The following is a 72,089-nucleotide window of genomic DNA, read 5'->3' as shown; positions in this document are numbered from 1 at the left end:
ACCACTGGTACAGAGTTTGAAAACTGGAAACTATCTGACAAGATTCTAATAAAGGTCCCATGCCTTACTCAGATTATAACTGGTAGATGACTAATTCCCATGGAGTCCATTTCTGCAACTAAATATGGATTTCATACTAGTGCCATCTCATAAAATGGTCTTTACTAAAATTAAATTATTATATAATCCCTATATGGTGTTATGATCCAAAAATGTCTTCTATGATCAACAAATATTTTAATGAGGGACTGAACAACCAGTCTTAACTTGTGCTGTAAGTATTAAATTTTCACATGCTTTGGCAAAATTATGAATTGAAGCAGTGTACTGTCCAAGGTTTTGTATTAAAGGAACAAAATGATCCCACTGCTTGAAGATGGTAATAGTCATTTTCTAGAGGTAGCAGGATCAATGCTTTGATTACTGACCTAATCAAGACAGAATTCTCAGCCTGGGATTCTGGAGAAATTTGAACTCAGAATTGGGATGAAGTGCTACAGTCCATAGCGTTGCAAAGGGTCAGACACAACTGAAGTGACTTAGCACACACACTGCAACTTGAAGGTTTATTCCCGTAGGCAAACAGAAGAGGTCATGGAAGGAGTAATAAACACTGAATTCATCTGTCTTGTAACATTGTCACCTAGACACAGACAATGAGCAGACCACTGTCCCTCAGGGAAATCAGCTATTAGAGGTGGTGATCCGAGAGGGAAATGTACCTAATGAGCAGACACTGGGAGCTGTTAATATCTCCTCTGCTGCATCCCTCCGCCTGCATATCCTTGGGCTGGATGGTGCATGGTTGTTGTTTGTGGAGTTATAACTCTGGCTGGGGGACCAATGATTCACTCCATCCTTCTGTCTTGTCTAGAAACTGAGCACCTATCTCCATCATCAACCAACCAACAGAATTTTTGACATTTATGTTCAAATGTTCCTCTTAGAGATTCCAACCAGGTGAGTGCAAGAGCCCAGGAAATACTGCAGGATATGATCAAAGGGAATGGCAAGCAAGAATGTTTACCTGAGTTCACTTGAGAGCCAATGCAGACTAACCCAGAGCTATGATTTCTGTAGTTGTTTGTTTGCTTGATTAGTTATGACTGTATTAATTTATGATACTCAAAATAGAAGGTCATATTGAAATCTATAATGAAGGGTCAATGCTGACCATTAAATGGTGGACATAAAAGCCCAATTAGAAAAGAGAATGAGATATAAAAAGTACTTATAAATGAGATATAAAAAGTACTTATAAAAGTAGAACCTGGGTCCAGAATAATATGTCTCACACTCAGTGCCCCCTCACCAGGAGCACACCTTCCAGGTGTACTCACGGCCCTGGTTCTCTCTTCCTTGAGGTCTTTCCAGTTATCACCTTGTTTACAGGTCTTGATAAACATGTGTATACAACAGATGTCACTCTTCCCCATCTGCCTTTTACCTCCTTTCTTTTCCTTCATAACAACTATAGCAAATGACATGCCATATAACTTTTATTTTCTTGTCTTCTGTCACTAAAGCCAGATGTTAGGAGCTTTTGCTGTTCAACACTGTGTGCTCCCTGCATAGATAGCATATATAGTACCTGGTACATTGTCTCAATTCAATTTATATCCTCAAATATGTGAGAGAAGGTCACATTAAAACTGCAAAATATCTGACAACTTGGAAAAAACTCTGATAGTTTTTCTGGGAAAAACTTGAACCGATTTGCTAATTAGAGATGGCACAAGGAGTGCATGAAATCCATGAACAGAATATTGAAAGTAATATCTTTATGGTGAAATATAAATGGTAGAATTTCAACAATGTGGTAATGCCCATTTATGTGAAAATTAGTCATTTTATTTTCCCCTTTTCTCATAGTTGCCTTCACCACATGGCACCAAGGAACCTAACAGGAAATAATGAATTTCTTCTTATGGGATTTTCAGAGGAATCAGAATTGCAGCCCCTCATATTTGGACTTTTCCTCTCCATGTACCTGATCACTGTGTTTGGAAATCTGCTCACTATCCTGGCCCTCAGCGCAGACCCCCACCTCCACACCCCCATGTACTTCTTCCTCTGCAACCTGTCCTTTGTAGACATCTACTTCACCTCCACCACCATCCCAAAGATGCTGTGGAACATCCAGACACAGAGCCAAGTTATCACCTATGAAGGCTGCATCACCCAGATATACTTTTTCTTACTTTTTTCAGGACCGGATGTCTTCCTCTTGACTGTGATGGCCTATGACCGCTTCGTGGCCATCTGCTGCCCCCTGCTCTACACGGTCATCATGAGCCCCGGCTCTGTGCACTGCTGGTGCTGCTGTCTTGGGTCATCAGTGTCCTGCATTCCTTGTTAGAAAGCTCAGTGGTGCTGCAGCTGTCCTTCTGTATCTTCTTAGAAATCCCTCACCTTTTCTGTGAACTCAATCAGATGACCCAACTTGCCAGTTCTGACACCTTTCTCAGCAATGTGGTGATGTACTCTGGAGCTGTGCTGCTGGCTGGCGGTTCCCTCACGTGTATCCTTTACTCTTACTCTAGGATAGTGTCCTCCATATATGGAATCTCATCAGCTCAGGGGAAGTATAAAGCATTCTTCACCTGTGCATCTCACCTCTCAGTTGTCTCCTTATTTTCTCACACAGGCTTGGGTGTGTACCTTAGCTCTGCTTCTATTCACAGTTTACACTCAAACGCAAGAGCCTCGGTGATGTACACTGTGGTCACCCCCATGATGAACCCCTTCATCTACAGTCTGAGAAATAAAGACTTAAAGAGAGGTTTGAAAATGTCCTTTGGAAAGTTAAGTATAAAAGATCCTATTTTCCTAGGGTTTAAGAAGTACCCATGATAGCAAAACTCAAAGCCTGAACCCAGTGTTGTCCTCATTTGGTCAGACTTATGGAGATAGAAAATGTCTCTTCTATTTTTCTTGGAATTTATATTTTGTTTCTAACTTTTCTGTACAATTTATGTAACACATTCTTAAGTTTTGTGATATCTATAAAATTCAAGATTTTTTTTTCCTTTTTTATTTTCCTCCCTACCAATTGCAATCCCAATATTGGATGTGAAGTATTTGGAAATTTCCATTCATCTCAAGGAACTACATGGATCACTTAAGAATAATTTCTTCTCATATGCACTATATCATCCTGAACATTTTTCATTTTATTTGCCTAAATGAATTGTCATAATTTGTGCTACTTCTGTGGGGAGGATAAAAACTCTTCTTGGCAACCACAGCTATTTATGTAAGGTTCTTAAAGAAGAAAATCTGAGACCGCTGTTTTATCCCTTTTCTCAATGTCATTCTTTGCATATCATTATGGTAATTGCCAGGCTTCCCAGGTGGCATAGTGGTAAAGAATCTGCCTGCCAATGCAGGAGACTCAGTTTTGATCCCCAGGTTGGGAAGATCCCCTGTAAAAGGAAATGGCAACCTACTCCAGTATTCTTGCCTGGGAAATTCCATGGACAGAGCAGCCTGAAAGGTTACAGTCCATGGGGTTGCAAAGAGTCAGACATGATTGAGCACACGGGCACATGTGCAGTGTAATTGTTGTTCCTGATAATCCAAACTTTACCATACTCATTGTTTTCACTAATATAAGGTACTTTTATACTCATTAGGATCTTATTCTTCTATACAGCCTGTGTCCACTGTGTCTACCATAGTTGCTGAAAATCATGGACATTAAAGTACATCTCTCCAAGCATAATCTACATGGAAACACAAATATGAGAGAATAGATGGATATAATATGGTTTCAGAGGAGAACTGATCTTAAGTATGATGAAGCAAAGTATTAGATCACACATTTATTACTATACAGCACACTTATTTTTCGGAGAGTTAATGTATTCTTTCAAATATGCACCATCGCTGTCTATTCGTAAGGTGTATTCATTGAACTGAAGGACTAATGCTACGTTTAGCTTTTTAAAAATTAATTTGCTTCCTTGTATCTGTTTGAACATTTCCAGTGCTTCCAGAAAATCTGTATTTTTTCACTTCTCCAAATGAAATATATCCAACTATTCATAATTTTGTCACAAAGACTACAGAGGCAGAAAATGTACAATAGCAATATCATCCATTAGATGTTATCTTAAGATTCAAACAATAACTCATGAGAAGCTTGGGTTCCTGTTCAGGAATGTGATTCAGGGTCGCAAGTGCTGTGCTAAGTTTCATGCCCTTCCAACCTGTCCACATGACCTCAAAGGGACTGACTGCAATGGAGTCATTTTTCATACAGTTTTATGAAATGAACTTGAATAATAAAGTAAGTTTGAATGCTTCCTTTCAAATATCAGAACAAAAGTCTAGAATTAGTATAATCAGATTATTAAAATTGTCCTCAGTTCTGCTTGATTATTGTGTCAGATGTTGTAACATACAAACCTTCCTGAAATAAAATTGTTAAGAAAATCTCTTAATTGTCAAATGAAGTGATACAGTGGGGAGGTGCTCTGATCTCTCCAGCGATTCCATGAGTCTGTTATTGTTGTTTAGTCACAAAGTGCTATCCTATTCTTGCCACCTCCATGGACTGTAGCCCTCCAGGCTCATGAGTCTGTAGTCAAGCATGAATCTCTCTAGCATGTTTCTAAAGCTCATCTGCGATGTTGTGTCTGGTCTTACTGCTCTTCTTGAGCCAACTAATAATATTTTATTCCTTTTATATATGAAGGCTAATCTTCCAATTTTCAGGTGAAATGAGTTTATTAAATGTGAATTCCTTTAATTTAATTTGACTACTATAATATCCACATGTAAAACTTTGCTTTTTCCCAGTTGGAAGAGATGTTTCTTACCCTGTTAGGTGTGACTTACTTGTCTGTGCTCCATTACCTACCCTGGTGTGCACACTAGAATTTAAAATTCTAATAAATTTGTTAAAGCATAATTGAAAACAATAAACTGTGCCCATTAAAGTATGTGAATTGAAGAATTTTAAAAGCCATAGAAGTTTAGAGTGTATACTGCCTGGCTACATTTATATGTAACCTAAGAAGGTGTACAATAAGTTTGTCTGCTATGTTATGTAATGGTTGACCTTCCCTGGTGGCTCAACAGAAAGGAATCTGCCTGCCAATGCAAGAGAAGAGGGTTTGGTCCCTGGTTCAGAAAGATACCCTGGAAAAGGAAATGGCATTCCACTCTAGTATTCTTGTCTGGGAAATCCAATGGACAGTGAAGCCTGGCCATCTACAGTCGATAGGGTTGCAAAAGAGTCAGGTACAACTTTAGCAACTAAACAACAACAAAATATAAATGTTATAAATGCAATCCCCAAAGTTCCTCTTTCTTTACTTCTGGAAGGTGATAGAGAAAAGTAAATCATTTTTATGAGGAATGCTATGAGAAAACTGCAAGAATACTTGTATAGTCCAAAGAATACATTTACGGGTAAGAGTTGTATGTGTATGTACGTGCATTATTTGCATATATTTTATCTTAAACACACATACATGTCCAATCACACAGACACAGAGATAGTCTCACCTATTATGTTGAGAATAATCTTTATAGAATGTTAAAGAGTAAAGGCATGAAAATAATGAATGTCTTTAGTAAAATGGAAATTTAAGGAATGTAAACATTCAGACAAAATATTTAAAATGCAATGTAAGACATTACTTTTGATATGAACTATTTTTCTTATCATAAGTCTTCAAAATATAACCACATTTATATAAGGCAATGAGGAATTCAATGAATCTGCAAATAAAGTAAATATTCCAAACTGCCTCTAGTTTTCTTCTTCAAATTAGGTGGGGTTCCAACACACACACACACACACACACACACACACACACACACACACACACAATCTTTGTCCAGGGAAAACTAAATGACTAAATTGAGAAGTTTAAACTCAATAACAAATTACACTAACTGCTTTAAAAAATTAAAGATCAGCCACTGATATTCCTTACATTGGACTGAATAAAATATGTCTGCTAAAACTGAGACCTAGCTGGACAGTCCAGGGAAGAAGGTATTACCTTCCTAGATGACTTTCTAGGGGCATCTGCATTCCTTGTGTTATAGTCCCTCTTCCATCTGCAAGGTTAGCATCACAGCATCTTCAGATCACTCTCTGACTCCAGTTCTTCCTCTTCTCTCCTCCACATTTAGAGAATCATTGCCATTGCTTATAGCAACAAGGGTAATCCAAGTTAATCTTCTCATTTTAAGGATAATGATTAGCTAATTAATTTTATCAGCTAGCTTTATTGTTTTATATGTAAACTAACAAACTCAAAAATTTGAAAAATCATCAGAAAATAAATACTTTTGAGTCCTTTAGCAGAAGAGTAGGGAAACCAGAGTGTGCACTGCCCAATAGTTTACATTAAACAAACAGAGGTGTGCCTCTTATAAAGAGAGAAATAAAACTTTTCTGAGAGTATCATGGGCTGTGTCCTTAGAAAAAGTCAATGCATTGACCATCCAAGGGATCCATTCAAGACAATCGTCTCAGTATCACTTGTTGGAGAGAACTTAACACTGGTGTTGGGATAACACTGGCACTGGGAGTTTAGACCCCTGGCAGGAGAACAGTTAATGGACAAGAATTAATAAAAATTGAATTCACACTGCTCATAACTTGGTCTCCTGGGAACAGAATCAGCGGGAATAAAAACGCATCCTTTTTGTCCAGAACAAGAACCACAGGGATATCATGTGTTTACAGGTCACTGTATTAATAACAAGAGGGGAATGTACCTAATGTGTAGACAGAGAGAGCTGTAAATAACTCCTCGACTGCATCCCTGAGCTTGTACAACCTGGGTGTGGAGGAGACAAGCATTTGCTTTCGGAATCCAAAGTCTGAGTACTCAACCCCCACGTGCTGTCTCGTCTGCAGGCAGAGCTTCGGTCTCCATCAACCATCCAGGAAGGGGTTCAGACTTCCACACAAGGACCTTCCTCTCAGTTTCCATGAAGGTGAGTCAAAGTGGTCAAAAGACACTGCAGACAAGTAGCAGATAAAATAAAATTCAAAAATGTTTGCATTACGTCACCTGAGAACGAACACAGGCAAACTGAGCGCTTGGCAATCACTGGTGTCATTTCCTTGCTTAAAATATCAATGCAAATCAGGAGGCTAAAAGGAGAAGTAAAATGAATACATAAATAACAAAAAGAGAAGTGTAGACACTGAAATCGGCAAGCAAAACGACAGGAATGAAGGTCCAGCTAGAAGAGGAATAAAAGGCATAGAGTGCTTCCAGTAAAAGAAGAACAGGTCCAAATATCTTATTAATGAACTGGGGTAAAGAAATTGGGTATTAGCTATGGAAAGCTATAAAGGGAAATGAAGGCATTTCTTTCCAAATTAAAGATGGTTTTTGTTGTTGTTGTTTCTCACCAACTGATTACTTACCGCTCAGTTTTCTTGTTAGGTATAGATGCATTTGAGGGGAATTGTGAATTGATACAAATTTTGTGTGGTCAAATCTAGAATCAGTTATGTTTTCTCCATTGCTAGTATATCATTGCTACAAAAACTATGGTAATGAAATTCAAACTCTGTCTCTGTGGATGATTTTGTCCCCCACAGTAATGTCCAGAGCCTTGTATGGCTGTGAAACGTTGAGGGCTCAATAAAGGTCAGGGTTTCTGTGAACACCCCAGAATGCACAGGACAGATCCCACCACAAATAATGTGGTCCAGAATGTCAACTGTGACAACACTGAAGAACCCAGAATTAAAGAATACCTGCATTTTGACTATTTGTTACTACCTTCAATTTTTTCCATAAAATTTTGCTAACACTTCACATATCTGCCAGAAAAAGCAGAGCATACCCCTGGGCTGAACTGGACATGGAACAACAGACTGGTTCCAAATAGGAAAAGGTGTACGTCAAGGTTGTATATTGTCACCCTGCTTATTTAACTTATATGCAGAGTACATCATGAGGAACGCTGGGCTGGAAGAAGCACAAGCTGGAATCAAGATTGCTGGGAGAAATATCAATAACCTCAGATATGCAGATGACACTACCCTTATGGCAGAAAGTGAAGAGGAACTCAAAAGCCTCTTGATGAAAGTGAAAGAGGAGAGTGAAAAGGTTGGCTTGAAGCTCAGCATTCAGAAAACAAAGATCATGGCATCTGGTCCCATCCCTTCATGGGAAATAGATGGGAAAACAGTGGAAACAGTGTCAGACTTTATTTTTGGGGGCTCCAAAATCACTGCAGATGCTGATTGCAGCCATGAAATTAAAAGACACTTGCTCCTTGGAAGGAAAGTTATGACCAACCTTGATAGTATATTAAAAAGCAGAGACATTACTTTGCCAACCAAGGTCCGTCTAGTCAAGGCAATGGTTTTTCCCGTGGTCATGTATGGATGTGAGAGTTGGACTGTGAAGAAAGCTGATCGCCAAAGAATCGATGCTTTTGAACTGTGGTGTTGGAGAAGACTCTTGAGAGTCCCTTATACTGCAAGGAGATCCAACCAGTCCATTCTAAAGGAGATCAATCCTAGATGTTCATTGGAGGGACTGATGCTAAAGCTGAAACTGCAATACTTTGGCCACCTCATGCAACGAGTTGACTCACTGGAAAAGACTCTGATGCTGGGAAAGGTTGGGGGCAGGAGGAGAAGGGGACGACGGAGAATGAGATGGCTGGATGGCATCACCGACTCTGTGGACATGAGTTTGAGTGAACTCTGGGAGTTGGTGATGGACAGGGAGGCCTGGCGTGCTGTGATTCATGGGGTCGCGGAGAGTCGGACACGACTGAGCGACTGAACTGAACTGAACTGAACCCCTGGGCTACTAGTTCAAAAGTTCTCAGCACTAATTCAACAGATTTTATTTTTCCACAGGAGAATGGAATGGGAGAGGTTCCATGTTGCTTTCCTAAATCATATCTTGAATTAGAGCAAAACTTTATATATCTGATCACCATTTTGATTTACCTATTATTATCATATAGCCATATTATATGCCCATTTTTCTTTTTTTTTTTCCTTTAGAGCATTTACTTTTTTAAAAATTAATTTATTTTTTACTGGAAGCAAATTATTTTACAATATTATATTGGTTGGTTTTGCCATACATTGACATGAATTCGCCCCAGTGTACATGAGTTCCCCTTCCTGAACCCCCCTCCCACCTCCCTCCTCCCTTTATCCTCCCCCTGGTCATCCCCGCACGCCAGCCCCGAGCATCCTGTAACATACATCGACCCTGAACTGGTGATTTGAAATATGTATGTTGTCATATATGCCCATTTTTCTACAGTAAACAGACTTTCAAATAATTTTTATGAATGATTGTATTTCAGTTGGCTTTTGGAGCATATTTAGGGGCACAGATTTTAAAATATTCCAGCTATATATGTTTATTTTCTTACCTCTGAGTTCCTTGCCTTATTTAAGATGGTTAACTTACTCATAATTTCATACATAGATTTCAAGCTGTCCACCTGTAATGTGTTTATTACTCTTACACTGAGGTCATAATCTCTCTGATTTTTTGTAAGATGTTTGAAGGAGGAGCAACTTCATATTTTTGTAAGATATACCTTTAAGCCAGTTTTTATCAATAATTCCATCTTTCCAAATAGAGTGAAATACAAACTTGCCATATGTTAAACATCCAAATATAATGAGAGCTATTCCTGATTCATTCAACAGTAATAACTGAGTATGTGTTACATGCTAGAGCATTTTATGAGCATAATACATTATATTATTTTATCTCTAGGCTATTGTCAATGTAATTAATCCATGTCAATGTCATAAATTACTGCTATTATATCTCTTATTCAACTAGCTTTCAAAACATCATTTAATTCTGTTTATTACACTTGTTTCAGTGTTGTTTAACCTGGTTTCATACTCCTTGTAATATTTTTACTTCCTAACTTTTCATTTTTATGAATTGGTTTTTGTACAAGTGAACATCTATTCACATACTCTGTTAAAATACAAAGGTGAGCAGAAAAGGTGAAGACCCTTCTTGTTTGGATCTTGCACTATGATTAGGAAGACAGCACAGTGAAAGAAATGTGTGTAGAATACAGTGTCCAGATGACAGATATGAAGGACATTACTCAATGATAAGTGTAGAATTCTCACAAAGCAGGTAGGTCTTGTGAGTATCGACCTCACAGATAATTGATGTTTGGACAAAGATCAGAACTAAGACTAGAGTGAGCCCATAGGACCTATCAGAAAAATGATCAAAACCCAAGAATAACAAGGAGATGATGCCACATATGAAAAAGCACTAAAGAGGCTGTTTTTTTGTCTACTATCGAACCATATGTAAACAGTTATTCAAACAGATATGAAACAGGCACAGGGGAAATAAGTTTCACTGCTTGATATTAAAAATGGTCTAAATTCAATCCATATTCATTGTCTTTTTTGTACATCCTTTTGTAAGTGCTGTCTTAGTCCTTTTATTCATTTTTTTTTTTTTTGGGCAAACGATCTGCAAATGTTTCATATCAAGATACCACTACTTTATCATTTGGATAAACATATTTGATTTTTAAATTATTTTCCCAGACATAAAGGCAATAGAACAGTACATGAAATATCACCAGAACCAAAGATGCTTTTCTCTACCACAGTCCCTCAGGGGCCATTTGAGCTTATTAGGTCTTTATTTCCTCTTGTGTCCATTTGATTTTTCTCTCCCCCTCACATCCCTCTCTGTATCTAGATGTATACATACATTTTAAAATCCAGTTTTCAAGAAAGGATATAGATATATACATACATATACGTACCCTTTTCTGTGACACAGTGGTAAAGAATCAGAATGCCAGTGTAGGAGATATAAGAGACTCGGGTTCGATCCCTGGGTCGGGAAGATCTCCTTTAGAAGAGAATGGTAATCCACTCCAGTATTCTTGCCTAGGAAATCCCATGGACAGAGGAGCCTGGTGGGCTACAGTCCATGAGGCGGCAATGAGTCAGCCAGGACTGAGCAGGCATGCACAATGTATGTATATCCTTTGAACAAATTTGAATGTGTCTTTAATACAAGGCCATACCAAAGTTGAGTCCCAAGTTTATTGATTCCTGGGAAATTTTCAAAATGGAATCTCTGGATATCATTTTACATAATCAGATCTGATCAACTTGAGTTGTATCAAACTTTAACTTAATCAGGGTAGTTAAGGAGGAGGGATGAAAAGGACTTAGGAGTAACATAGCTTATGTAGTGAGAAGGTAACAGACAGGAATGCCAGGGGTCTCCAAAAGAAGGAAATAGGATGCAAATGTCAGACATTTTTTTCTCTCTCCTTTGGCTGTAGGAGGAAACAAACTACGTTTCAGGGTTTTTTTTTTTTTTTCTCTCTTAAAATTCTATGTTGCTGTGAGGATACCTGGTTCCACCTGAACTTAACTTTTCTCAAACCTTGAGCTAACCAATGTGTTTTTCTTATGGAAGTGTTTTCCTTAAGCTATGTTAATGAAACTATGTATTCCCTTTGGAATTTGCCTTTCTTCAAAATGGTTCCACCTCAGACTAACTTTTTTTCTTTTCTCAAATCTTGGGCTGATAATAGCTCAAGAAACCAGTATTCATATCATTTATTTTATGGCTGGGGGATGACACATTTCTTGCCATCCTTTCCAAAAATGCATATTGTGGGAGAGGGCCCAGGTGAAACTCCGTCAACCTTGAGGTGTCTCTCTTATCTGATTAATAGCTTTCTAACAAACATAAAACATCCAGCGAAAGACGAGCAGGGGGCACTCTTTCCGCCCCCTTCTGATGTCTATGTCAGAAGCTTTCTCTATCTCCTTTACACTTTAATAAAACTTTATTACACAAAAGCTCTGAGCGATCAAGCCTTGTCACTGGCCCCGGATTGACTTCCTCTCCTCCGGAGGCCAAGAATCCAGGCGTCTTTCATGGCTCAACCACAGCCTTTCAGTAGCCAGTGTCTACTGTGTGTACCTGTGTTCTTGCCCTCTATCATGTGAGCAGTGCTCACAGCAGGGACACTGACTCACATAGTCCAAGGTGACTCATACACAGACGCCAGAACTCAGTTAACAGGAGAGATTCATTTAAACATACAGGACAATTTTGCAACAATTTCAAAATGTGCTCAAGGAACACAGTGTGGATGAGGATTTCCTTGTGACTTGAAGTTTCAGCAGCAACGGGGAAGTCACCTTGCTCTACAGCATCCTGACCCCACCTCTCCTCACATTTCATCTCGTGCACTAAGCTCCCCAAATCAGCTTCCTTTTTTAAACTTGAACATGTTAAACAAGCACCTTCCCCAGGGCTTTTATACCAGGGCTGTTACAGCAGTGTTCACCTTGCCAGGCACACATTTCTCCTCCTGGTAAGTTCAGTGTTCTTGCTCTCTCTTCCTTGAGGTCTCTATTCAAATGTCATCTTATTTGCATGTCTTACCTGAACAGTCATGAGAAATAGTATCCCCTCTCTATTCTTTACCCTATAACTCTTTTCAAATTTCTTCATATCAGGAGTCATCGTATGACAAGCAATATATAATAACACATATGTAGCCAAATTTCATATATATATATACATAGCTTATATTTTCTTTGTGTCTAGATTCTTACAGTTTTTATAGGACCCCATACTCATCGCCTGGACAGCACCTGAAACAATGTCATTATTCAATTTATATTGCCCAAATGAATTGAAAAATTTCTCATTAAGTATTTGGAATATATGATAGCCTGCAAAAAAAGTCTACAAGTGAAACAACCTTGTGAATTCGAGATGACACAGGGAATTCCATAAAGGGGAAAATCCATTAAAAGCATACTGAACTTAGGCAAAAATAATTCAATGTACTTAAGTAAAATATAAACAATAGTTTTTCAACAATGTGAGCAATGTCTTTTTTTGTGAAAATAGACATGTTATTTTCTCCTTTCCAGTAGTCACCTCCACCACATGAGACCAATAAACCTGACAAATGTTTCAGAATTTCTTCTTCTGGGACTTTCAGAGGAATCAGAACTGCAACCCCTCATATTTGGGCTTTTCCTTTCCATGTGTCTGACTACTGTGTTTGGAAACCTGCTCATCATCCTGGCCATCAGCTCAGACCCCCCACCTCCACACCCCCATGTACTTCTTCCTCTCCAACCTGTCCTTTGTAGACATCTGCTTCACCTCCACCACCGTCCCAAAGGTGCTGTGGAACATCCAAACTCAGAGCCAAGTTATAACCTACGAAGGCTGCATCATCCAGATGTATTTTTTCACACTGTTTGTAGTTTTGGATGACTTCCTCCTGACTGTGGTGGCCTATGACCAGTTTGTGGCCATCTGTCACCCCCTGCACTACACAGTCATCATGAACGCCTGGCTCTGTGCACTGCTGGTTCTGGTGTCTTGGATCATCGGTATCTTGGATTCCTTCTTACAAACCTTAATGGTGTAAAGGCTGTCCTTCTGTGGAGAGGTGATAATCCCTCACCATTTCTGTGAACTCAAACAGTTGGTTCAAGTTGCCTGTTCTGACACCCTTCTTAATGACACCATGCTAAAATTTTCATCTATCTTGCTGGGAGGTTCACCCTTAGCTGGTATCGTTTACCCTTACTGTAGGATAGTTTCCTGCATACGTGGAATTTCGTCTCAGGGGAAGTATAAAACATTTTCCACCTGTGCATCTCACCTCTCAGTGGTCTCTTTATTTTATTGTACATGCTTAGGAGTGTATATTTATCCTGTTAATGTCCACAGCTCACACTCAAGTGCTGCGGCCTCAGTGATGTACAGTGTGGTCACACCCATGCTGAACCCCTTCATCTATAGTCTGAGGAACAAAGATATACAGAGGACTTTGAAAGCATTCTTTAGGACTGTAGCTATAAAAAGAAGCCAATTGTTCTGAGCTGAAGGAGGCAGCAGGATTGAAAGTTTTAAAGCCTCATAGCCAGAAATTGAAAATTTTGATCAGATCTTAGTAGAACCTACTCTTTCCATATTATTATTTTTTTAATTTTTTATTAGAAAACTGAAATTTACAATGGTTTATATCACTCACTGAGTACATGGCATTTAAAAACAACATTATTACAGAAAGATAACAAAAATACAAAGTCTTAAAATCTACGGGATATGGAAAACATTATCCACTGAGGCCTTAAATGTAGTAGACTTTACATAAAAAGGAAAAGCAATGAGTATACAAGTATACAGCCAGTTTAAAAAGTTAGCAAAATAAACAGAATAATCATAAAGAAAAGAAAGTAACTAATATATACCAGGTATTAATGCAACAAAAATAAAGATAAAATTGAGAGGCTCAACAGTCAAAGCTGCCTTAAATAGCTTCTCTAAAAAGGGAAACATCAGGTAACAATAATCAACAAGAAAAAATCTTGCAAATAAACAATACTCAAAATGGGAATTACTCTGTTTCCATGTTATTGATGGAATTTTTGTTTCTTTGACTTCACCTCCTTTATAAATTTATATAGCTCACTTGGTTAAGCTTTTTAATTTCTCTCTTAACCAAGAATTGTTGCCTTCATGCTTTCCCACTTGCTAAAATTTGTTTTCAAACTTAAATCTGAGCAGTTTGGGGATTGCTGCTTATCATATTAGTTGATTGATTTCTTTTTTTTTCTTCCCAGATGCATATTTATTTTAAATACTTTTTGAAAGTCTTCTTTTACATTTTTCAGGTACATGACACACCTAATAGGGTCTAATACCTGTCTTGTGAGGTTTGTATGCGTGCGTGAGTGTGTCATCAAAATAAAACTTGTGAATTTGAGTGCATATCTTCAGAAAACTTAAAGGAAAATATGATTTAAACAAAGCAACAAAGATTAAAAAGAAATTTGGCATGAAATAGTGGCTTCAAAATCTTAGATTTTTCTAATCTATGAATTAAGAGTAAATTATGAGTGAAGACTAAACTAATTCAAATATTAAGTAGTTTGCCTAGCATTTTCTAATTTATGAATTAGGAGTAAATTATGAGTTAATTATAAACTAATACAAATCCTAAGTAGTTTATCTAGCTTTTCTAATCTATGAATTAGGAGTAAATTATGAGTTAAGACTAAAGTAACATAAATACTAAGCAGTTTGCCAGGAGTTTGTTTTTCCTTAAGGTTTTCTTGTTTAGTTTGCCTCCTGGTTTTGTTTTAAAAGCCAATAAAAGTTTATTCCAGTCGATTTTAGTCCTGGCCCCAGTCACAGAAGAGTTATCATCTGAAACATTTCTATCAAGGCCCACACAGAGGCGGCTCACGATCACAGTGGGCATCTCATTTAAACAAAACCACATGACTTATAGACTATAGTTCTAAAGGCTCCCTGGGGGAATTTCGTCATCATGAGAAGTCATGATGGAATCTGGAGTCACTGGGGCATCTGTTTAGTCATGGGAGCTGCACGTGGAGAGGAAGGAAGATTTCTTCACAGACAAACGTGGGTCTTGGGTGTGGTGTTGGCAGTTAGGCCGGATACTGGAGCCGAGTCAAGACTTGCCTGTCTCCCGGGACCCCCGAGCCAGGGGCAGTGGCTGGCGCTCCGGGTCCCCGGGGGCAGGGCCGGGAGGGGGCCAGGTCAGCGGCCAGCTCCTGCCTGAGGCGCGCGTTGTAGCTCCTGAGCTCCTGGACCTTCCTCCAGGTCTGCTCGGCAGCCATCCAGCTCTCCCACACCATCCTCTCCTGGAAGAGGGTTTCCTTGCGATGGAAGGTGATGCTGACCTCCAGCTCACGGCCCAGGCGCTCTGCCATCTCGCGGTAGATGCTGCGGGCCTCCTCCTGGGCGGCCAGGTTCTCCAGCGTGGCAGGCAATCTCCTCTCCAGCTCCAGGCAGCGCGTCTCCGCCTGCAGCTCCGTCTCCTGTAGCTCTGCCAAGAGCCGAGCGTGCTGTCCCGGCAGCACCTGAAGCTTGTGCTTCAGCAGCTGCACGTCGTGCTCCAGCTGGAAGGCCGCTCCCCGCAGGGACGCCTGTTCTCGCTGCAGACGCACCGTCTCCCCCACGAGCCTCGCGAAGCGCCGCTTTTCTTCCAGCTCCTGTCTGGCTCTTCCCTGGGGCTGGTGCTCCAGGCCCGGGAGGCACACGCACAAGTCCCCGCCAGCGCCCACCTTCTTCAGGACACTTTCTGTCCTCTGGACTGGGACACGGCCAGCTGGCTCGACGTCCCCATCACCCCCACGGCCCCCAAGGAGGTCAGGGACCAGGAGGACCCTCAACAGTTGCTCGGCCAGGGCCTCTGCCTGGCAGACCTGGGCTTCCAGCTCCTGCTGCCTCTGTGCGTTCGCCTCCCGCAGCCTCTCTTTCTCCTTCTCCTTCTCCAGGACTCTCTGCTTCCATCTTGCAAGATCCTGGGCCAGCAGCCCTGGACGTTCGGCAACAAGGATGTTTTCATTCAAATCGCTCACAGCTTTCGGGCAAGGCTGCCCCGCATTCTTCTCGGATGCTCTGAGGCCGGGTCTGTCATCGGTAACTTGGGGGCGTCGAGGTTCCTGGCTCTTCTGTGCCTTTTCCACAAAGTCCATGGTGTCCTGACGAGAGCAGCCGCTCAGGTGTGCGTTCAGTGTCGACAGGCCCGGGGTGTGGCGCATGGGTGGGCCGGGTTCCCCGTCGGGAGGTCCGGGGGCTCCATCGGCCTGTGCCATGGGGGAACCGCTTTTCTCCCTACTTTGTCCACAGACCTCATCGCGGCCAGAATATCTCCCGCCAGGCACCTTTCCTCTGCGGACACTGTGCCGTCTCCTCAGGACCCACAGCAGCCACGCAACACAAACCAGGGCCCCCCAGGGCAACAGAGGGAGGCCTGGGACGCGGGTCAAGCTCTCAGAAGCCAGCAGCAGAGCGCCCCCTAGCTGCTCCAGGGTTAGCTGGCTGTGGACCCCGGGCGCAGGCAGTGGGCCCTCCATGGCAGGGAGAGCTCCCCGGCTCCTCCTTCGAGGGCCGGTGTCCTGTGGGCAACGACCAACCGCTCAGAACCTTGGGGAGTGTCCTGTCTCCAAGGGAAACAGGTGTGTGACGACCAGGGCTGGTCAGTGAGGTGGGGGAGGGGAGGCACACCAGGTTCAAGAGACAGTTCTCAGGAGAGGTTCTGAATTAGAAAGGGATCGCTCCTGTCCAGGCTGGGGAAGGTGGCGTGGGGGAAGGCAGTGTATCCCACACAGGCTCACAGCAAACCTTGGGTCAGGTACAGGCCCTGGGGAGGTGGCCAGAGGGCAGCCTTGGGGCAGAGCCACCTGCAAAGGACCCGTACAAGTGTGTTGGAGTGAGGATTGCACTGCAGGGTCCTGAAACCTGAGTCTGTGTTTGGCGTGGGGGTGTTCTCCGTTATTTCCATCGTCTGTTCAGTTAATGTCTCGGGGCTCCTCCAGTATCCCCAGGATTATCCTGGCTGTTGGATCCAGGGATGAAGTCACCCAGGTGCATTGTCCAGGGGACCAAGAGGTCCAACTCTAGGGAGCAGAAGATCAGGTAACAGGAACCAGGGGAGAATGGTCCCTTCTGCTCTGTAGACTCGTCCACCGGCTATCGGACGGGGTGACATGACAGGCTCCCGCCAGGACAGACACTGGTGCTGCTGTCTGAGGCAGGAGGAATCTGCCTGAAAGTCGGGGGTACAGTGTCCCAGGCAGGACACAGGAGTGGGAATGCCTGTGATCCGAAATTTAGTCGTGAAATAAAGTATATGAAGAGAGTGCTCAAAAGTATCCAGGCTAGGCTTCAACAGTATGTGAATCGAGAACTCCCATTGCTCAAACTGGACTTAGAAAAGGCAGAGAAAGCAGAGATCACATTGCCAACATCCACTGGATCATAGAAAAAGCAAGAGAGTTCCAGAAAAACATCTACTTTTGCTTCATTGACTACGCTAAAGCCTTTCACTGTTTGGATCACACCAAACTGTGGAAAATCTTAAGGAGATGGGAATACCAGACCACCTCGCTTCCTGCGAAACCTGTATGAAGGTCAGGAAGCAACAGTTAGAACCGGACATTGAACAATGGACCCTTTCAAAATCGGGAAAGTACTCAAGGGTGTACGCTGTCACCCTGCCCATCCAACACACATGCAGAGCACATCATGCGAAACGCCAAACTGGATAAAGCACAAGCTGGATTCAAGACTGGATTTGCTGGATTCAACAAACTCAGACATGCAGATGACACCACCCCCACGACAGACAAGTGAAGAGGAACTCTAGAGCCCCCCGATGAAGGCCAAAGAGGAGGGCAAAAAAGCCGAGCCCAAACTCAACATTCAGACAACCAAGACCATGGCATCTGGTCCCCTCAGTTCAGTTCAGTTCAGTCACTCAATTGTGTCTGACTCTTTGTGACCCCATAAACTGCAGCATGCGAGGCCTCCCTGTCCATCACCAACTCCCGGAGTCCACCCAAACACATGTCCATGGAGTCAGTGATGCCATCCAATCATCCCATCCTCTGTCGTCCCCCTCTCCTCCTACCCTCAATCTTTCCCAGCATCAGGATCTTTTCCAATGAGTCAGCTCTTTGCATCAGGTGGCCAAAGTATTGGAGCTTCAGCTTCAACATCAGTCCTTCCAATGAACACCCAGGACTGATCTCCGTTAGGATGGATTGGTTGGATCTCCTTGCAGTCCAAGGGATTCTCAAGAGTCTTCTCCAACACCACAGTTCAAAAGCATCAATTCTTCAGCGCTCAGCTTTCTTTATAGTCCAACTCTCACATCCATACATGATCACTGGAAAAACCATAGCCTTGACTAGATGAACCTTTGTTGACAAAGTGATGTCTCTGCTTTTTAATATGCTGTCTAGGTTGGTCATAACTTTCCTTCCAAGGAGCAAATGTCTTTCATTTTCATGGCTGCAATCACTATCTGCAGTGATCTTGGAGTCATGTATGGATGTAAGAGCTGGGCCTTAAAGAAGTCTGAGCACTGAAGAATTGATGCTTTTGAACTGTGGTATTAGAGAAAACTCTTGAGAATCCCTTGGACTGCAAGGAGATCCAACCAGTCCATCCTAAAAGAAATCAGTCCTGAATATTCACTGGAAGGACTGATGCTGAAGATGAAACTCCAATACTTTGACCAGCTGATGCAAAGAACTGACTCACTGGAAAAGACCCTGATGCTGGGAAAGATTGAAGGCCGGAGAAGGGGACAACAGAGGATGAGATATTTGGAAGGCATCACTGACTCGATGGACATGAGTCTGAGCAAGCTCCAGTAGATGGTGAAGGACCGGGATGCCTGGCACGCTGCAGTCCATGGAGTTGCAAAGAGTCAGACGCGACTGAAAACTGAGCAACAACAAAGGCACTCATGGTTACTTATATGCATATAACAAGAGAAATCTCAGACCACTGATTTCTCACTGGTGTGTATCATTCCTTTGTATATTAACACCTTAGCTGCACTTCCTGATATTCCAGAATTCAACAAACATTGTGTTTTGTAAGTTGTCACTGAATTTTATTCTTCTTGTCACTGTTACATTCTCTGACTCTATTTCCACAATTCTCACCGTTTTTGTTGTTTAGTTGTTAAGTTGTGTCTGACTCTTTCGTTACCCCGTGTACTGTTACCACATGGTGAAACCACCAGGCTCCTCTGCCCACGGAATTTTCCAGACAAGAATACTGGAGCAAATTACCATTTCCTACTCCAGGAGATCTTCCCAATTCAGTGATTGAACCCACATCTCTTATGTCTCCTGCAGAGGCAAGTGGGTTCTTTACCACTAGTGTCACCTGGCCACTGGCAAAAACAGTATCACATACAAATCTCCATATGGAGTTTCCAAAGTAATGCAAATTTGAATAAATCGTTGGGAATAATAAATATGTGAAATATGGGGAAAGGAATATTAAAATATAGTTCATATTACTTGCAAGATATTTTATTTTCATGCCGCACATCTATTCCTTGTGTTATGGAAGATCAATATTTATGTAAAGGGGGATTTACCTTGGAGTTCAAGTGTTGATGTCTTGTTTTATGTTAAATATAGGATTATATTCTTGTTTCTCATTGAAAACCTCCAGTTATGCCTACACATGAATTCTTCTATTGCTCTAAATGAAATATATCCCTCTATTCTAAATAGCCATAATATTTAAGGCACAATGAATGTTGACTGTGTGGATCACAATAAACTGTGGAAAATTCTGAAAGAGATGGGAATCCCAGACCACCTGACCTGCCTCTTGAGAAACCTGTATGCAGGTCAGGAAGCAACAGTCAGAACTGTACATGGAACAACAGACTGGTTCCAAATAGGAAAAGGAGTGTGTCAAGGCTGTATATTGTCACCTTGCTTATTTAACTTATATGCAGAGTACATCATGAGGAACGCTGGGCTGGAAGAAGCACAAGCTGGAATCAAGATTGCTGGGAGAAATATCAATAAGCTCAGATATGCAGATGCCACTACCCTTATGGCAGAAAGTGAAGAGGAACTCAAAAGCCTCTTGATGAAAGTGAAAGAGGAGAGTGAAAAGGTTGGCTTGAAGCTCAACATTCAGAAAACTAAGATCACGGCATCTGGTCCCATCACTTCATGGGAAATAGATGGGAAAACAGTGGAAACCGTGTCAGACTTTATTTTGGGGGGCTCCAAAATCACTGCAGATGCTGATTGCAGCCGTGAAATTAAAAGATGCTTACTCCTTGGAAGGAAAGTTATGATCAACCTTGATAATATATTAAATAGCAGAGACATTACTTTGCCAACCAAGGTCCGTCTAGTCAAGGCTATGGTTTTTCCTGTGGTCATGTACGGATGTGAGAGTTGGACTGTGAAGAAAGCTGATCGCCGAAGAATTGATGCTTTTGAACTGTGGTGTTGGAGAAGACTCTTGAGAGTCTCTTGTACTGCAAGGAGATCCAACCAGTCAATCCTAACGGAGATCAATCCTGGGTGTTTATTTGAAGGACTGATGCTAAAGCTGAAACTGCAATACTTTGGCCTCCTCATGCGACGATTGACTCATTGGAAAAGACTCTGATGCTGGGAAGGGTTGGGGGCGGGAAGAGAAGGGGACGACGGAGAATGAGATGGCTGGATGGCATCACCGACTCTGTGGATATGAGTTTGAGTGAACTCCGGGATTGGTGATGGACAGGGAGGCCTGGCGTGCTGTGATTCGTGGGGTCGCGGAGAGTCGGACACTACTGAGCAACTGAACTGAACTGAACTGAATGTTTATTATAAATATCATCTATTATGATCATAAATCTCATCATTCATTATGATCAAGGATGACTTACAAGAAAAGTTCACACAAGAGAAGTTCAATTCCTTTCTAATCTAGTGTTTCAGGATCACATATTTTTCTCCATAAATATTCATTTCCCTCCACACTTCCCTGGTTTCCTGGAAAGGAATCTCAGTGAAGTCAAATACACATTTCTGAAGTAAACTTGAATAACAGAATGGTATTAAAGTTGTGTCAATATCAAAGCAAATACTAAAAGTAAGAATCAAATGTTTGTAAATGCCTTCACTTCTACTCAGTTTGGTTCTTGTATTAGTAAGTGGTTGCTGTGTAAGAAGACATCCTGAAAGCAAATAGTTTGACATTATGTTTTACTAAAAGGTTATGGTAATGAATTGTTGAGATTTCTGCTGGGATTCTCATGTGTCTTTACTCATCTGTAAGTCAGCTGGGCAGGCTCCGTTGATCTTGGCTGTCTTTTCTAATATACTGGCAGCTCACCTAGCAGTCGGCTGATCTACCATGGCCTTGGCTGGGACAATCAAGCTCTGCTCCACGTGTCCTCTGGATGGCACACCTGGATTTATTTATATGTTTCAGAGGTGATTTTCCCAAAGAGATTAGCAGAAATGCATGAAGTCTACTTAAGCCACATCATCATTTTCTCTATATTCCATGAACAAAAGCAGAAAAGAAAAAAAAAAAAAAAAAGCATGAGTCCAGAGTGGATACAAAGGTGGAGAAATAAACTCCATGACCTGATGGAAGGTGTTTTATTATCACTTTGTAAAATATGGGGATGCAGATGAAGGTGGAGAATTGGAGTCATGTCCACAAATAGTCTAAGACAATAATACATTTCAAGTCAGCAAAGTTTTGTCTTTAGAGCTGAGGTGCCTCTCTTTGAGGTAGAATGTATCCGAGTCTGTTTTTTAAATCCATCCAGGCACTCTGTGACTTTTGATTGGTGTGTTGAATCTGTTTACATTTAAAGTGATTATTGACAGATAAAGACTTAGTCCTGCTATTTTCCTCTTTTGTATATGGTTACTCTATTTCTCCTTTGATTCTGAAATTTTCCTTATGTTTCTGTGCCATTTCAAGTTGGTGGATTTCCATGATGCACCTTTCAGTTTTCTTTTTCTTGATGTTTCATGTCTCTACTCTAGATTTATGGTTACCATGGGTTAGTCTAAAATGTCTCATAGATTAAATTTTCCCACTGATTGCATCTTATTTTCATTTGCACATATGGTTGCATACTTTCAACTTTCCCTTCTGTCTTTTAGTTACCTCAGCAATCCCTTTTTATGTTGATAGTTTGTTACCTAATCAAAGTAGCTATAATTATTGTTTCTGCTTTGTCACTCCTTTACACTTCATGCTATAAAAAATACTTAAACCTATTCTGATGCTGTGTTAGAATCTTCAAATTCCACCTATTTACCAACTTACTAAAAATGTTGTGTACTTTTGCCTTTGTTTCTGGTAGAAGAGTTTCTTTCAGCATCTATGTAAGGCATGCCTAGTGTTGATGAACTCCCTGAGCATTTGTTTGTCTAAAAGTCTTTATTTATCCTACATATCTGAATGGTAACTTTTCTGGGTAGAGTATTTTTAGGTGACAGTTTTTGTCTTTCAGTATTTTCAGAATGACATTCACTCCCTCCTGGTCTCATAAGCTTTCTACTGAGAAATGTGCTGGTAGGCTAATGAAGGTTTCATGTTGGCTACCTTTCTTTTTCCCTGTTTGCTTAGAAATTATTTTATGTTCCTGACTTCGACAATTTTAAAATATTGTGTCTTGGGGAAGATCTTTGTGCACTGAGGTAATTAGATGATGTTTAGCTTCATGGAAGTGTATATATCCTGTTTCTTCTCCAGGATTGGAGGGTGTCGATTATCATTTGCTTAAATAAACTTTTTGTTCCCTTTTCCCTGTCTTCTCCTTCTGAGATACCCATTACTCTTATGTTGACTGTCCAAAAAAGCATTCAGATAGATTTTGTTAGGATTCCTCATATTTTGAGTATCTCATTTCTCTCTCCTCTTCTACTTGTGTCATTTTTAGATTTCTGCCTTCAAGCTTGTGTATTCTCTCTTTATTTCCAATGATTTCGAGTGCCTTCTTCATCTGTTTGTATGTGTTTGTTGTTGTTGTTTTTTGATTAATTTTTCAGCTTTAGTCTTCCCTGGTTGCTTAGATAGTAAAGAATCTGCCAGCAATGAGGGAGACCTGGGTTCAATCTCTGGGTTGGGAAGAGTCCCTGAGAAGGGAATGGCTACCCACTCCAGTATTCTTACCTGGAGAACCCCATGCACAGAGGAGCCTGGTGGGCTACAGTCCACAGTGTCAAAGAGTCAGACATGACTGAGAGAGATTCATTATTCGGCTTTAGGATTTCTGTTTGGTTCCATTTTAAAGTTTTAACCTTTTTAGTAAAGCACGCCTTCTGTTCATTAATTTCACTCTTATGTTATTGAATTGACTTACAGAGTTGGCTCAGATAGTAAAGCGTCTGCTTACAATGCGGGAGACCTGGGTTCAATCCCTGGGTTGGGAAGATCTCCTGGAGAAGGAAATGGCAACCCACTTCAGTATTCTTGGCTGGAAAATCCCATGGACAGAGGAACCTGGTAGGCTATAGTCCATGGGGTCGCAAAGAGTTGGACACAACTGAGCAACTTCACTTTCACTTATGGCTCGTTAAGTTTCTTCATGGCAGATACTTTGAATTCAGTTGGTAAAGAATCTGCCTGCAATGGGGGAGACTTTGGTTTGATCCCTGAGTTGTGAAGATGCCCTTGAGGAGGGAATAGCAACACACTCCAGTATTCTTGACCAGAGAATCCCATGGACAGTGGAGCCTGGTGGGCTACAGTCCATGGCTTCACAAAGAGTCAGACATGACTGAGAAACTAACACCAGAATGCAATATCCCGTGCTTTGAAGTTTTGTTTCTGGGGAATTATTTTCTTTCTGTGGTAACGTTAGTGTACTTCTTTCTAGTGTGTGATGAGCTGTTCCTCTACTGGAACATTTGAAGTAGGGAACTTGTTGTTCAGTCCCTAAGGCATGTCCAGCTGTTTGCTACCCCATGAACTGCAGCATTCCAGGCTTCCCTGTCCTTAACTTTCTCCAAGAGTTTGCTCCAACTCATGTCTATGGAGTCGGTGATGCCATCCAATTATCTCATCTTCTCTCACCCCCTTCACCTCTTGCCCTCAATCTTTCCCAGCATCAGGGTTTTTCCCATGGAGTCAGGAAAGACTGACTTCACATCACATGGTAAAGTATTGGAGCTTCAGCTTTGGCACCAGTCCTTCCAATGAATATTCAGTACTGATTTCCTTTAGGATGGACTAGCTGGATCTCCTTGCAGTCCAAGGGACTCTCAAGAGTTTTCTCCAACACCACAGTTCAAAAGCATCAATTCTTTCATTCTCAGTCTTCTTTATTATGGTCCAACTCTCATATCTGTACATAACTACTGGAAAAACCATAACTTTGAGTATATGGACCTTTGTTGGCAAAGTGATGTCTCTTCTTTCTAATACACTGTATAGGTTTGTCATAGCTTTTCTTCAAGGAACAAGGGTCTTTTAATTTCATGGCTGCACTCAATATCCACAATGATTTTGGAGCCCAAGAAAATAAAATATGTCACTGTTTCTACTTTTCTCACATTTATTAGTCATGAAGTTGAGAGGGTAACAGGTAGGAAGGCTAGGTGCTCCCAAGTGGAGGAAATAAACTGCAAGTGGCAGACTTTTATTTTTTCCCTTCTCTATACAATGGCAAGCCACTCCAGTACTCTTGCCTAGAAAATCCCATGAATGGAGGAGCCTGGTAGGCTGCAGTCCATGGGGTCGCTAAGGTCGGACACGACTGAGCGACTTCACTTTCACTTTTCACTTTCACACATTGGAGAAGGAAATGGCAACCCACTCCAGTGTTCTTGCCTGGAGAATCCCAGGGACGGGGGAGCCTGGTGGGCTTCCGTCTATGGAGTCACACAGAGTCGGACACGACTGAAGTGACTTAGCAGCAGCAGCATACAAAATTAAAAGGATGTTTCTTTTAAATTCTGTGTTGTTATGATGACACCTGGTTCCCCCTAACTTAACTTTTCTCAAACCTTGAGCTAACCAATGCGTTTTTCTTATGGAAATATTTTTCTTAAGCTATGTTAATGAACTATGTATTTGCCTTGGAATCTGCCTTTCTTCTAAAAGGTTCAGCCTAAGACTCAAACCTTGAACAGAAAATGGCCCAAAAAATCAGTATGTCTTACTCATGGAAATGTTCTCTTAAGCTATGCTAATGAGACTATGTATTTGATTGGAAATCCGCCTTTCTTTAAGATTCATGTCAACTGTTTTATGGTGGGGATGACCTTGTGCCAATGTAATCTCAAAACGCGTGCTATAGGAGAGGGGCCTGGTGCAACTCTTTCAGTTTTGAGGTGATTCTTTATTTGATTAGCAACAGATATCTTGCTAACAGATATATAACTCCTTGCTAAAAAATAGCAAGAGGGGCCTCTTTCTGCCCCCTTCTGATATCTATGTCAGAGCTTCCTCTGTCTCTTTTATACTTTAATAAAACTTCATTGCACAAAAGCTTTGAGTGATCAAACCTCGTCTCTGGCCCCGACTCAAAATCCTCTCCTCTGGAGGTCACAGATCCCAGTGTAGCTCTCGGCTGGCAGCCAAACCTTTCAAAGTGATGGGACTGGATGCCATGATCTTAGTTTTTTGAATTTTGAGTTTTAAACCAGCTTTTTCACTCTCCTCTTTCATCCTAATCAAGAGGATTTTTAGTTCCTCTTCACTTTCTGCCATTAGAGTGGTATCATCTGCATATTTGAGGCTGTTGATATTTCTCCCTGCAATCTTGATTCCAGCTTGGGATTTATCCTGCCCAGAATTTCACGTAATGTACTCTGCATATAAATAAGCAGGGTGACAATATACAGCCTTAAAGTACTCCTGTCCCAATTTTGAACCAGTCAGTTGTTCCATATAATATTCTTACTGTTGCTTCTTGACCTGCAAACAGGTTTCTCAGGAGACAGATATGGTGGTCTGGTTTTCTCATCTCTGAGAATTTTCCAGTTTGTTGGGATCCACACAGTCAAAGGCTTTATCATAGTCAATGAAGCAGAAGAAGATATTTTTCTAGAATTCCTTTGCTCTTTCTATGATCCAGCGGTTGTTGGCAATTTGATCTCTGGTTCCTCTGCCTTTTCTAAATCCAGATTTTACCTTTCCCTGGTTCAGAATCAGTTAAAAATTTGAGGCTTTACTCTCATTGTCAAGTAGGTGATGGTATATAGCAGTTACAAATTTCTTCTGCCTGAACTGCCTCTGTTTATTGTTCTGCTCTTTCCACCTTCCATCGCCTCTGTCAGAGGTGTCATCCTGACACTTAGCTATTGCTTCTTGTGTCTCTGGGATTGTTGGTACATTGCTGCTGCCAGTGTGGCTGGCCTGTTGCCTGGTACTGTGGATGGGTAGATTTTCTGATGTACCTGGGAACTCCTGGGACACAGGCTATGATGCCATAAGGGTAGAGTGATGGTAGGTGGTGGGGCTGGGGTTATAAGTGTGCTACGGCATGTTCCTGGTGGCTCAGATGGTAAAGAATGCATCTGCAATGCAGGAGACCCAGGTTTGATCCCTAGGTATGGAAGATCCCCTGGAGAAGGAAATGGCTACCCACTCCAGTATTCTTGCCTGGAGAACTTCATGGAAAAGGGAGCCTGGTCACAAAAAGTCAAACAGACTGAAGCGAATTAGCATGCACACACGTGATATGTTCAGTGTGGTAAGATTCAACAACCTCAGTCACTGCAGGTGTGGAACTAGGAGGAAGAGTCATGGAACCCTAGGTGACTATGGGGACGGAATCCCATCCTCACAGCCACCTGTACTCATACCTAATTAGAGATGATGTAGGAGGTTCCCTACAGGGCATTAAATCCATGAACAAAATACTGACATTAACTTATTTATGGTAAAATATAAATGGTAGCATTTCAGCAATGCAGTAATGCCAATTTATGTGAAAATTAGTCATGTTATTTTCCCCTTTTATCATAGTCACCACCACCACATGGCACCAAGGAACCTAACAGCAATTTCTTAATTTCTTCTTATGGGATTTTCAGGGGAATCAGAACTGCAGACCCTCTTATTTATTATTTTTCTCTCCATGCACATGATCAGTGTGTTTGAAAACCTACTCACTATCATTGCTGCCCAGTCAGACTCCCACCTGCACACCCCCATGTACTTCTTCCTCTCCAACCTGTCCTTTGTAGACCTCTGCTTCACCTCCACCACCATCCCAAAGATGCTGTGGAGCATCCAGACACAGAACACAGTTACTGTCTATGAAGGCTGTAGCACCCACATTCATTTTTTCTTCCTTTTTGTTGGACTTGACATCTTGCTCCTAACAGTGATGGCCGATGACCGCTTCGTGGCCATCTGCCGCCCCCTGCTGTACACGGTCATCATGAGCCCCTGGCTCTGTGCACTGCTGGTGCTGGTGTCCTGGGTCATCAGGGTCCTGCATTCCTTGCTAGAAAGCTTAAGTTTGTTGAGACCGTCCTTCTGTACCTTCTTAGAAATCCCTCACTTTTTCTGTGAACTCAGTCAGATGATCCAACTTGCCAGTTCTGACACCTTTATCAATAACGTGGTGATGTACTCTGGAGCTCTGTTTCTGGCTGATGGTTCCTTCATGTGTATCCTTTACTGTTACTCTAAGGAAGTTTCCTTCATATATGGAATCTCATCAGCTCAGAGGAAGAATAAAGCATTTTTTACCTGTGCATCTCATCTCTCTTATTTTATTGTACAGGCTTAGGGTGTATCTTAGCTCTGCTGCTACCTGCAGCTCAAACTCAAGTTCAACAGCCTCAGTGATGTACACTGTGGTCACACTCACGCTGAACCTCTTCATCTACAGTCTGAGAAATAGAAACTTAAAGAGGGGTCTAAACATGTTCTTTGGAAATGTAAGTATAAAGGCTCCAGTTGTCCTAGGGCTTAAGAAGTACCTGTGATATCAGAACTCAAATTCTTAACCAAATGTTGACAATGTTTTGTCAGATTGTGAAGATAGAACATACTTCTTCTCTTTTTATTGGAATTTATATTTTTATTTTGACATCTTTATATAATTTAAATAACTCACTCAAGTTTTGTTATATCTATGAATGCCAAGTTTTTTGTTTGTTTGTTTTTGTTTCCTTTTAAATTTCCCTTTATTTGTTAATCACACAGTCGTGTCTGACGCTGAGGCTCCCTGGCCTGTAGCCTGCCTTGCTCCTCTTGCTGGGAGAACACTAGAGTCAGTTGCTATTTCCTTCTCCAGGGGATCTTCCCGATCCAGGGATCAAACCTGCATTGGCAGACAGATTCTTTACCACAGGGAAAGCCAACCTGAGGTCATATACTATAAGTTTTTCTGCCTTGTTATGCAATTATTATAAGGGGAATGCCCAAACATTCTGTTTCTTTACTTCTAAAGGTCATGCAGAAAAGCGATGCTATGAGAAAAAAAAAATGAAAATTGTAAAAATACTTGTATAGTTCAAAGAATACATTGAAGGGTAAGCGGTGTATGTGTGCATTATCTGTATATATTTTATTTTAAAAAGCACACTCACACACAAACATGTACATGCACACAGACCCATATATGTTCCCATTTATTATATTGAGAATAACCTTTGCAGAAAATGGAGAGTAATACATGAAAATAATGAATGTCTTTAATAATACGTAATTTAAGTAATGTAGAAATCTAGATAATAACATTTGAAATAGAATATGAGACCTTATCTTTGATATGAATTACTTTTCCTTTCTAAACCCCTCAAAATAAAGCTGCATTTACATTTATGTAACCAGTGTGTGCACACAGGCTCAGTCATGTCCTACTCTTTGTGACCCCAAGGACTGTAGCCTGCCAGGCTTCTCTGTCCATGGAATTCTCAAGGCAAGTGTACTGGAATTGGTTGCCATTTCCTCTTCTAGGGGATCTTTCCAACCCAGAGATTGAACCCGACTCTCCTGCACTGGCAAGTGGATTCTTTACTGCTGTGCTACCTGGGAAGTCCATCAATGAACCAGTAAGTAAGATAAATATTTCAAGTTGCTTCTAATTCTCTTCTTCAATGGGGTTGAAGTGGGGTTCCACTACAAAATACCTTTATCCAGGGGAAACTAAAGAACTGAATCGAGTTGTCTCTCAGTAACACATTACTACACTAATGGCTTTAAAAATTAAAGCTCTAGAGATCAGATGCTGATATTCCTTGCATTGGACTGAACAGAAGATATCTGGGAGAGCTGAGACCCATCTGGACACTCCAGGGAAGAAGGCATTACCTTCCTAGATCACTATCTAGGGGCACCTTCATGCCTTGTCTTGTGGTCCTTCCATTTTCAAAGCCAGCATCATAGCATCTTCAAATCTATCTCTGACACCAATTTTTCCTCTCTTTTCCAAATATAGAGAACCATTGCCATTACTCATACCAATGAGCATAATTCAAGTTAATCTTCTCATCATAAGGATAATAATTTGATAATTTGTTTTATCATTTACCTTTATTTTTCTTTATGTAAGTTAACCCATTCGAAATTTTAAAAATTTAAGCAGAATATTAAATGTCTCTGAGTCTCATTTCTAAAATGGGGAATAGAGGATATGCTATACTATTGATACTTCACAGAATAAGCTTCTCTAAATTTAAACAGACAATCCATACAATGTGCTAAGGTAGGTTAAAATATTTTATAATGAGGGGATAAATGGCAACTATTTGTTTTAGATATAAGTATGGAATTCCTAATGGTTTCAACTGAGCTTCCTAGGTGGTGCAATGGTGAAGAATTTGCCTGCCAGTGCAGCAGACACAAGAGACACGAATTTGATCCCTGGGTTGGGGAGATCACCTGGAGTAGGGAATGTCAACCCACTCCAATATTCTTGCCTGGAAAATTCCATGGTCAGAGAAGCCTGGTGATCTACAGTTCATGGGTTCTCAAAGAGCAGACATACTGAGTGACTGAGCACACACACACACACACACAGGACACACACACTCACACACGTGAGAAACCAAAGCGCACTGCCCAATGTTTTGCACTAAAGAAACAAAGTAGTCCCTCTTATAAAGAGGGAAATAAATTTTTTACAAGAATATTATGGGCTGTGTCCTTGAAAAATGTCAATGCAGTGACCAGCAAAGAGAACTATCCAAGACAGTTGCCTCAGTCTCACTTGCTGGAGAAAACTCAAATTTGGGGTTGGAATAAGATGCTGGGAGTTTAGACTCTGGCAGGAGTAGAGATAATGGAGAAGGATTAATAAAAACTGAATTTGCCTGGCTTATAACCTGGTCTCCTGGGAACAGAGAATGAACAGGAAAAGAAAAAATAACTTTTTGTCCAGACCAAGTCCCACAGGGAATTCATGTGCCTGTAGGTCATTTACCAAGAGGGAAATGTACCTAATGAGCACATGATAGAGAGTTGTAAATACCTCCTCTGCTGTATCCCTGAGCTTGTACAGCCTGGATGTGGAGTACACTAACTGTTGCATTTGGAGTCATAAGTCTGAGTAAAGAACCAATGCTTGACCCCTCCTTCCTGCTCTCATCTGAAGACAGAGCTTCAGTCTCCATCATCATCCACCCAGAAGGGATTCAGACTTCCATAAGGAGCCCTCTGTTCATAGTCCCATGCAGGTGAGTCTGAGACCTCAAAAGATACTGCTAAAAATGTTCAGATAAAATGAAATCCAAAAAATTTACATGAGAAACAACTCATCCTAACTCAGAGTCCAGAGACCACTATGGCTGTTTGCTTGGTTGATTAAAATATCAATATATTTTATGATGCTAGAAAGAAAAGTGGACATTGAATTCAACAACAATGTTCAGTGGTGCCAAATAAATGATAGGAATGGAAGCCCAAAGAGAAGAGGGATGAGAGGCATAAAGTGCTTCTAGTAAAAGTAGAACTTTTGTCCAACGTTTTATTAACTAATTGGGGTGAAAGATATTGTGCATGTGTGCTTCCTAAATTGGTTCAGTTTTGTCCAACTCTTTGCAATCCTATGCAGACCACCAGGCTCCTCAGTCCATGGGATTTTCCAGGCAAGAATAATGGAGTGGGTTGCCATTTCCTCCTCCAGGGGATCTTCCTGACCCAGGGATCGAACTGCATCTCTCACATCTCCTGCATTGGCAGGGAGGTTCTTTACTACTAATGCCCCCTGGGAAGTCCTGAGGATATCAGGTATTAGCTTTGGAGTGATGTAGAATGAATTGAAGGCATTCTTTTATGACTTTTACGATGGGATTTTTTTTTTCTCATCAACTGGTTATTTGCCATTTAGTTCTCTTATTAGGTACAGATGTATTTGAGAGGAATTGTGAGTCTATGTAAATTTTGTGTGGTCAAATCTAGCAATCAGTTATGTTTTCTCCATTTCTAGTATATCAATACTACAAAAATATAAGAAAGTGAAGTTCAAATTCTGGCTCTAACTGTGGATGACTTCGTCCCCCAGGGTACATTTAACAGTGTCCAGAGATTTTTATGACTGTGACATATTAAGGGCTCGATAAATGTCAGGGATGCTGTAAACATCCCACAATGCACAGGACAGACCCTCACCTCAAATAATGATCTGGTCCAGAATGTCAGTTGTGCCAACCTGGGGAACCCTGAATTAAAGAACACCTGTATTTTGAACATTTATTGCTATCTTCAATTTTTTCCTTAAAATGTAACACTGCCAGACAAGTCAGAGAGGACTCCTAGTTCAGAAGCACTCAGCCCCAAACTGACAAATATATTTTCCACAGGAGAATGATATGAAAGAGATTCTGCGTTTCTTTCTCAATTCATATACTGAATTAGAGCTAAACCTTGTGTATGTGGTTACAATTTTGATTTTCCTGTTATTATTATATACCCATATATTACATGTCACTTTTTCTATAGTAAATAGACTTTGAAATACTTTTTTTTTTTAAATAAATGGTTGCTTTTCAATAGACTTTTGGGGCATATTCTTGACCAAAAATTTTAAGAATATTTTAGTTAGGTTGGCGAGTGAGTGGAAGGGAGATTACATACCAAAACATTCTATGAACATAATATATCATATTATTTTTATCTCTAGGTCACTGTCAATGCCATTAATCCATATCAATGTCATAAATCATTACTGTTATATTTGCTGTTCAATTAATTTTCAATACTTCATTTAATTTTGTTTGTTACACTTGCTTCAGAATCATACTATTTAACCTATTAAATATTACCTACTTAATATTTTTACTTCCTAGCTTTTCTTTTCTTTCTTAAAATTATTTATTAAAATTTTTTAAAAATTTATTTATTTTATTTTATAATTTTTTAAAATTTTTTATTTTATTTTATTTATTTATTTTTATTGTATAGGTTGGTTTTGCCATACATTGACATGAATCCACCCCGGGTGTACATGTGTTCCCCATCTTGAACCCTCCTCCCACCTCCCTCCCCATATCATCCCTCTGGGTCAACCAGAATTGGAAGAGACACATGTACTCCAATGTTCATCGCAGCACTGTTTATAATAGCCAGGACATGGGAGCAACCTAGATGTCCATCTGCAGACGAATGGATAAGAAAGCTGTGGTATATATACACAATGGAGTATTACTCAACCTGGCTTTTCACTTTTCTAAATTACTTTTGGTACAATTGCACATCTATTCACACACTTCATTAAAATGCAAGGGTGAGCAAAACAGGTGAATTTACTTCCTGTTTTGGATCTTGCATTATGATTAGGAAGACAGAGTACAATGAAAGAAACGTGTGTGTAATTCAGTGTCCTCGGATGACTAATACGAAGGACGTTACTCAGTGATAAGAATAGAATTGTTACACTGTGGGTAGGTTTTATGTGGATGGACCATACAGATCATTAGTTGTTGGATGAAGAGCAGAACTAGGACTAAAGTGTGCCCATAGGACTTATGGGAAAAGCTATCAAAACCCAAGCATAACAAAGAGATGATGCCCCATATGAAAAGGGAGAGTCTTGCCTTGTCTGCTGTCAGACCTATAAGACCAATTAGTCAAATAGGTATTAAGCAGCCCCAGAAAAATAAATATTGCTGCCTGATATTAAAGAAGGTCAATATTCAATGCATATTTCATTCTGCCTTCTATATATCAGTTTGTGAAATGTTGACTCAGTCCTTTTGCTCACTTTCTGTTGGGCTCTCCAATCTGCAAATGTTTCAAATCATAATGACAGCACTATTTTATCATTTGAATAAATATATTTTTGATTTGTTATTATTTTTCCTGGACATATGGGGGGAGGGGATAAACAGCACATGAAACTTCACCAGAACCAAAGAGAGCTCTTTACCACAGTCTCTCAGGAGACATTTGAGTTTGTTAGGTCTTTATTCCCTCTTGTGTCCATTTCTATCTCTCTCTACCCCCTCCCCAATCCCTCTCTGTCTCCTGATGTATACATATACCTTAAAATTCAAGTTTTGAGACAAGATATATATAGACATGTACATTCATTGAACAAGCTTTTTATTTTATATTGGAGTATATCCAATTAACAATGTTGTGATAGTTTCAGGTGAACAGCAAAGGGACTCAGCCATACTTATACATATATCCATTCTCCTCCAAACTCCCATTCCATCCAGACTGAGACATAACATTGAGCAGAGTACCCTGTGTTATACAGCAGGACCTTGTTGGTTATCCACTTTAAATATAGCATTGTGTTCATGTGGATCCCAAACTCTCTAACTGTCCCTTCCCCTCATCTTTCCCCCTGGAAACCCATAGGTTCACATTCAACTACATTTTAATGATCTTTAATACAAGTGTAAAATGGCCATACCAAAATTGAATCCCAAGTATATTGGTACCAAGAATATTTACAAACTGCAATTTTTGGATACCATTTTACATAACTTGATCTTATCAATGGGGGTTGTATCAAACTCTAACTTAATCAAGGTAGTTAGGGATGAGGGGTGAAAAACATAGAAGTAACAAAGCTTAGGTGGCCAGTGTTTACTGTATGTGTGTGTGTGTGCACACCTGTGTGTGTGTGTGTGTGCCTGTGCATGTGTGTGTGTGGTGCCTGGTGGAGTATGAGAAGTCCTCACAGAGGTGGTACTGAGTTCATATATTTAAGGTGACTCTAAGAACCTGCTGGCAATGTGGGAGACCTGGGTCCAATCCCTGGGTTGGGAAGATCCCCTGAAGGAGGGCATGGCAACCCATTCCAGTATTCTTGACTGGAAAATCCCATGAACAGAGGAGCCTGGCAGGCTGTAGTCCATGGGGTCATAAAGAGTCGGACATGACTGAAGCAGCTGAGCACAGCAAGGTGACTCATACACAGAGGTCAGAACTCAGTCAACAAAAGGGATCCATTTAAACACATTGGATATCTCTGCAACAATTTCATAAAGTACTAGTTACATGAGGTGGATGAAAGTCTTATGATTTGAAGTTTCAGCACCACCACAGAGGTCACCTTGTCCCTCAGCGTCCTCTGATAACATCTCTCCTCACTCCCTCTTGCCCTACACCCTCCCCACATTGGTTTCCTTTTTTCTCTTGAACACCTTAAACAAGCACTTTCCTCAGTGCATTTGCACAGGCTATTCTCCCTGCCAAGCATACACTTCACCTGATATGTTCATGGCTCCTACTCTTTCATTCTTGAATCTAAAAAATAGCATGTCTTCTCTACTCTTTCCCTAAAACCTTTCAGTTTTCTTCATAGCAACAGTCACCATTAAAAAGTTATATATAACCTATGTTATATATATATGTATATATTTAATATATATTCACATATATATGGACTTCCCTGGTAGCTCAGCATTAAAGAACCCGCCTGCAATGCAGGAGACTCAGGAGACCGGGGTTCTATCTCTGGGTGGGGAAGATCCCCAGCAGAGGGCATAACAACCCACTCCAATGTTCTTGCCTGGAAAACCTCATGAACAGAAGAGCCTGGCGGGCTACAGTGCATGGAATGGGAAAGAATCACTGAGCACACACACATACCCACACACATATATGACTTGCTTATGTTTACTTTGTGACTGGATTCTTAGAGATTTTGTGTTTTAAAACCCTATACTCATAGCCAAGACATACCTGGAACATGATCATCACTCAGTTTATAATCCCCAAATGAATGAAAGTATTTCTTCTGTGGAATAGATGATATCCCGGGGAAAAAGCAGCAACTGGGACGATCTTGTGAATTCCAGATGACACAGAAATTCCCTCAGTCAGTTCAGTTCAGTCTCTCAGTCGTGTCCGACTCTTTGTGACCCCATGAATATCAGCACACCAGGCCTCCCTGTCCGTCACCAACTCCCGGAGTTTACCCAAACTCATGTCCATCGAATCGGTGATGCCATCCACGCATCTCATCCTCTGTCGTCCACTTCTTCTCCTGCCCCCAATCCCTCCAAGAATCAGGGTCTTTTCCAGTGAGTCAACTCTTCATATGAGGTGGCCAAAGTATTGGAGTTTCAGCTTCAGCATCAGTCCTTCCAATGAACACCCAGGTCTGATCTCCTTTATTTTATTTAATTTATTTAATTTTTTTATTTTATTGGAGGCAAATTACCTTACATTAATATATTGGTTGGTTTTGCCATACATTGACACGAATCTGCTCCGGGTGTACATGTGTTCCCTTTCTTGAACCCCCCTCCCACCTCCCTCTTCCCCATATCCTCCCGGTTGGATCTCCTTGCAGTCCAAGGGACTCTCAAGAGTCTTCTCCAACACCACAGTTCAAAAGCATCAATACTTCGGTGCTCAGCTTTCTTCACAGTCCAACTCTCACATCCATACATGACTACTGGAAAAACCATAGCCTTGACTAGACGTCTGACACTGTTTCCACTGTTTCCCCATCTGTTCCCCATGAAGTGATGGGACCAGATGCCATGATCTTAGTTTTCTGAATGTTGAGCTTTAAGTCAACATTTTCACTCTCCTCTTTCACTTTCATCAAGAGGCTTTTTAGTTCCTCTTCACTTTCTGCCATAAGGGTGGTGTCATCTGCATATCTGAGATTATTGATATTTCTCCCAGCAATCTTGATTCCAGCTTGTGCTTCTTTCAGCCCAGGATTTCTCATGATGTACTCTGCATTTAAGTTAAATAAACAGGGTGGGGCGCAAATCCATAAACAAAGGAGAACTTAGTTAAGGAAATATATTTAAATATAATTAGGCAAAATAGAAATAGCAGTTTTTCAATGATGTGAGCAATGTCGTTTTTGTGAAAATTAGACATATTTTCCCCTTTCCTTTAGGTCACCTCCACCACATGGTACCAAGGAACCTAACGCATGTTTCAGGTTTTCTTCTTCTGGGATTTTCAGAGGTATCTGAACTGCAGCCCATCATATTTGGGGCCTTCCTCTCCACGTACCTAATCACTGTGATTGGAAATCTCCTCATCATCCTGGCCGTCAGTGCAGACGCCCACCTCCACACACCCATGTACTTCTTCCTCTCCAACCTGTCCTTTGTAGACATCTGCTTCACATCCACCACCATCCCAAAGATGCTGTGGGACATCCAGACCCAGAACAAAGTTATCACCTATGAAGGTTGCATCGCCCAGGTGTATTTTTTTGCACTGTTTGTAGGGTTGGATGACTTCCTCCTGACTGTGATGGCCTATGACCGCTTCATGGCCATCTGCCACCCCCTGCTCTACACGGTCATCATGAGCCCCGGCTCTGTGGAGCGCTGGTGCTGGTGTCCTGGGTCATCAGTGCCCTGCATTCCTTCTTGCAAACTTTAATGGTGTTGAGTTTGCCCTTTGGCAGTGAGGTGATAATCCCTCACTATTTCTGTGAACTCGAACAGTTGGTCCAACTTGCCTGTTCTGACATCTTTCTTAATGAGATGGTGATGTATTTTGCAACTGTCCTGCTGGGAGGTGCTCCCTTAGCTGGTATCCTTTACTCTTACTCTAGGATAGTTTCCTCCATATGTGAAATCTCATCAGCTCAGGGCAAGTATAAAGCATTCTCCACCTGTGCATCTCACCTCTCGGTTGTCTCCTTATTTTATTGTACATGCTTAAGAGTGTACCTTAGCTCTGCTACTACCCAAAGCTCACACTCAAGTGCAACAGCCTCAGTGATGTACACTGTGGTCACCCCCTTGCTGAACCTCTTCATCTACAGTCTGAGGAACAAGGAAAGGCCGCTCTGAAAGCATTCTTTAGGAGGACAATGATTAAAAGACCAGTTGTTCTAAGCTGAAGAAGGGAGCCTGACTAAAAGATGTAAAACCTCACAGGCAGAACTTGCAATTTTTGAGATCAGACTGTGGAAGCAGATGTTGCTCCTTCCTTAATTTCTTGAAATTTCCATTTATTTGATCTCACCTCTTTCATACAATTTATGTAACCCATTTGATTAAGCTTAGTGATTTCCCCCTTATCCAAGAGTTATTTTAATAAAGAATAGTCATGAGTTGTACTGCTCCAATTCAGGGAAAACTATTGAAGACATTCACGGCTATCTGTGTGTTTATTACAAGTAAAATTTCAGACCACTGACTTCATGTCTGTGTACATCATTCCTTTGCATCACCACCTTAGCTGCTCCTTCTGATATTTCGGACGTTGACATACACTGTATCTTGCTAGTTGTCACTGTAGTTTATTCGTCTATTTAGGATTCTATTCCTTATTCAGTTTTGTTTCCACAATACCTATCATGTGTGTCCATGCTTTGCTCAGTCATGTCTCTTTGTGACCTTTCTGACTGTAGCCTGCCAGGCTCCTCTGTCCATGGGATTCTCCAGGCAAGAATACTGGGGTGAGTTGCCATTTCCTCCTCCAGGGCATCTTCCTGATCCAGGAATCAAAAGCCATAGCTTGAGTCTCCTGCATTGGCAGCCAGGGGTTCTTTACCACTAATGTCAGCTGGGAAGCCCCTGAGGCATCAAGTTCAGTTCAGTTCAGTCACTCAGTCATGTCTGACTCTTTGTGACCCCATGAACTGCAGGCTTCCCTGGCCATCACCAACTCCCGGAGTTCACTCAAACGCATGTCCATTGAGTCAGTGATGCCATCCAACCATCCTCTGTCATCCCCTTCTTCTCCTGCCTTCAATCTTTCCCAGCATCAGTCTTTTCAAATGAGTTAGTTCTTTACATCAGATGGCCAAAGTACTGGAGTTTCAGCTTCAGTATCAGTCCTTCCAATGAATATTCAGGATTGATTTCCTTGAGAATGAACTTGTTGGATCTCCTTGCTGTCCAAGGGACTCTCAAGAGTCTTCTCCAAACCATAATTCAAAAGCATCAATTCTTTGGCCCTCAGCTTTCTTTATAGTCCAACTCTCACATCCATACATGACTACTGGAAAAACCATAGCTTTGACATAGCTGTACCTTTGTTAGTAAAGTAATGTCTCTGCTTTTTAATATGCTATCCAGGTTGGTCATAACTTTCCTTCCAAGGAGCAAGTGTCTTTTAATTTCATGGCTGAAGTCATCATCTGCAGTGATTTTGAAGCCCCCCCAAATAAAGTCTGTCACTGTTTCCACTGTTTCCCGATCTATTTTCCATGAATTGATGGGACCAGATGTCATGATCTTAGTTTTCTGAATGTTGAGCATTAAGCCAACTTTTTCACTCTCCTCTTTCACTTTCATCAAGAGGCTCTTTAGTTCTTCTTCACTTTCTGCCATGACTGTAGTGTCATCTGCCTATCTGAGGTTATTGATATTTCTCCTGACAATGTTGATTCCAGCTTGTGCTTCATCCAGCCCAGAGTTTCTTATGATGTGCTCTGTGTATAAGTTAAATATAAAGCCTTGAAACACTCCTTTCTCTATTTGGACCAGACTGTTGTTCCACGTCCAGTTCTAACTGTTGTTTCCTGACCTGCAAATAGATTTCTCAAGAGGCAGGTCAGGTTGATCTCTTGAAGAATTTTCCACAGTTTGTTGTGACCTACACAGGCAAAGACTTTGGCATGGTTTATAAAGCAGAAGTAGATGTTTTTCTGAAACTCTCTTGCTTTTTCAGTGATCCCATGGATGTTGGCAATTTGATCTCTGGTTCCTCTGCCTTTTCTAAATCCAGCTTGGACATCTGGAAGTTCACGAAATAGATGGACAACATGAAAATGAAGTCTTTTGCAAAGTAACATTGAAGTGAAGTGAAGTCGCTCAGTCATGTCTGACTCTTTGCAACCCTGTGGACTGTAGCCTACCACACTCCTCCATCCATGGGATTTTCCAGGCAAAAGTACTGGAGTGGTTTGCCACTTCCTTATCACACATATCTATTATATTGAATGATTCATTCAAACTTATGTTCTCTTGGATACTCTACCTGAAGACATGTATATGATAATCTGTTTGAATTGTTCAATATAACTGACTTGTGTGATATTTAAAAAAAATGTTTACACTTTTTTTGTGTGTGTTCTTGTTGGCCATCTGTATTTTTTCTTTGGGAAAATGTTTAGTCAGGTCTTCTGCTCACTTTTATTTATTTTATTTTTTAAAATTTATTTATTTTAATTGGAGGCTAATTACTTTACAATGTTACTTTGAGTTTTAACGTCCTGGGGGCTCAGCAGGCTGAAGGGTTCAGGATAGAACTTTCATGTTTTTCTATCTTTGTCCAGTAGGTGGCGACATGATATAGCTTTTTTTTTTTTTTCCAATTCCACCTACGGTTATGAATTTGCACTTTAGACCCTCCATGACCTCTGTCAGAGGAGTTACCCTGTGCCCTAGCTATTGCTTTTGTGCCTCTGGGGTATGGTACCTTGATGCTGTCAGTGCTTCTGGTGTGCTGCTTGGGACGCTGGGTGGGTAGTTTTCTGATATGCTTGTAATGCTTTTCTGTGTAGCTTCTCTGAGATCTTCTGAGTCATAGCTTCTGCTGCCATATGGGGCAGGATGATGGTAGTCGGTGGAGCTGGGGTAGTAGGGGTGATGTGGCATGTCCAGTGTGGTAAGCTTTGCCAGCTCTAACACTGCAGATATGGAGGTTGGCAGCAGGGGACACAGGGTCATGGACACCTAGGCAGCTTGGGGGGACGGGGTCCCATGCCCCACTGCCACCTCTGCTCCTTCCTATGCTGCAGGAACCGATGCTGGTGTGCCAGAGTTGGTGCCACCTCTCCTGCTGCTTCTAACTTCCTTGGGGTTGAATTTATAAAACATCAAAAGAAAACACAGCCTATAAGCTCTGGGACTAAATCCATAGGACACCTAAAAGAAGACAAAGCCAGTAAGCTTTTTGACATTGGTTTTAGTAATATCTTTTCTAGATATATATCTCCTTAGGCAAGGGAAACAAAACCAAGAATAAATAATGATACTGTATCATACTGAGAAAGCATTGTATAGAAAAGGAAATCATTAACAAAATGAAAAGACAAACTACCAAATGGAAGAAGATATTTACAAGGGATATATCTGATAAGCAGTTGATGTTAAAATATACAAATAACTCACATAACAACAGCAACAAAAGAACTAGATTTTAAAATGAGCAGAGAATCTTAATAGATCTTTTTTTTTCAAGAATACTGGAGTAGGTAGCCTATTCCTTCTCCATGGGATCTTCCTGACCCAGGGATCAAGCTGGAGTCTCCTGCATTGCAGGGGGATTCTTTACCAGCTGAGCTACCAGGGGAGCTCTCAAAAAAGACACACAGATGACCAGCTGACACAGAAAGAAATATGTAATATCACTCTAAAAAGTCCCCTACTTACAAACGACTTCTGTTCCAAAAGTGTGTTTGTGAGTCCAACAAAGTTAGCCTAGGTACCTAACTCTTACAGATAATGCCAGACATGTTAACTAACTTACATAGCTGGATATGGGAACACATGGTCACATTTTAAAAGTTAGCAACTTGAATTTTAATATGAAAGGAACTTACTGTAATTATTAAGGAAATGCAAATCAAAGCCACAATGAGAATTTATCTCATGCCTGTTACAATGGCATTATCAAAAAGGCAAGAAATAAGTGTTGGTGATCATATGGAGAAAAGGGAAACCTTTTTATTGTAGAGAGTATCTTTTCTCTATCAAATATTGCTTATTATAAGCTAATTGTCCACATATGTGTGCCTTGATGGTGTGAATTTAAATTGGTACAGCTACAATGGAAAACAAAGTAAAGATTCCCCAAATAATTAGGAACTATCATATGATTCAGCTATTTCACTCCTGAGTATTTATTCCCAAACATGAAAGCACTTGTTTTTAAAGATGCATGCACCCTTAAGTTGATCACAGTAAGATTTAAAATAGTCAAGATACAAGGAAAATATCTAGGCCCATCAATGTATGGACTTCCCTTGTGGCTCAGCTGGTAAATAATCTGCCTGCAATACAGGAGACACTGGGTTGGAAAGGCTACCCACTCCAGTATTCTGGCCTGGAGAATTCCATGGGCTGTATAGTCCATGGGGTGGCAAAGACTCAGACATAACTGAGTGACTTTCACTTTCTATCAATGGATGAATGTATAAAAAAGATGTTATATATCTGTATATAAGTATATATATATATATACATACATACACACACACAATGGGATACTACTCAGAATGAAAAAGATGAAACCTTTCATTTGCAACAACATGGATGAAATTTAAGGGTGTTTTACTAAGTAAAATAAATCAGATAGAGGAAGACAAACATCCTTTGATTTCACTCAAATGTGAAATAGAACAAACAAACAAACAAAGCTAGTAAATGAGCACTCCAAAGCAAACAAGATCTAACATGTAGATACAGAGAATAGAGTTCTCTACATGAGGGAAATGGAACTGAGGGGAGGGTGAATTGCTTAAAGGGGATCGACATTATCATGATGAGTGGAAACAAGTTTTGCTTGGGAGTGCTCTGTCCTGTACAGAGAAGTAAAAAAAGAAATGTTTGTACACATGAAACTTATATGACATTATCTCAATGAATGATACATCATTAAAAATAAATGAAAAAAAAAAGACAGACACATATACATCGGTGTTTTCTAAGATCATTCATCTGCTAAAATTGGAAGAAAAATAAAACGTTACTGAATTGAAATTATACCTGTTTGTTGAGATGGCCCTAAGTGGAGCTTTCTCTGTGCCCAAGTCTCTTGAAATGTGACACTGAAGCACCTTTCATTAGGAGGAGGTGTCTCTCTCTCCACCTTTGTATCTGGGCTAGACTTAGGATTTTTATTTGCTTGAGCCCGTAGAATTCTAGGTTCATCAACCTCATCAGAACTGACTCACATGCACTCCTTTTTATGGCTGAGTGATATTCCATTGTCTATATGTACCGCACTACTTTATCCATTCATCTGTTGACAGACATCTAGGTTGCTTCCATGTTCTAGCTACTGTAAACAGTGCTGCATGGAACTATGGAACACATGTGTCTTCTTCAGTTTTGGTTTCCTCAAGGTACATGCCTAGGAGTGGGATTGAATTATGTCATCAAGTGTTCTGCCTATGTTTTCCTCTAAGAGTTGGTGATGGACAGGGAAGCCTGGCGTGCTGCAGTCCATGGGGTCACAAAGTGTCAGACGTGACTGGGCAAATGAACTTAATTGAAAGATCAACACTATGAAGGTGAGAAAATTTATTCCAGAGTAGCATTTCTCTAAATTCACTATTCTTACAAATTACCAAGGATTGTAGTTCAAGTTCAAATTATTTTTCAGCGGGTCTGATCAGGGTCCCACAGACCCTTCATTTCTAAAAGATGCTAAGTGTTGATGCTTCAGGTCCTCATCTGAATCACAGTTTGGGTAGCAAATAAGTAATCCTATGTTAGATTCAGTTATGCATAGACTAAGGTATTCAATACAATCTTCCTTGTATGTAATTTTGAAAACAATTCAGGGTGTCTTTTGTTTGTTTGTTTTCTTTTATTTTCTGGCCACATGGTATGTGAGACCTTAATTCCCCAACCAGGGATAGGACCCAGTGTCCCCTGCATTGGACACACAGATCCTTAACCACTGGACCACCAGGGAAGTCCCTTCCATGTATGTAATTTTGAAAGATTTTCACTCATTTTTATAGGTAGTGATAAAGTTTTTGTTGATTTTTATAGAAATATTCTTAAGTGACATAACACCCGGGGTGGATTCATGTCAATGTATGACAAAACCAATACAGTATTGTAAAGAATTAGCCTCTAATTAAAATTTAAAAAATAAAAAAAATAAAATAAAACCACCATAAAAAAAAAGAAAAAGACTTTGCAGTAGGCAGAATAAGATCCTCCAAAAGATGTTCACATGCTAAGAACTTTGGAAAATCCTACCTTACATAACTGGCTTAATTACAGTAGCTGATGAAATACAGTTGATCTTGATGTAAGAATGTTAACACAGATATGCAGTTTGGACTAATATAATCACAGTAGATTTTCTAAATGTGAAAGAGAAAGGAAGAAGAATTGGAGTCAGACATTTAACATTGTAGGCATCTGGATTTGAAGACAGAGGAGGGACCATGAGTTAAGCGATGCTGGTGACCACTAGAAGTAAAATATTAACAACATATTGAGTGCATTCTCTCTGGAGCATCCAGAAGGATCACAGTCTTGCAGACATCTCCATTTTTGCTCATTGAGACTTCAGGATTTTTGTCTCATAGAACTTTATGATAGGTACTTCTTTTAACTTGCTTGTGTCATAATTTGTTAAAGAAGCAATAGAAATCTAATAGAGATATTTGTCCAATCATAAGCTGCTCCTGCTAACATATATCTCAGATGGTAAAGAATCCACCTGCAATGAAGGATACGCAGGTTCAATTTCTAGGTTGGGATAATCCCTTGGAGAAGGGAATGGCAACACACTCCTGTATTCTTGCCTGGCGAATTCCATGGGAAAACCATGCATGGAGTTAAGAATTAAAATTTTTTTCTGTGCATTGTTAAGGGTAGTATTTTAATCACACAGAAATTGGTGAGAGACAACTCCTCTAACTGGGAAGAAAGCGACATATATGGATTTAGGAACAGTGAAATTTAAATATAGCAATTAACATTTGAGAAATCCAGTTTTGTTTGTTTTTCTTATAAACCAAAGACTGTTGTTCAATCGTTAAGTCATGTCCAACTCTTTGCAACCTCATGGACTGCAGCACTCCAGGCTTCCCTGTCCTTTGCCATCTCCCAGATCTTGCTCAAATTCATGTCCATTGAGTCAATGATGAAATCCAACCATCTCATCCTCTGCCACCTCCTTCTCCTTTTACATTCAATCTTTCCCAGCATCAGGGTCTTTTCCAATGAGTTGACTCATTGCATCAGGTGGCCAAAGTATTGTTGCTTCAGCCTCATCATCAGGGTTGATTTCCTATAGGACTGACTGGTTTGATCTCCTTTCAGACCAAGGGACTCTCAAGAGTCTTCTCCAGTGCCACAGTTGGATAGCATCAATTCTTTGGTGTTCAGCCTTTTTTGTGGTCCAACCCTCATCTAATCACCATCCACAATAAGCTAAAGACTAACCTACTTACATAAAAGGAAGAAATTGACATAAAGTTGTTCAAGACAGAAGACCACTACAAATGCACACACCATTGTGGAGGAGCCTTTAAAACACAAAACAGAGCCTGACAGCTGATAGTCGATCCTTGAGGAAACAATCATAACTCAGATCAACTCCCCATTACAGAAACTCATTAGATAAAAGATTCGTTACACTAAATCATTGCTTTTAGGATGATGTGCTATGTTGCAACAGCTAACTAATACTATAGCCCAAGTGAATAGGACTGAAGGAAAGGCAATTGTTGTGATATGAATATCATTCATGACTACCCTATTATTCAAGTTTATGTCATACAATTTTATTTAAAAAGGATTCCATTTAGGTTTCCTTGTAGGTAAGCAAGAAAGTTTAAAAGGATATGCCTATTTTTGATAAAATTGTACCTTTATCACAGGACTAGATGGGAATTTAAATCTAGATAGCCATAATTTGGAGATATATATCATATATATAATATTATATATATCATGTACATCATACAAATATGGTATTTAAATTATTCATTCACAGCTCTTTTATTGGTTATTTCAGAAATGGAATGGGAGAAATGCTTCATCTAGAGAAACGGAAGGAGTCATTTAATTGTAGGTAACAATGGAAGTTTTCAAGCAGAAAAATATAATTACACCAAAAAAATCCTTCACCTCAATGATAAACCCCTTTACAAACAGACACTAAATCACATACATCAATAAGTAAATGGACACCATGAAAAAATCGCTTGCAAAGATATAATCTGACACAAATTTTTGCTACATCAAACTTAAGGTCTTCTCTGACTCTAGGTCTTATTATGTCAAACTCTTTATTGAAATCTTTGTTTCACATAGATTTCATTTAGAGACATGCATCTGATGCTCAGTTTTACCAGTAACTCCTGAAGGCAATGTGGACACTGAGCTATTAATAAATAGAGACTAGTACACTGTTAGGGAATAAAATCAGGTGACCTTTTATGAAATACACTATCTGCTAACATCTACATTTTTGGAAAGAGCAGTTATGGTAGTGACTTTCCAAGGTATGAAGACCTAAAACATCATAGACTGTAGTTTCATATTTTACTCTCCTATGAAATTATGTAATTGGTTTGGTTTTCAAGTTAGCTATTTTCCATAGAAGTATCAAAATTCATGATTATTCTTTTAGTAAAAAGAAAGAAAAATTACTCAGTATAAAGTGTATCATTTCAGAAGAATTTATTTTTAAGAAATGTGTGAAGTCTCATGAGATAAATGGAAATTTACATATAGGTTTCACATGAGGTTTTGAATCAATTTCAGAAAGCAGAAAAGTGACAAAAGAAAAAACTTAGATAACAGAAAAGAGAAAAGTTAATAAAAGATGTTTTTAAAATTGTATAGAGAAGTTGAAATCAAAGAAAGGGAAATATCAGACAATAAATTGAAGAAACTTTTGCTATTATCACAATCTAATCAAAGAATCACATACCTACCTATGAGGCTTTGAGCCCTTCTATCATGGGCAGTTCTTCAGCCCAAGGGCAAATGGCTCTTTTATAAATGCTTCCATTCCAAAGAATCTTTTTAGAGCCCTCTTTATGTCTTTATTTCTCAGACTGTAGATGAAGGGGTTCAGCATGGGTGTGACCACAGTGTACATCACCGAGGCAATTGCACTTGAGTGTAAGCTGTGGGCAGCAGCAGAGCTAAGGTACGCTCCTAAGGCCGAACAGTAAAATAAGGAGACAACCGAGAGGTGAGATGCACAGGTGGAGAATGCTTTATACTTCCCCTTAGCTGATGAGAGTCCACAGATAGAGGACAACATCTTAGAGTAAGAGTAAAGGATACCAGTAAGGGGAGCACTCCCTTGAATTATCGATCCAAAATACACAATTATATTGTTGAGAAATGGGTCAGAACAGGCAAGTTGGATCAGCCATTTGATTTCACAGAAAAAGTGGTGGATTTCCAAGTCTGAGCAGAATGACAGTTGCAACACCATTAAGCTGTGTAACAAGGAAAACAGGGCACTCATGATCCAGAACACCAGAAAGAGCAGCCCACAGACCCAGGGGCTCATGATGACTGTGTAGTGCAGAGGGTGACAGATGGCCACATACTGGTCATAGTCCATCACAGTCAGGAGAAAATCATCTAATCCTGCAAAGAGTAAGTAAAAATACACCTGGACGATGCAGCCTTCATAAGTTATGACTTTCCTCTGTGTCTGAGTGCTTTGCAACATCTTTGGGATGGTGGTAGAGGTGAAGCAGATGTCTACAAAGGACAGGTTGGAGAGGAAGAAGTACATAGGGGTGTGGAGGTGGGAGTCTGAGATGACAGCCAGGATGATGAGCAGGTTTCCAAACAGTGATCAGGTACATGGAGAGGAAAATCCCAAATATGATGGGCTGCAGTTCTGTTTCCTCTGAGAATCCCAAAAGGAGAAATTCTAAAATCTGTGTCTTGTTCTCTGGTTCCATATGATGGATGTGACTATTGGGAAAAAATATATATAACATGATAATTTTCACTCAAACTGACATTACTTAAATAGCTAAACTACTGTAATCTCCATTTTGATGACAAAAAATTGATGTTAATATGTTCCATATAGATAAATTCTCCTTGAGGGTATACCTCATTTCACCACAAACACAAAATTTTTGTCCTATTAGAGCATATTTCCAAGCAGTTCATGTTTTACTGTTTTATTGAGAAACATGTTGAGAACATACATATTCTAAGTACCTATAAGAGATAAATATGTGCACACATATGGGATAAAATATCTCTACATTTGAGACACATTTAAAAACAAATCTCTCACAATCCAAGGATAGTGGAAGATGATATTCAAATAAATATATAATATGTTAGAAGGTGACAGATGTATAAAGAAAACAGAAACATGTGTAAAGGAGAGAGTAGTAGGAGACCTTATTTTATTCTGAGTGCTCAGACAAGGGCTGAAAACAAGGGTTTATTTGAGGAGACATTAAGAAAGGAAGAGAAGGACCTAGTTTGATTCTAGGAGAAGGCACTCACTAGAGTGAAGGCAGAGGGAACAATCACTGCAAAGGACCTGAGGAAGATGCTGGTTCCACACGTTCAGATCCAGACAGAAAGCCAGTGGGAGAGAGGAGTGAGTAAAAGGAGAAGTGATCAGAGACGGATGAATCACAGCTGGAATCAAGATTGCCAGGAAAAATACCAATAACCTCAGATATGCAGATGACATCACCCTTATGGCAGAAAGTGAAGAGGAACTAAAGAGCTTCTTGATGAAGGTGAAGGAGGAGAGTGAAAAGGCTGGCTTAAAACTCAACCTTTAAAAAACTAAGATCGTGGCATCTGGTCCTATCACTTCCTGGCAAATAGATGGGGAAAAGGTAGAAACAGTGAAAGACTTTGTTTTCTTGTGTTTCAAAAATCACTGTGGACAGCGATTGTGGCTATGAAATTAAAAGATGCTTGCTCTTCAGGAAAAATGCTATGACAAACTCAGTGTATTAAAAAGTAAAGACATCACTTTGCCAACAAAATTCCATACAGTCGAAACTATTGTTTTCCCAGTAGTCACGTATGGATGTGAGAGCTGGACCATAAGAAAGGCTGAGCATCGAAGAATGAATGCTTCTGAACTGTGGTGTTGGAGAAGACTCTTGAGAATCCCTTGGATGGCAAGGAGATCAAACCAGTCAATCCTAAAGGAAATCAACACTGAATATCCACTGGAAAGACTGATGTTGAAACCGAAACTCCAGTACTTTGGCCACCTGATGCGAAGAGCTGACTCACTGGAAAAGACCCTGATGCTGGAAAGATTGAAAGCAGAAGGAGAAGCAAACGACAGAGGATGAGACGGTTGTATGGCATTATCAACTCAATGGACATGAGTTTGAGCAACCTCCAGGAGATAGTGAAGGACAGGGAATCCTGGTGTGCTGCAGTCCATGGGATCGCAAAGAGTCAGACATGACTGAGCCACTCAACAACAACAGGAATGCTGAGGAACAAGGTGGCCTCCCTGCTACAGCTGACACTTCAGTCCACAGAGAATCCTTCCTTCCATGTTGTTCCCAGCACTTTATGGATTTAGTTGCAAGGACATCCTGTGAATTATATCAGATCCTCTGCTTAGTACCATCTTTGATTGAGTTCTGACCACTGTCACCTTAGTATGCCAACTTAATATATGAGCTCAGGTGCCTCTGATTAAAAAGGAACTGTTCCTATTCCACAAGGCACAGGTTCACAGACACTGTATCACCTCCTGAGCAGCTACTGTCATGAGTTTCTCATCCAGAACCACCCTCCTTCGGCTGTGAGTGGTTATAGCTCAAGCTGGTCAGATCAGATTAATTTTCTCCTCTGTGTGTGTGTTTGTGCTAAGTCACTTCAGTTGTGTCTGACTCCTATCCTGTAGTCCACCAGGATCCTCTGTCCAAGGAATTTTCCAGGCAAGAACACTGGAGTGGTTTGCCATGCCCTCCTCCAGGAGATCTTCCTGACTCAGGGATCGAACCTGCTTCACTTTGCAACTCCTGTAATTTTCTCCTAAACAAAGTTCAAGTGGTATGCAGAAATTCCAGTTCATAAGCTTCTGAGAGAGTAATAAAGTTGAGGCTCCTTTTAGCTACAGTCACTTTCTGCCCTTATGTAAAGAAATATGAAAAGTATGAGGGACAAATAAAATGAAGGTAGAAGAGCTAACAAGCTCAAATCATTCCTGAGACAATGTGACCAAGAAAGCTTCCTTGGTTTGGCAACATTCCAACCTCAGCTACATCTCCTTGATGCCCAGGATAAATCAGAAAGAAACATACCACTTTTCCAAGGAAAGAAACTGTTATATCTATATGATGTGAAAAACTGTACAGATTTAATATTCCAAGAAAAAAATAACCAATGAGAGTAAACTAACAATTCAAAAATGAAAATGTACAAAACACAACAAAAGTTTCATATGTGTTATATGAAGCAGTCGAAGATGTCTTTCCTGTGCTTTCCCAAATGATTTGACCTCTCTGTGTGGTCTGATACTGAATTAGGCAAGTTCTATCTCTCTTTTCTTATGGGTTTTAATTTGTTTGTTACTCTTGGGCTTAATGTTTTGACTTTTTAATAAATACAACACTTTAATTCTAGTTCTGGGCTTTGTCCATTATGCAAAAGTCTTTGCACACTATACTCCATAAAGCCTGAGCAGGTCAGGAAAATTCATTCTCTTATTATGGATAAATTTCTTTATGTGATTTAAGCCAGAGGACACTGTAATTATTTCACTGTACTGTGTCTTTGCCACTATAATTTAAGATACTAATCATCAGAGACTTAATCTGCCTTACCATCAGAGACAACCGCCTTGTTCACTTATTATTTTCTCAAAGGTATGTGAATGTATTTGCATTTATTTAAAAAATGCACTTAAGAAAATGAGTGAATTATGAAATGACAATTATGGCTAACATATGAAACCAATATAAAGGATGATTTCATATAATCATATTAAAGAAAACTGAATGGAACAGCAAAAGTTGACTGAAACATGATATATAATAGGAGTGATTAAACACTTATGCCATGAATTAATAATTTAGAAAAGACCTTGACTCAAGAGAACATAACATATAATGACCCAGAAATTTCTGGCAGATAGTAGATGTTTTGTTATAATGTGTTATGATTAGGAATTAGGTCCCCTTATTTATGAACACTATCCTTTGGGATGGTTGTATTCAACTTGGTTGGAAAAGGCTGGATTGTTGAATAAAAACTGGAATAAATGGCCTTCTATCTAGAAGGAAATTAACTAGTTTCTTCTCTAACTCATCTTTTAAAAAGGGACTAAAGACCCCAGTGTAAAAGTGAGCAATACACTTTAGACACATATATAAAAATCCACATTGGAACTACATTGTTACTGATACTAGAAACACAGATAGTTTTAAACTCAGAATTCCTCAATCTCTGTGCTGTTGAACATTTTCTGCCTGCTCCTTCTCTGGGGTGGGGGTCTGTCCTGTAAATTGCAGCATGTTTATAAATATCCTTTCCCACCACTTACTCCTCATCAGTGTGACAACAAATAATGTCTACAAATATTGCTCAAAAAAACCTGGGGGACACAATTATCCTTGGTTGAAAAGCACAGTATTAAATTAAGCCTCTCAAAATATTTTTGCAGCAGTGATGTAATAGACACTTATGGATAAATAATGTTCAGTTCAGTTCAGTTCAGTTCAGTCGCTCAGTCGTGTCCGACTCTCCGCGACCCCATGAATCACAGCACGCCAGGCCTCCCTGTCCATCACCAACTCCCGGAGTACACTCAAACTCATGTCCACAGAGTCGGTGATGCCATCCAGCCATCTCATTCTCGGTCGTCCCCTTCTTCTCCCTCCCCCAACCTTTCCCAGCATCAGAGTCTTTTCCAGTGAGTCAACTCGTCTCATGAGGTGGCCAAAGTATTGGAGTTTCAGCTTTAGCATCAGTCCCTCCAATGAACATCTAGGATTGATCTCCTTTAGAATGGACTGGTTGGATCTCCTTGCAGTATAAGGGACTCTCAAGAGTCTTCTCCAACACCACAGTTCAAAAGCATCGATTCTTTGGCGATCAGCCTTCTTCATAGTCCAACTCTCACATCCATACATGACCACGGGAAAAACCATTGCCTTGACTAGACGGACCTTGGTTGGCAAAGTAATGTCTCTGCTTTTTAATATACTATCAAGGTTGGTCATAACTTTCCTTCCAAGGAGCAAGCGTCTTTTAATTTCATGGCTGCAATCAGCATCTGCAGTGATTTTGGAGCCCAAAAAAACAAAGTCTGACACTGTTTCCACTGTTTTTCCATCTATTTCCCATGAAGTGATGGGACCAGATGCCATGATCTTTGTTTTCTGAATGTTGAGCTTCAAGCCTACCTTTTCACTCTCCTCTTTCACTTTCATCAAGAGGCTTTTGAGTTCCTCTTCACTTTCTGCCATAAGGGTAGTGGCATCTGCATATCTGAGGTTATTGATATTTCTCCCAGCAATCTTGATTCCAGCTTGTGCTTCTTCCAGCCCAGCGTTCCTCATGATGTACTCTGCATATAAGTTAAATAAGCAAGGTGACAAGATACAACCTTGACGTACACCTTTTCCTATTTGGAACCAGTCTGTTGTTTCCTGTCCAGTTCTAACTGTTGCTTTCTGACCTGCATACAGATTTCTCAAGAGGCAGGTCAGATGGTCTGGGATTCCCATCTCTTCAAAAATGTTCCACAGTTGATTGTGATCCACACAGTCAAAGGCTTTGGCATAGTCAATGAAGCAGAAATAGATGTTTTTCTGGAACTTTCTTGCTTTCTCCATAATGTTATAGACCACCAAATGTGTGAGCCACACAGTCACATTATGTGATATTATACAGATATTAAAATAATGAACCAACATTATACTGGTTGATTGGAAGCAAGCCCCTGAGGTATTATTGAGAATGAAACAAGTGAGGGACAAATTGTAGAAAACATTAAACATAATGACTATTTGTCACTAAAATATAAAAACAATTTATGATATATTCAGGACGATATTGATGCATCTGTGTAAAAGTATTTATGTATGTTTAAGAACACATTTTAAGATATTTTTCAAAAACTAAGAACTTACAGAACAAATTATATTGGTGAGAGTGCAATTATGTTAAGTATATTGTTTCCTGATCAATGTGCTATGTGCTAAGTTGCTTCAGTCCTGTCTGACTCCATGTGTCCCTATGGACTGTAGTTTGCCAGTAGCCTCCATCTGTCCATGGGATTCTCCGGGCAAGAAGACTGGAGTGAGTTTCCATGCCCTCCTCCAGGGGATCTTCCCAACCCAGGGTTTGAACCTGCATCTCTTAATTCTCTGGCATTGGCAGACAAGATCATTATCACTAGCACCATCTGGGAAGCCCCTTTCTGAACAATAGAACATAATAAAATTGAATGAAAATCTACAACTAACTGACCAAAAGACACAAAAGAGTAAACATTTAACAATATTACATGGACCACTAATTCAAGATCAAATTGCCAAAGATTTCGAAGTGAAACAATATAACAGAAGAACATTTACAGTATGAGGAAGGAGAAGTATCTAAATTATAATTTTACCTCAAATGTAGATAGAAGAATTCAAATATGCTTATAGAATATAAGACAAATGGTAAAAAATTAAGGTCAGATGATGCAACTTTTTGGAAAAGATTTAATGAGAAAGCCAAAAGGAATAATAAGGAATAACAGATGATAAACTCTAAATAGAAGTAAATATATATAAGAAATTATCACCACTAAGGATGCTGAAGAACTCTCACTTTCCTTTTGCTTACAGCAAGAGTTGACACATTAAGAATATTAAAGTGATTAAATTATTACAGTAAGAAAAATAAGAATAAAAAACAGTGCACGGTATGCACTGTGCAGCATGATAACTATAGTTCATAATACTTTTTTTAAAGCATAATTGAAAGCTGCCTAGAGACAGTATATCCTAAAAACTCTCATCACAAGAACAGGCAGATTCATGTAATTGTATGGCAAAACCAATACAATAATGTAATTAGCCTCCAATTAAAATAAATAAATTTAAAAAATAAAATAAATAAATTTAAAAAATAAAAAAAGAAAGAAATTGTGACTATGTGTGGTGACAAATGTTAAATAAGTTTACTGTGGTGATCATTTAGCAATATAAACAAATATTGAACGATCAAGCTGTGTACCTGTAACTCATATATTGTCATGTGTCAATTATACCCAAATTCTTTTGGAAAAGAAATGAAGAGAATGTTGATAGATAATACCAACAAAATTTATCAATTCTTGTGCAATCCCCACAAATACATCTCTGCATATATGAAAGAACTAAATCACAAATTCCAGTTTTTGTTAAAAATAATTCTATCAAAGAATGCAATTTTATTATTTATTTATTTATTTATTTTTTAGGAATAACAACACTCTGATACCACTATATAAAACAAACTAGTTGTAGAGAATTTTTTAATAGAGAAACACTGCATGGTTAATAAATCGATAGAAATATTTAACCTCACAGATAATAAGATAGTTGCAAAGTAAACCTCCCTAGCATACGTCTTTTCACTTACATAGCTTTTTTTTTTTTTCTCTTATGTGAACCCAAGAGTGAGAGAAGGTACTGGAATGTGTGTGTTTCCTACACAGCTATTGAAAGTGTATTTGCAAACTTCCTCAGTTTAGATCATTCTCTGCTATGTGGAGGCACGATCTAATATGTCCATTCTTACAATAAAATGAAATGCCCTCACCTCACTGACTGACCCTCTACAGTTAATACCCTATTTTTCTACTCCTGTTAATTAGAAGAAACTTAGACTCATGTTCCACTTTTACTGGATACAGTTTATATCTCCCATTCGTTCTTTTGTGGGCTTCCACTAGAATGATTTAATCGTCAACACTGTCACTCACATTTTCAGGTGCACTGTTCCTTTTCCAGCATCATAAATAAATACATTTTTAGGAAACCCAGCAAACAACCACAGTGACCTCTGCCTCTGGGCTATGCTAGATTGGTCTTCAAGTGACCTCTGGTACGTTCCTGGCTTCCATCCTCTCTGATTCTCTCCTGCAGTGTCTGTGGAGCTCTCAGTCTCACCTGTTTGGGAACTCTGTGCGGGAGGTTTCCATCTGAAAGTCAAAATTTCCCCCTAAGTAGCTGGCAATGCAGGCCAAAGCTCTGTCTCCCCACAAGACAGCAATAAGAGATCAAGCGCTGGCCTCTCAGCCAGATGTAGGACTGCAAAAGCAACAACTACATCCTGTCCAACCAAAGAGGCACAGGCTGAGGGCCTGCAGCAGAGGGGTTGTTTACATCTTTCCATGTCGGCTCATTAGACATGCTTTCCTCTTGTGACATCAACCTCTAAGTATGTGATATTCCCTGGTGACACTGGTCTGGACAAAATCGACTTTTTCTTCTGATTCTCTGTTCCTAAGAGGCTCCATTATAAGTTATGTGAATTCAGTTTTGTCATTCCTTCTCTGTTAACTCTTCTACTTCCAAAGCTCTGAGGCTTCCGGCACCTCATCACATCCCTCAGTTCAAGTTTCCTCAAAAGCATAATATTGACAATTGGTCTTGAATAGATCCTTTGGATCTTCAATGCTTTGATTTGTGGTGGATACACAATCCCAGAAATGTCTGACTATTGCCCTCTTCAAAACAAGGGATAACTTTCCTTCTTTAATGTAATAATAACTTGGGTATTATAACTTTTTATTTCATGAAAGTTTTGCAAAGCCAAAAAGGTTTCCTTCTTATATCAGAAATTAAAGAACCCTCCTGCCATTGCAGGAAAAGTAAGAGATGTGGGTACTATGCCCAGGTCAGCAGGATCCCATAGAGAAGGGCATGGCAACCCACTCCAGTAGTCTTGCCTGGAGAATCCCATGGACAGAGGAGCCTGGAGTGCTACAGTCCATAGAATCACAAACAGTCGAACACAACTGAAGTGACTTAGCATGTGTGAACCATTAACTTACCATATTATAAAGACTGTCCACTTCAATTTTTACTTTAACATATTCTATGAGATAGCACTTTTATGAACTCCTTTCTCCATTATGGAAATGTAATTTACAGGATAGCACCCAGTACAGATAATTATACTTCTGTAATGATCAACACTGTGAAGGTGAGAAAAATCTATTCCAGAGTAGCATTTCTCTAAATTCACTATTTCTAAAAATTACCAAGGATTGTAGTTTAAGTTCAAATTATTTTTCAGCAAGTCTGATCAGGGGCCCACAGACCCTTCGTTTGTAACAAGATGCTAAGTGTTATGAAGCAAAGAAATGGTTCTGTGTTAGGTTCAGTTATAGCTAGATTTAGGTATTTAACAAAAATCTTCTCTGTATGTAATTTTGTAAACAATTCAGGATGTCTTTTGTTTGTTTTCTTTTATTTTCTAGCCACATGGCATGTGAGACCTTAGTTCCCCAACCAGGGATAAAACCCAGTGTTCCCTGCATTGGAAGCACAGATCCTTAACCACTGGACCACCAGGGAAGTCCCTTCCATGTATGTAATTTTGAAAGATAAGATTTTCACTTAATTTTATAGGTAGTGATAAATTTTGTGTTGATTTGTACATAAGTATTCTTAAGTGACATAAAATAATTTGTATTAGAAAAAGACTTTGCAGTTAGGCAGAATAAGATCCTCCAACAGAGGTCCACATGCTAAGAACTTTGGAATATCTTACTTTACATAGCTGGCTTAATTACAATAGCTGATAAAATACAGTTGATCTTGATGTAGGAATATCAGCACAGATATGTAAATTGGACTAGTATAGTCACAATAGATTTTTTAAAATTGAAAGAGAAAGGAAGAAGAATTGGAGTCAGACACTTAAAATTGTAGGCATCTGGATTTGAAGACAGAGGAAGGACCATGAGTTAAGCGTTGCTGGTGACCACTAAAAGTAAAATATTAACAAGATACTAAGTGCATTCTCCCTGGAGCATCCAGAAGGATCACAGTCTTGCAGACATCTCCATTTTCGCTCAATGAGACTTCAGGCTTTTTGTCTCATAGAGTTTTATGATCGGTATTTCTTTTAACTTGCTAGTGTTGTAATTTGTTAAAGAAGCAATAGCCGGGGGCTGAGGGGGTGGTCCTAAGATGGCGAAGGAATAGGACGGGGAGAACACTTTCTCCCCCACAAGTTCATTGAAAGAACATTTGAACGCTGAGCTATTCCACAACAACTTATGAACGTTGGCAGAGAACCAGGCACCCAGAAAGGCAGTCCATTGTCTTCAAAAAGAGGTAGGACAAAATATAAAAGATAAAAAGAGAGACAAAAGAGTTAGGGATGGAGACCCGGCCCGGGAGGGAGTCATAAAAGAGGAGTAGTTTCCAAACACCAGAAAACCCTCTCATCGGCTGGTCTGTGGGGAGTTTTGGAATCTCAGAGGGCAACATAACCAAGAGGAAAAATAAATAAATAAAACCCTCATATTACGTGCCTAATTGCAAATCCCAGCGAAGTAACTCAGTTGCTTGCATCTGCCACTAGCAAGTGGGGGCTGAACAGGGAGGCACAGGCTGTATTGCTTAGGTAAGGACTGGGCCTGAATGCCCTGAGGGCAATCTGAGGGAGATAATGTGAGATAGCAATCCAAACTGTGGGATAGCCAGAGAGAGAGAGAGAGAAATTTCCCATGAAAAGCCCTAACCTAAGGCACTTCCGGGCTGCTCACAGAACAAAGAACTGAGCAAATACCAGAGGAGAGTTAGTGGCAGCGGACTGGCCCATCCCCCGCTGGAGGCAGGGAGTCAGGCAGGTGGCAGCCAGAGCCAGAAAGGGGCAAACTCGGCCCCAGAGAGGGCATCCCTTACCAAACTGCGAGCAGGCTCCCAGTTGCTAACCAAGTCTTCCTGGGATCCTGGATGGTTGACATCTGCTGGGATGGTCACAGCCAGAGATCAGCTTCCCAGAAGAGACTCATGGCACAATTGACATGGTGTACCCTCTGCGCAACCAGAAAACAGAGCGGTTGGGACTTGGGAGGTGATAAGATGCACTGAACCTGGGGAGTGTGCTCTCGCCAAGCACCTGGTCACCTGAGCTGCTAGGACCTGGGAAGGGCACAAAATGCAGGCCCAACTGACTCTGCGCCTTTGTGGAGTACCCGAGAACCTGAACCTGAATGGCTTAGACCTGGGAAGTGCATGCAACCCAGGGCCCACTTCAGACAGTTCCCCTGCAGAGCAACCTGGAGCCCAAGCAGTGTAGACTGGGAAAGCACACACACCATGAGCGGGGGCAAACCCAGTGTGGCTGAAACACTGCGAGCACTCCCCACACACTCCAGTGATATTTGTTTGCAGTGTTCCTCCCTCCCAACAAGATGACTGAACAAGTGAGCCTAAATAAGTGACCACCTTCACCACCTTGTGTCAGGGTTGAAATTAGACACTGAAGAGACTTTCAAACAGAAGAAACCAAAATAAACAGAGGGAACTGCTTTGGAAGAGACAGGTGCAATAGATTAAGACCCTGTAAGTTAGCACTGACTACATTGGAAGGGGCCTAGAGATCTAGAGAAGTATAAGCTGGAACAAGGAACTCTCTGAAACTGAACTGACTCCACACTGCCTGCTACAGCTCCAGAGAAATTCCTAGATATATTTTGACTATTACCATTTTTTAAAAATTAAAAAAAATTAATTCCTCTATTACACCTTTAATTTTCATTTTTATAACCTATTACTACCTTGCAAAAAGAGACCCTATTTTTAAAACAAATTTATATATATTTCTATAATTTCTTTGATTTTTTTTTTAATATTGTATTTTTGAAGTCTAACCTCTAACCTAGATTTTTAATTTTTGCTTTATGTTATTTGTTATCAATTTTGTACCATTAAGAATCCAATCTTCAGTGCCCACTTTTAGTTAGGAGTGTGATTACTGGCTTGATTGCCCTCTCCCCCTTTTGACTCTCCTTTTCCTCTCCTAGGTCACCTCTATCTTCTCCCGCCCCCTTCTCCTCTCTACCCAGTTCTGTGAATCTCTTTGGGTATTCCGGGCTGTGGAGAACACTTAGGGAACTGATTACTGGCTGGATCTGTCTCTCTCTTTTTGACACCCCCCTTCTCCTCCTGGTCACCTCTATCTCCTTCCTCCCTCTTCTCTTCTCCATGTAACTCAGTGAACCTTTCTGAGTGTCCCTCATTATGGAGAATCTTTTCTCCATTAACCTAGATGTTTTACCATTGGTGTTGTATTGATGGAGAACTCTTGAGGCTACTGTAAGAATCAGACTGAAAACCAGAGACAGGAGGCTTCAATCCAAAACCTGAGAATACCAGAGAACTCCTGACTTCAGGGAGCATTAATCAATAAGAGCTCATCCAAAAGCCTCCACACCTACACTGGAACCAAGCTCCACCCAAGAGCCAACAGGTTCCAGAGCAAGACACCATGTAAATTCTCCAGCAAGCCAGGAACATACCCCTGAGCTTTAATATACAGGCTTCTCAAAGTCACACCAAACCCACAGACATCTCAAAACTCACTACTGGACACTTCATTGCACTCCAGAGAAAAGAAACCCAGCTCTACCCACCAGAACACTACCACAAGCTTCCATAACCAGGAAACCTTGACAAGCCACTCATCCAAACCCACCACAGGGAGGAACCCCCACAATAAAGAGGAACCACAGACTGCCAGAATACAGAAAGGCCACCCCAAACATAACAATCTAAACAAGATGAAAAGGCACAGTAATACTCAGCAGGTAAAGAAACATGATAAATGCCCACCAAACCAAACAAAAGAGGGGGGGATAGGGAGTCTACCTGACAAAGAATTCAGAATAATGATAGTAAAATTGATTCAAAATCTTGAAAACAAAATATAGTTACAGATAAATAGCCTGGAGACAAGGACTGAGAAGATTCAAGAAAAGTTTAACAAGGAAATAGAAGAAATAAAAAAGAGTCAATCAATAATGAATAATGCAATAAATGGGATCAAAAACACTCTGGAGGGAATCAACAGTGAATAAGGAAGATAGAAGATAGGATAAGTGAGGTAGAAGATAGAATGGTGGGAATAAATGAAGCAGAGAGGAAAAAAGGAAAAAGAATTAGAAGAAATGAGGACAACCTCAGGGACCTCTGGGACAATGTCAAATGCCCCAACATTCGAATCATAGCGGTCCCAGAAGAAGAAGACAAAAAGAAGGGCCATGAGAAAATACTTGAGGAGATAATAGTTGAAAACTTTCCTAAAATGGGAAAGCAAATGGTCACACATGTCCAAGAATACCAAGAGTCCCACACAGGATAAACCAAAGGTCAAACACCCCAAAACACATATTAATCAAATTAACAAAGATGAAACACAAAGAACAAATATCAAAAGCAGAAAGGGAAAACAAATAAACAAACAAAAAAATAACACACAAGGGGATTCCCATAAGGATAAGAGCTGATCTTTCAATAGAAACTCTTCAGGCCAGTAAGGAATGGCAGGACATACTTAAAGTGATGAAAGAGAAAAACCTACAACCCAGATTACTGTACCCAGTAAGAATCTCATTCAAATACAAAGGAGAAATCAAAAGCTTTACAGACAAGCAAAAGCTGAGAGAATTCAGCATCACCAAACCAGCTCTCCAACAAATACTAAGGGATCTTCTCTAGACCGGAAACAAAGAAACGGTGTATAAACTGGAACCCAAAACAACAAAGTAAATGGCAACGGGATCATTTTTATCAATAATTACCTTAAATGTAAATGGGTTGAATGCCCCAACCAAAAGACAAAGGCTGGCTGAATGGGTACAAAACAAGACCCCTACGTATGCTGTCTACAAGAGACCCACCTCAAACCAAGGCATACATACACACTGAAAGTGAAGGGCTGGAAAAAGATATTTCACACAAATGGAGACCAAAAGAAAGCAGTAGTAGTAATACTCATATCAGATAAAATAGACTTTGAAAAAAAGGCTGTGAAAAGAGACAAAGAGGGACACTACATAACAATCAAAGGATCAATCCAAGAAGAAGATATAATAATTATAAATATATATGAACCCAACATAGGAGCACAACAGTATGTAAGGCAAATGCTAACAAGTATGAAAAGGGAAATTAACAATAACACAATAATAGTGGGAGACTTTGATACCCCACTCACACCTATGGATAGATCAACTAAACAGAAAATTAGTAAGGAAACACAAACTTTAAATGATACAATGTACCAGTTAGACCTAATAGATCTCTATAGGAAATTTCATGCCAAAACAATGAACTTCACCTTTTCCTCAAGTGCACACGGAACCTTCCCCAGGATAGATCACACCCTGGGCCATAAATCTAGCCTTGGTAAATTAAAAAAAATTGAAATCATCCCAAGCATCTTTTCTGATCACAATGTGGTAAGATTAGATGTTAAATACAGGGAAAAAAAACTATTAAAAATTCCAACATATGGAGGCTAAACAACCTGCTTCTGAATAAACAACAAATCACAGAAGAAATCAAAAGAGAAATCAAAATATGCATAGAGATGAGTGAAATGAAAACACAACAACCCCAAACCTGTGGGACATTGAAAAAGTAGTGCTAAGGGGAAGGTTCATAGCAATACAGGCTTACCTCAAGAAACAAGAAAATAGTCAAGTAAATAACCTAACTCTACACCTAAAGTAACTAGAAAAAGAAGAAATTAAGTATTCCAGGGTTAGTAGAAGGAAAGAAATTAAAAAAAATTAGGGCAGATATAATGCAAAAGAGACCATTGCAAAAATCAACAAAGATAAAAGCTGGTTCTTTGAGTAAATAAATAAAGTAGAAAAACCACTAGCCAGACTCATCAAGAAACAAACAGAGAAGAATCAAATCAACATAATTATAAATGAAAATGGAGAAATCACAACAGACAACAGAGAAATACAAAGGATCATAAGAGATTACTATCAGCAACTATATGTCAATAAAACGGACAACTTGGAAGAAATGGACAAAGTTCTAGAAAAGTGTAACTTTCCAAAACTGAACTAGGAAGAAATAGAAAATCTTAAGAGACCCATCACAAACACGGAAATTGAAACTGTAATCGGAAATCTTCCAGCAAACAAAAGCCCAGGACCAGACGGCTTCACACCTTAATTCTACCAAAAATTTAGGGAAGAGCTAACACCTATCCTACACAAACTCTTCCAGAAAATTTCAGAAGAAGGTAAACTTCCAAACTCATTCTATGAGGCAACCACCACCCTAATACCAAAATCAGACAAAGATGCCACAGAAAAAGAAAACTACAGGGCAATATCACTGATGAGCATAGATGCAAAAATCCTTAACAAAATCCTAGCAAACAGAATCCAACAACACATTAAAAAGATCATACATCATGACCAAGTGGGCTTTATCACAGATGCAAGATTTTGCTAATATCCACAAATCAATCAATATGATACACCACATTAACAAAATTAAAGATAAAATCATATGCATTGAACCTGGACTAGCAATTCATTTCACATATGATAATATACATGTTTCAATGCCATTCTTCCAAATCATCCCACCCTCGCCCTCTCCCACAGAGTCCAAAAGACTGTTGTATGCATCTGTGTCTCTTTTGCTGTCTCGTACACAGGGTTATCGTTACCATCTTTCTAAATTCCATATATATGTGTTAGTATACTGTATTGGTGTTTTTCTTTCTGGCTTACTTCACTCTGTATAATAAGCTCCAGTTTCATCCACCTCATTAGAACTGGTTCAAATGCATTCTTTTTAATGGCTGAGTAATAGCTGAAGCTGCAATACTTTGGCCACCTCATGCGACGAGTTGACTCACTGGAAAAGACTCTGATGCTGGGAAAGGTTGGGGCCGGGAGGAGAAGGGGACTACCGAGAATGAGATGGCTGGATGGCATCACCGACTCTGTGGACATGAGTTTGAGTGCACTCCGGGAGTTGGTGATGGACAGGGAGGCCTGGAGTGCTGTGATTCATGGGGTCGCGGAGAGTCGGACACGACTGAGCGACTGAACTGAACTGAACAGGCCTTTAATCTGTTGCACCTGTCACTTCCAAAGCAGTTCCCTGTTTGTTTTAGCTTCTTCTGTTTGTGATTCTCTTCAGTGTCTAACTTCCGCCCTGAAACACGGGGGCGATGGTGGTCACTTTTTTAGGCTCACTTTTTCAGTCCTGCTGTGAGGAGGGACTAACATTGCAAGCAAATATCATGTGTGGGGAGTGCTTGCAGCCTCTCAGCCACACTGGGTTTGCCCCGGCTCACTGCGTGTGTGCTTTCATGGTCTACACTTCTCAGGCTCTAGGTTGCTCTGCCAGGTACTTTCTGAGGCATGCCCTGGGTTGCGTGCACTTCCCAGGTCTAAGTTTCTCAGGTTCAGGTTCTCGGGTACTCCACAAAGGTGCAGATTCAGTTGGGCCTGTGTTTTGTGCCCTTCCCAGGTCCAAGCAGCTCAGGTGACCATGTATTTGGTGAGCACAGTCACCCCCAGGTGGGGGGTGCATATTATCACCTCCCCCATTCCCCCGCTCAGTTTTCTGGGTGTCCAATGGGCATGCTTTCTCAGGTGTGCCGCGTGTCTCTTCTGGGGAGCTGATCTCTGGCTGCGAACCTCCCAGCAAATATCAACCATCCAGAATCCCAAGAAGCCTTAGTTAGCAATGAAGCCTGCTTGCAGTTTGGTAGAGGATGCCTCTCTGGGGCTGCGATTGCCCCCTCTGGCTCTAGCTGCCCCCGCCTGCCTGTCTCCAACGGGGGATGGGCCAGTCTGCAACTGGCTAGCTCTGCTCAGTCCTTTGTTCTGTGACCAGGGATGGCAGTGTCTTAGTTTAGGGCTTTTCACAGGATAGTTCTCTCTCTCACTCTTCTCTCTCTCTCTGGCTATCCCACATTCTGGTTTGCTATCTCAAGTTAGTTCCCTCAGATTGTCCTCGGAGCATTCAGGCCCAGTCCTTATCCTAAGCACTGCAGCCAGCGCCTCCCTGTCCAGCCCAGTGGCAGATGCGAGTGTCTGGGCTGCTTCTCCGCTGGGAGTTGCCCTTAGGCACGTAATCTGTGGATTTTAATTATTTATTTATGTATTTTTCCTCCCAGTTATGTTGCCCTCTGAGATTCCAAGACTCGCCACAGACCCGCCAGTGAGAGTGTTTCCTGGTTTCTCCCTTTTTTAAGACTCCCTTCCCAGGACAGATCTCTGTTCCTACCTCTTTTGTCTCTGTTTTTATCTATTATATTTTGTCCTACCTCCATTCGAAGACAATGGGCTGCCTTTCTGGGTGCCTGATGTCCTCTGCCAGCATTCAAAAGTTGATTTGTGGAATTTGCTCAGCATTCAAATGTTCTTTCGATGAATTTGTGGGGGAGAAAGTGGTCTCCCTGTCCCATATCTCTGTCATCTTAGGACCATCAAGAATTTCAGTTCAGTTCATTTCAGTTCAGTCACTCAGTCGTGTCTAACTCTTTGCAACGCCATGAATCGCAGCATGCCAGGCCTCCATGTCCATCACCAACTCCTGGAGTTCACCCAAACTCATGTGCATCGAGTTGGTGATGCCATCCTTCCATCTCATCATCTGTCGTCCTCTTCTCCTCCTGCCCCAATTCCTCCCAGCATCAGGGTCTTTTCCAATGAGTCAACTCTTTGCATGAGGCGGCCAAAGTATTGGAGTTTCAGCCTCAGAATCAGTCCTTCCAATGAACATCCAGGACTGGTCTCCTTTAGGATGGACTTGTTGGATCTCCTTAAAGTCCAAAGGGCTCTCAAGAGTCTTCTCCAGCACCACAGTTCAAAAGCATCAATTCTTCAGCACTCAGCTTTCTTGACAGTCCAACTCTCACATGACCACTGGAAAAACCATAGCCTTGAATAGACGGACCTTTGTTGGCAAAGTAATGTCTCTGCTTTTCAATATGCTGTCTAGGTTAGTCATAACTTTCCTGCCAAGGAGTAAGCGTCTTTTAATTTCATGACTGCAATCACCATCTGCAGTGATTTTAGAGCCCCCAAAAATAAAGTCAGCCACTGTTTCCCCATATTTGCCATGATGTGATGGGACGGGAAGCCATGATCTTAGTTTTCTGAATGTTGAGCTTTAAGCCAACATTTTCACTCTCCTCTTTCACTTTCATCAAGAGGCTTTTTAGTTCCTCTTCACCTTCTGCCGTAAGGGTGGTGTCATCTACATATCTGAGGTTATTGATATTTCTTCCAGCAATCTTGATTCCAGCTTGCGCTTCTCCCAGCCCAGTGTTTCTTATGATGTACTCTGCATATATGTTGAATAAGCAGGGTGACAATATACAGCCTTGACGTACTCCTTTCCCTATTTGGAACCAGTCTGTTGTTCCATGTCCAGTTCTAACTGTTGCTTCCCGACCTGCATATAGGTTTCTCAAGAAGCAGGTCAGATGGTCTGGTATTCCCATCTCTTTCAGAGTTTTCCACAGTTTATTGTGATCCACATAGTCAAAGGCCTTGGCTTAGTCAATAAAGCAGAAACAGTTGCTTCTCTGGAACTCTCTTGCTTTTCCCATGATCCAGCGTATGTTGGAAATTTGATCTCTGGTTTCTATGCCTTTCCTAAAACCAGCATGAACATCTGAAAGTTCATAGTTCATGTTATGCTGAAGCTTGGCTTGGAGAATTTTGAGCATTACTTTACTAGCATGTCAGATTAGTGCTATTGCGCGGTGCCAAAGAATGTTCAAACTACCGCACAGTTGCTCAACATTACTCCTAATAAATTCTTCATAATTCTATGATATTCCATCAAAGAAATGGAATTTCCAAACATTTGGAAAGAGAGGAAAATGAAAAGAGAGGAAAATGGTGGGTAGGAAAAGATAAAAACTGTCTACGTGTAAGACTGAGAATAAAGCATAATAAGAGGGTTCCTAAAATTCTATAAAGATACTGAATTTAAAGAAGGAAAAAAACATGAAGTCCCAAAAAATAAATGCAAGGAGCAAATTTTATTTCACAACGATCAAAGAACAATTTCTGGTTTTGATACTTTGAGTTATGCAATCCAGAGCACTAGTGTAATTGGCCTTTTATACTTGGCATCAAATACAATCTCTTTAGACCCTCTTTTATATCTCGGTTTCTCAGACTGTAGATGAAAGGGTTCAGCATGGGTGTGACCACAGTGTACATCACCGAGGCCATTGTACTTGAATGTGAGCTGTGGGTAGCAGCAGAGCTAAGGAACACTCCTAGGACTGTAAAATAAAATAGGGAGACAACCAAGAGGTGAGATGCACAGGTGGAAAATGCTTTATACTTCCCCTGGGCTGATGAGATTTTACATATGCAGGAAACTATTTTACAGTAAGAGTAAAGGATACCAGCAAAAGGACCACCACCCATCAGGACAACTCCAAAATACATCACAATATTATTAAGAAAGTTGTCAGAACTGGCAAGTTGTACCACCTGACTGAGTTCACAGAAAAAGTGGGGTATTTGCACAAGTGGACAGAAGGACAATCGCAACACCATTAGGCTGTGTAACAAGGAATACAAGGCAATCAGCACCCAGGATATCAAAACAATCAGTCCACAGAGCCGGAGGCTCATGATGACCGTGTAGTGCAGGGGGTGGCAGATGGCCACATACCGATCATAAGCCATCACACTCAGGAGAATGTCATCTAATCCTCCAAACAGTATGTAAAAATATATCTGGGTGATGCAGCCTTCATAGGTGATACCTTTGCTCTTTTTCTGGATGTTCCAAAGCATCTTTGGGATGGTGGTGGAGGTGAAACGGATGTCTACAAAGGACAGGTTGGAGAGGAGGAAATACATGGGAGTGTGGAGGTGGTAGTCTGAGCTTATGGCCAGGATGATGAGCAGGTTTCCAAGCACAGTGATTAGGTACATGCAGAAGAAAAGCCCAAATATGAGAGCCTGCAGTTCTTGTCCTTCTGAAAGTCCCAGAAGAAGAAATTCTGAAATTCGTGTATTATTCCCTGATTCCATGGGGTGGAGGTCCCTAACAGGAAAAAGGAAAATACCATGACTAGTTTGCACACAAACTGGAATAATTCACATAGCTGAAATACTGCAATTTCTATTTAGCCTTCAAGTAATTGATCTTAATACCTTATTTATAGAAAAGTTCTCTTCCAAAGTATACTCCATTTCATCTCTGACAAAGAATTTTTGTCCCATTCTCATCATATTGGCAAAGAGCTCATATATTCTAGAGTTCTAATGAGGTATTTCTTCATTTATCTGAGAAATACATATTTAGTGCTGACCCAGTAGAAAGTGCTGAAAAATAAGCCTCTCACAATGCAAGGATGGTGAATAAGGATATTCAAATAAAATATGATAGAATATGTCAGAATGTCACACGTGCTATGAAAAAACAAACCCAGGTATAAAGGAGAGAGTGGCAGGAGGTGTTATTTTGTCCCGAGTGTTCAGGGAAGAGCTTCAAACTAGGTGATGTTTGAAGAAAGAGAGAAGAAGCCTTTGTGACAGCAGAAGAAGTGTGTGCCTGGCAAAGCAAGCTGCCACTGCTAAGGACCAGACAGAGATGCTTGTTCCACATGTTCAAGTGCAAACAAGGAAGCCAGTGGGGCGAAGGAATAAGTAGGAGGGGGAGTGATTAGAGGTGGTGTCAGGGATGCTGAGGAACAAGGTGGCCTCCCTGCTACAGCTGAACCTTCAGCACGTAGACAATCCCTCCTTGCATGTGGTTCCTTGCACTTTATGAATTTAGTTTAAAAACCATCCTGTGAATTATGTCAGTTTCCCCACTTAGTTCCATCACTGACCAAATTCTGACCTCTGCATTATAAGTCATCTTAACATAAGAGTACAGATCCCTCTGCTTTAAGAACCGGTCTCACTTCACAAGGCACAGGCAAACACACACACACACACACACACACACGATGTTTCTGGCTTGTGCTACTATCATAAACTGGTCACCCAGATCCACCGTCATTAGGCCATGAATTGTTACACATCAAGCTGGTCAGATCAAATTATTATTCTCCAAAATAATGTATAACTTTTACTCAGAAGTTCCAGGTTTTTTAAAATTTTTGTGTTTTTTTTTTCACCCATCTTGAAACCCCTCCCCATATCATCCCTCTGGGTCATCCAAGTGCACCAGCCTCAAGCATCCTGTATCATGCATCGAACCTGGACATAGCTTTACATTATTTTGTTGTTTTCTCTCAAACCTCAAATTGAATCAGCCCCAGGCATACATATATCCCCTCCCTTCTGAACTTCCCTCCTATTTCCCTCCCCATCCCACCTCCAAATTCCAGTTTATAAGCTTCCTATAGAACAATAAATTTGGGGTTCAACCTTGGTAAGGCCAATTTCTTCTTGGCATTTAGAGAAGAATGAAAAGCATGAGAGTGAAAGAAAAAAGAGAAATGAAATGGACATATGCAAATTAAGACAGAAAATCTCCAATAAACTCAAATGACCCCTGAGACAATGCAACAGAGACAAGTTTCCTTGCTTCATCAATATTCCAGCTCCAGTGGCATCTCCTTGATGCCCAGAAAAAAAATAATTAAGAAAAATATATTTTTCCAAGGACATAAACAGGGATATATTCATGACATGATATATCTTACAATTTAAATATTCTGAGAATAAGCAAATGGAATATAAACTATCAATTCAAAATCAGAAATAAATGAAATACAACAAAATTTGGATATATTTTATATGAAGAAACAGAATAAATCTTTTTCTTGAGTTTTCCTATTTGTTTACTTCAGTTCATAAATAAGACTATTAGATTTATTGTCTACTTTTACTGGAAGCCTTTTATGCCTCCCATTCCTTTTAACGGGGCTTCCTTAGTGGCTCATTGGTAAAGAATCTGCCTGCAATCCAGGAGGCCAAAGTTCAATCCCTTGGTCAGAAAGATCCACTAGAGAAAGAAATTGCAACTAACTCCAGTATTTGCCTGGGAAATTCCACGGACAGAGGAGCCGGGTGGGCTACAGTCCATGGGGTCGCAAAAGGGCCAGACACAACTTAGCAAATAAACTACCACCACCTTTCCTTCTAATTGAGCTTCCTCTATTACCATTTGTCAACATTGATGAGTGAAGGGTTCAATTGTCAACATTGATGAGTGAAGGGTTCAATTTATTTTTAGACCTAAATAGATACTCTAATATTAGGAAAGCCAGGAAATAACCACAGTGACCTCTGGCCTCTGGACTATGCAAATTGATCTTCAGGATGCCTCAGGTACATGCTCCTGGCTTCTGTCCTCTCTGACCCTCTCCTGAAATGTGTGCGGAACTCTCACCTGCCTGCAGATTGAGAGAGAAGTCTTTCCCTATAGAAGTCCAAGTTCCTTTCTAAATGATTAATGATGCAGACCAAGTTTTTGTACATAAACAAGACAACAGGAAGGGATAAAATCAAGCACTGGCTCCCAGATAGATTCAGGAATCTAAATAAAGGACGAGGTCCTCATCAAGCAAAGTGGCACAAACTGAGGGGCTGCAGCAGAGGAGGTATTTACAGCTTCTTATGTCAGCTCACAGGGCTTCTCTGGTGGCTCAGTGATAAAGAATCCACTTAAAATGCAGGAGTCGCAGGAGATGGGGTCTTGATCCCTGGGTCAGAAAAATCCTCTGGAGGACTGCATGGCAACCCACTCCAGTGTTCTTGCCTGGAGAATCCCATGGACAGAGTTTCCCAGAGGGCTACATTCAATGGGTCACAAAGAGTTGGACAGGACTGAAAGGACTTAGCAAGCATGTACACATGTCAGCTAATTAGACATATTTTCCTTTTGTTACTCCAGCCTCCAAGTACATGATTTCCCTTGGGGACCCTGGGTTGGACACAATGCAATTATTTTTCTGTTGATTCTCTGTTACTAGATGATTGCATTATAAGTTGGGTGATTCAGTTTTTGTCATTCCTTCCCCTTTAATTCTCCTACTTTCAAAGCACTAAACCTCCCAGAACCTTATCACAACCCTGAGATCTAATTCTTCTTTAAACTAAAACACTGAGGATTTGTCTTGAGGAGGTCCCTTGAGTCTTCAAAGCTTTAATTTGTGGTAGAGAAGAAAAAAAAAAAAAAAACTACTGAAATCTTTATAATTATTTCCCTCTTCAGAACTGGGAAAACATTGCTCCTTCAGTATAAAGTTGTGGGTATTATATTCCCTGGATTCATGCTAGTTTTTCCAAGCCAATTAAAATTTCTCAGTTATATCAGAAGTCAACAGCTGCCCTTTAGTCTCTCATTATAAAATGTTTGTAACTATAAGAAAAATATTTATATGTTGATGTGATAAGTGAAAATCGCTCAGTCGTGTCGGACTCTTTGCCCCACATGGATTATACAGTCCATGGAATTCTCCAGGCAAGATTACTGGAGTGGGTAGCCATTTCCTTCTCTAGGGGATCTTTCCAACACAGGGATCAAACACAGGCCTCCCGCATTGCGGGCAGATTATCTACCAGCTGAGCCACAAGGGAAGCCCAGGAATACTGGAGTGGGTAGCCTATCCCTTATCCAAAGGATCTTCCCAACACAGGAATTGAACCAGGGTCTCCTGTGTTGCAGGCGGATTCTTTACTAACTGAATTATCAGAGAAGCCTGATATGATATTAATATGACATAAACCAGGCTTCCCAGGTAGCTCAGTGGTAAAGAATATGCCCGCCAAAGCAGGAGATGTTAGAGATGCAGGTTTGATCCCTGGGTTGGGAAGATTCCCTGCAGAAGGAATGGCAACCCACTCCAGTGTTCTTCCCTGGAGTATCCCATGGACGGAAGAGCCTGGCAGGCTACATACAGTTCATGGGGCCGCAAGGAGTTGGACACAACTGAGTGACTAACACATAAACACTAAACTATCTTAGCATGTTATAGTGATTGTCAAGTTTAATTTTTCAAATAATGCATTTTTTGTGGTAATACTTTTATGAACTCCATTCTCCGTTGTCAGATTGGAACTCAGAGGAGTTAATGTTCTACTTAAAAGTACAAACCAAGTAAGTGCTGGAATCTGGATTGAGGTCTTTTAGTTCTGGAACTCTGACCCAGTGATTCTCAACCAGGCATGATTTTGACACTGGAGATACTTGGTGATATCTGAAGGGATGCTACTAATCTCCTATAAACCATAGAACAATACAAACAATTCTCCTGCCCAAGGTAGCCTAAGAATGTGAGAAATCCTATTCTAGACCAGGATATCTATAAATCCACTGTTCATACAAATCACCAAGGTCTGCGGTTCAAGTGCAGATTCGGATTCCTCAGGTCTCTGGTGGTCCAGGGACTGCGTTTTTGATCATTTGAGCCAGAATATCAGATTCCAGTTCAGATTCTTTACACCCTGAAAAGAAGGGAACTTCTTTAACACTACCACTGGTAGTCCTTTGATACTTGCCACTCCAAATAATCTTTTCAGAGCCCTGTGTATGTCTTCGTACCTTAGACTAGAGATGAAGGGGCTCAGCATGGGTGTGATCACAGTGTACATCACTGAGGTGATTGCACTTGACTCTGAGCAGAAGGGCACGAGTAGCCACAGGACTGAGGTGCACTCAAAGCCCTTCCAATGAAACAAGGATACAGGTGAGAGGTGAGCTGCACAGGTGGAAAGCACTTTGTACTTCCCCCAAGCTGATGGTATTCCAGATAGAGAGGAAACTATCTTAGGGTAAAGGATCCCAGGTAAGACATTTGTTGTTCAGTCACTCAGTTGTATCTGACTCTTTGTGAACCAATAGAGTGCAGCACGTCAGGCTTCCCTGTCCCTCACCATATCCTGGAGCTTGCTCAAACTCATGTCCGTCGAGTCAGTGATGCCATCCAACCATCTCATCCTCTGTTGCCCCCTTCTCCTCCTGCCTTCAATCTTTCCCAGCATCAGAGTCTATTATAACAAGTCAGCTCTTTGCATCAGGTGGCCAAAATATTGGAGCTTGAGCTTCAGCATCAGTACTTCCAGTGAATATTCAGGATTGGTTTCGTTAGGATTGACTCATTTGATCTCCTTGCAGTCCAAGGTACTCTCAAGAGTTCTCCAACAACACGGTTCAAAAGTATCAATTCTTTGGTGAACATACTTCTTTATGCTCCAACTCTAGCATCTATACATGACTACTGGAAAAATCATAGCTTTGACTAGATGGACTTGTTTTGGCAAAGTCCCTGCTTTTTAATACATTGTTGAGGTTTGTCAAATCTTTTCTTCCAAAGAGCAAGTGTCTTAATTTCATGACTGCAGTCACCATCTGTAGTGATTTTGGAGCCTAAGAAAAGAAAGTCTCTCACTGTTTCTGTTGCTTCCCCATCTCTTTCCCTTGATGTGATTGGACCAGATACCATGAGTTGTTTGAATGTTGAGTTTTAAGAATGCTTTTTCACTCTCCTCTTTCACTTTCATCAAGAGGCTCTTTCGTCCCTCTTCACTTTCTGCCAAAAGGGTGGTGTCATCTGCATATCTGAGGTTATTGCTATTTCTCCTGGCAGTCTTGATTCGAACTTGTGCTTCATCCAACCCAGCATTTCTCATGATGTACACTGCATATAAGTTAAATAAGCAGCCTTGACGTCCTCCTTTCCCAATTTGGAACCAGTCCATTACCAACCGGGAATATAACAGTTTCAAATTACATCATCATGTCATTAAGAAAGGTGTCACAATTCACTATTTGGA

At 40.5% G+C, this 72,089-nt stretch overlaps 1 protein-coding gene and 5 pseudogenes across 1 annotated transcript; 4 read left to right on the top strand and 2 right to left on the bottom strand.

Moving 5' to 3' along the window:
* The first annotated feature begins 1,885 nt into the window (after positions 1–1,885).
* Positions 1,886–2,853, top strand: LOC148777173 (olfactory receptor 7A17-like; annotated as a pseudogene).
* Positions 2,854–10,954: 8,101 nt separating this feature from the next.
* LOC129558148 (olfactory receptor-like protein OLF4) lies at positions 10,955–13,884 on the top strand (annotated as a pseudogene).
* Positions 13,885–16,892: 3,008 nt separating this feature from the next.
* LOC148777172 (olfactory receptor-like protein OLF4) lies at positions 16,893–28,264 on the top strand (annotated as a pseudogene).
* Positions 28,265–36,611: 8,347 nt separating this feature from the next.
* LOC148777171 (olfactory receptor-like protein OLF4) lies at positions 36,612–37,510 on the top strand (annotated as a pseudogene).
* Positions 37,511–46,325: 8,815 nt separating this feature from the next.
* LOC148777170 (olfactory receptor-like protein OLF4) lies at positions 46,326–47,334 on the bottom strand (annotated as a pseudogene).
* An 18,107-nt stretch (positions 47,335–65,441) lies between these two features.
* On the bottom strand, positions 65,442–66,389 carry LOC148777169 (olfactory receptor 7A10-like). Its single transcript, XM_088838400.1, has one exon. The coding sequence runs from the start codon at positions 66,387–66,389 to the stop codon at positions 65,442–65,444; it is 948 nt and encodes a 315-aa protein (XP_088694526.1).
* Between the last annotated feature and the right edge of the window lie 5,700 nt (positions 66,390–72,089).

The sequence above is a fragment of the Moschus berezovskii genome, chromosome 8 (assembly GCF_049115385.1).
Source record: "Moschus berezovskii isolate FMDL1 chromosome 8, NW_MosBer_1.0, whole genome shotgun sequence".
NCBI classification, from domain to species: domain Eukaryota; kingdom Metazoa; phylum Chordata; class Mammalia; order Artiodactyla; family Moschidae; genus Moschus; species Moschus berezovskii.
This window is presented reverse-complemented; position numbering and strand designations above follow the sequence as displayed.

Coding starts and splice junctions, on each gene's coding strand:
- LOC148777169 (XM_088838400.1), bottom strand. CDS start 66,389: ATGGAATCAGGGAATAATACACGAATTTCAGAATTTCTTCTTCTGGGA.